Source organism: Cololabis saira, chromosome 7, assembly GCF_033807715.1.
Source record: "Cololabis saira isolate AMF1-May2022 chromosome 7, fColSai1.1, whole genome shotgun sequence".
Classification (NCBI taxonomy): Eukaryota; Metazoa; Chordata; class Actinopteri; order Beloniformes; family Belonidae; genus Cololabis; species Cololabis saira.
This window is the reverse complement of record NC_084593.1, coordinates 9,586,717-9,658,805: the sequence shown is the minus strand read 5'-3', so window position 1 is coordinate 9,658,805 and position 72,089 is coordinate 9,586,717. Positions and strand designations below refer to the sequence as shown.

The 72,089-nt window shown below is 39.5% G+C and overlaps 4 protein-coding genes across 10 annotated transcripts in view; 3 read left to right on the top strand and 1 right to left on the bottom strand.

Annotated features, from left to right (window-relative positions):
• prom1a (prominin 1a) overlaps window positions 1–2,420 on the top strand; it is a 162,444-nt gene extending 160,024 nt beyond the window's left edge. For all 7 annotated transcript variants that reach the window (XM_061724787.1, XM_061724783.1, XM_061724789.1 and 4 more), the window contains one exon: window positions 416–2,420. The gene's annotated coding sequence lies outside the window, so the exon portion shown is untranslated. The remainder of the gene's footprint in view (window positions 1–415) is intronic.
• A 4,736-nt stretch (window positions 2,421–7,156) lies between these two features.
• fgfbp2a (fibroblast growth factor binding protein 2a) lies at window positions 7,157–8,745 on the top strand. The gene is made up of 2 exons (XM_061726145.1): window positions 7,157–7,924; window positions 8,663–8,745. Exon 1 carries the CDS (start codon window positions 7,245–7,247, stop codon window positions 7,914–7,916), a length of 672 nt encoding a protein of 223 aa, XP_061582129.1. The 5' UTR covers window positions 7,157–7,244; the 3' UTR covers window positions 7,917–7,924; window positions 8,663–8,745.
• A 927-nt stretch (window positions 8,746–9,672) lies between these two features.
• Window positions 9,673–12,502, top strand: fgfbp1a (fibroblast growth factor binding protein 1a). The gene is made up of 2 exons (XM_061726144.1): window positions 9,673–9,743; window positions 11,691–12,502. Exon 2 carries the CDS (start codon window positions 11,710–11,712, stop codon window positions 12,325–12,327), a length of 618 nt encoding a protein of 205 aa, XP_061582128.1. The 5' UTR covers window positions 9,673–9,743; window positions 11,691–11,709; the 3' UTR covers window positions 12,328–12,502.
• Window positions 12,503–18,995: 6,493 nt separating this feature from the next.
• On the bottom strand, window positions 18,996–57,163 carry anxa5a (annexin A5a). Its single transcript, XM_061726494.1, has 12 exons — window positions 57,152–57,163; window positions 53,372–53,456; window positions 53,004–53,098; window positions 51,389–51,502; window positions 44,492–44,582; window positions 42,928–43,007; window positions 42,543–42,593; window positions 27,273–27,366; window positions 26,197–26,292; window positions 25,986–26,044; window positions 22,293–22,415; window positions 18,996–19,117 (listed from the first exon to the last, which is right to left on the bottom strand). The coding sequence occupies exons 1-12, from the start codon at window positions 57,161–57,163 to the stop codon at window positions 19,058–19,060; spliced, it is 960 nt and encodes a 319-aa protein (XP_061582478.1). The 3' UTR covers window positions 18,996–19,057.
• Window positions 57,164–72,089: the final 14,926 nt, after the last annotated feature.

The window sequence follows — 72,089 nt, the reverse complement described above, 5'->3', positions numbered from 1 at the left end:
AAGCATTTTTGAAAATATAAAAACGAATACAAACTAGCAAACCCACACTAAAAACGAATTAAAACTAACTGAATTGAAGGAGAAAAAGTTAAAACGAGTAAAACTAAACTAAAATGAAAAATTCAAAACTATTATAACCCTGTACTGAGTTGAACATTGTCATCTGAACCTTTTGTTCAGATATGCTCCTGAAAACAATTGTTCTCACTTTTTCAAAATAGGTTGACTGTAAAAATTTTAATTTCCCAGTAAAACTAAATCTACAATTAAAAAAAACTGCAGTGTGGGTGAGGTGTTAATACTTTTTTTTTGCGTTGTTGTATGCATTGATGTCCAAATTCATGGAAATATTGAGGTTAACTAACTAGAATATGCTCTGTTTTCTCCTCTCCAATGTCTCATTTCACAATCTTAGGCTGGAAGAAGCTCAAAAAAGCGGGTTTCCTCAAAACAGATGAAGGACTCCAAGTCACCAGGTTTTCAATACCAATCAACTGAACTTTCTGGCTGCAGTCTTCAGGGCGGTTGCTGGCTGCAGGACATCAAACTCTTCTCCCCTCAGCATCAATCTGAGCCAAGCTTGTTCTGCATTTTTCAAGAACTGCTGTGTCTGCGTTTACATTTCTTTGGATACAAAACCAAGCTGGAAAAAGAAAAAAAAAAAACATTAAGAAGACTTGATCTGTGATTTCATGTACATATTCTGGGTGAAGAAAACATTTGAAGGTCACCGCAAGCTGAGAGGATGCTCGTTTTCTTCCTGTAATTAAAATTGATGTTACACCCTCAAGTCAAGCTAATAAAGATGACAGCTGCAGCTTTCACACATACTTCTGAACTACGTGTGAGATGAGAGATGTGTCAGCTTAATGAATAAAAACGTTACCGTTTCAACAAAGAGGTAAAAACACAGAGACAGATTTGGTTTTTTGTCAGAAATATTTACATGATTTTTATTTTTTACTGTTTACAATATTACATTTGAGTTTCTTTTTACTGGTCTGAGACAAGTACAAGTGACTGGTTGCCTTTGAGATTCATGTTTCACCCTGATATTTTACAGATATGCTCTTAAGAGAGAAAATGCTATTGAAAGCTTCTATACGACTGGAAATCTCAAACTGAAGAACGGTGGTGTCGTGGTGCGTTTGGAGACAAGAAAAAGGACTCCTCCCCTTCTGATCATTTTTCTCTCCACCTGTGCCATATACATTGTGCCAGGTGTTAATTTTATGAATTTTATAGTCTTTATAAAGAAGGACAGCAAAAGAGGAGAAGAGTTATTTGAATAGATTCACCAAATCCAGACCAATGCACACTTTTTTTATTTAGGTTTTCTCTGTTCAGTTATTCCTCAATCACATTAAGGAAAAAAGAAATGTTTCATTTTATCATTTATCACAGGAGTGCCAATGATATGACACCAAACAACAAAGAAATCACACCATAATTATAGCCACAGTGTAAACATTTTGAGTGGATTTTCTCTAAATGATCAAATTTGACCACCGCCCATTATTAGACACTGGTAAAATTGTGGCTTTTTTTTTTTAAAGATCCTATTGTGATTAACTGATTTGTAACACTATAGTGCTGCTGACTTCACTAACATTTTTACAGAGCTCTTTTCCTGCTTTTGTAGTCGTGATACTTTTAAAGTGGAGAATTTTATTCTCAAGCCAAAACCCCTTTAGTGCTCTGCTTTGTGCTTATTTGTCGTCTGCTTTAAAAGAAAAAAGAAACAAAAACAGTAGCTACGAATACATGGAACAAGTGAATGTATTCGAGGGCTTTTTATTTTAATTTTTATTTTCATATTGTTGCTTGATTAGGAAGAAAAATGCTGAAATCTATATTTAATACAGTGGGTAACCTGGAGCCACCTTCCCTTCATGTTTACAGATTAGAGCTGCTATCTGTACAGTAGAGAAACGATGCAGAGACGGTAGACAATCTATAGTTGGACAAGTGAGTACGGCATCAGATTGTAGGGGGAAAAACAAAAGCTAGCTTCATAGTTTACACAGCTGTGATTGATGTACGCTGCTAAAAACAATGTCCATCTTAACACTGAACGTTTTTTAATTGTCGGTATTGGTTGTATCTTATAATACTAAATGTGTTTACACTAATAAAAATCTGTTTGTGTTGAATCAATTAAGAAAAAAAAGTGAGTTTTAAGTAAAGAATGGGAATATTGTCATGCTAGGGAACCACTTGATCCACACTGGCTTCGTGTGTTTAGGAGGAAAAGTAGTCCAAATATTTTCATGATATTCTGATTGTACATGACAATCTGTTCGCTCCAGGTGAAAGAAAAAATGCTGACTATTACTAATCAGTTGCTACAGCTTACGATCCTACTTCTTTTTTAACTGAAATACCCATCTTTTTGATATAATAAAAGTTTCTATCCATCTCATATACTGTAGACATTACACAATCTTCTCATGAAGCCATGGGGCAACAGATTCTGCTTTTATTGGTGCAGCATAATCGCCAGTTTCTTGATAAGATCTTTATCATTGATGGTGAAAGGTAAATCCAAAGTGATTTCCACTGGTTTAACCCATTTACATGGCAGATGCCCACTTAACACGGACAGACAAATGTGTTGCATCTACCTTTCCTCTCGCCTTTTTTCTTTTTTTACGTCCTTCATTTCAAAAGTAAATACTTGTTAAGATGGACATTTTTTGGCATTTGCGTGCTCACTTTGACGATCATTCATTTTCTTATTTGATAGAGACCGGTGACTCATCTTTGGGGGTAAATGTATGATACGACTAAGTGCTTGAACCAGTTATCATGCGTCCGTATCCTGCATGGAACAGGAACGGCTGGTTTGAAATGTGACGCTCCGTATAGTTGGTCACTGATGGAGCCACTGTGGGTCAAGCTTTTTCTTTTTTTTTTATGTGGTGGTGAAAAGAGTGTATAAATTGTGAATAAATTTAAATTCTGGAACCTTTTGTCAGTCTTGTGTGTTTTCAACCATAATTGTACTTTTTTTAAAGGAGCATGAGGCTCCTTTTAAGAAATGAGACTCTCTAGCGCCACCCTTCGCCACGACGGCCGTCGGGGGTACTGCAGCCAACAGTGAAGCCGGTGTTGTGCCAAAAAGTTCTGCCAGAATCTGATTTCTTCTGATTTCTGGCCGCGGGAGCGCGCACAGCAGCCCGTTGAACGATAGCGCTAAAACGTCAGATTTTCAGATTATGAAGATCAAGAATGAGATCAAGTCATATTTAGGCAGAATCAACTTTTCATTAACTGTATTTGGCCTTCAATCAATTTTTGGCAGGTGAAAATGCCTATTTTGTGTTGTAATGGTCCTTTAAAATAGTTAAAAGCAATCCTGTGAGCTCTAGTGTTTATATTATGAAGCTCAAGAATGAGATCAAATCATATTTACGTAGAGACAACCTTTCATTAACTGTATTTGGCCTTCAATCAATTTTTGGCAGGTAAAAAGACCCATTTTCAGGGGAGAAATCAGATTCTGGCAGGCAATCACTTTTTGGCACGACACGGGAGAACGGGGAGAACACGCATGCAGCGTCATGTGACGTCACATCCGCAGGACAGCGCGGGAAATTCCGGGCACAATTGCAGCACATTTTGCAGCACACAGCCTGTTCAAGGCAATGGAGAGATACACTAGAGGGCTCATTCTTTTTGGCTTGGAACGCTTCATCTGACATTATTACTAGTAGAAAACTTAAAACGTATACACATTTTTTTCATAAATCCTGCCTCAATCCTGCCTCATGCTCCTTTAATTGTGAGCAAATGTTTTTGGTTTAATACAGAAGAGGAATTTAAGAGTTCATATACATTTTTTTAAGAAAAATATATGAAGTTGCATAACTCAAATGCATGATGCAACAAAAAAAAAAGCAAACAGGGTATAGATAATTGATGGATGGTTGTACAGAACATTCAAATGGCATGTTACTATAAGTTTACACATAATGCATCTTTTTGTAGGTTTTTTTTACACAAAAATGCACATTCTTATGTGGTGCTTGTGCTACCGGCCAAAACCATGTGGGCTGCATTGCTGGTCAGCTATTTCAATAAGAGATGATTATCTTCTATAAGCTTCACTCTGAGGTTTTTTCAGCCCCAAAGAGTATGTGAATAAACACCATCAACAAAGCCGCACGCCGAGCCATTGCTGCATTTTTATACAGAGGCAAAGTTAAAAATACACAAATAAAAGAAGGAGTGATTCAAGAAACATATTTTCCAGTGTGTTTACAGAGTCTGCATGGTGGAGGGCGTTTTCTAATACTTTCAGTGCTCAAGCCTATTGATCTCTGCAAGTGTTGCGTATATGTCTAAAAAGATATAAAAAGAACTGGACACTCCCTGTGTGATGCCAGATGTAGGTTTTCTCAACAGAACTTTTGAAGCCTTTTTTTCCATCTCTCCATGGTAATGCAGGAACAAACACTGGCCAACCCCAGTTAATCCAAAAAATAGGCAAATGGACCATCAAGAACAAGTACTGGAAGACCTGAAACCAGAGGTGTCAAGTAACAAAGTACAAATACTTTGTTACCTTACTTAAGTAGAAATTTTGGTTATCTATACTTCACTGGAGTAATTATTTTTCAGATGACTTTTTACTTTTACTCCTTACATTTTCACGCAATTATCTGTACTTTTTACTCCTTACATTTTAAAAACAGCGTCGTTACTCTATTTCATTTCGGCCTTTAAACATAAACTATCTAGTTAAATTGAGTATATTTGGTTGTGGTTGTTTCAGATGTTCTTGTCCAGTTTTGTTCTTACATCCGTTCCCTCAGATTCCTGCAACTAAACTTGGATGTACATTCCAATAAAGGTTAGGATAAATGATAACATGCCTCTGAAGTTTGACTTTTTGCACCATTACAATACTTATAGGCAACTAGTCATCATATCTCCTGCTCTCTGAAACACATGTTAATGCTCAATAGTACACATATATGGTTCTTTAATATATTTGCATTATACTAAGATGCATTCATTTTCAATGGCTTTTGTCCTTAATGGCTTTTTTCCCCCTTACATTACTTTTACTTTTATACTTTAAGTAGTTTTGAAACCAGTACTTTTATACTTTTACTTGAGTAAAAAACTTGAGTTGATACTTCAACTTCTACAGGAGTATTTTTAAACTCTAGTATCTATACTTCTACCTGAGTAATGAATGTGAATACTTTTGACACCTCTGCCTGAAACAAGGATCAGCAGAGCAACGTTGGGGCCCCTGGTTGCCCGATATCCCAGAACCCTAAACACATGACTGGCTGTTTGAACGTGACAGCGGGGCGGGTGAGAGTCAGATATTTTGTGGCCTGGCCAGGGAGTCGTGGCTGTCCGCATGGCGAGGCCAGTCATTAGGTGAGACGGTCACTGCTGGGTTGACCAAGCTTAGTTTTACAATTTAAGAGCAATTATTATGTCTTTATTTGCTGCTATAAGTAAGGTATACAGAACCTGCTTAAATGACAGACATGCATCTAACGCCAAAAAGACTTAGACTGTCAAACAAAAGACCACACCCATAATTATGCAGAAGTTTGCTGCTTTATGTTATTTTACTGGACGAGGTGCATCAAACTTCATCCCCTAAAACAGCTGCCATCAGTGTGAAGTCGAGCTATGAGACCAGACTGCTTTTTGGCCCATGCTGTGTGTACATGAACTGGTTTTTGAAGCAGAGTTGGACAGTTTTACAAAGAGATCAATGGAGATTGACTCACTATTGGGGCCAGCCCCTAGTGGTCAGTCGAAGAACTGTACGTAGGACAAGGACGAGGTTAAAGTTTCATAGCTTCCAAATGGGCAGAAGACAAAAGGGCCATTGTATTGTTTTTAAATGATTTACACCTTAAACCAGCTCCAGTTCAAACTTGGATTAAAAATGACCTCTCCAAAAAGATTAAATAAAGATCATTCTGTGATTTGTGAAGACTTTTTGCTATTTGTGGAAATGCAAAATAAAAATATAAAAGCCATTTTTGTTTTTATTTATTTGGCCTCCTTAAAAACCAAAATACTTATACTTCTAAAACCAGGGTCTCCATCACACACTAGATCAGGGCTCGGCAACCCGCGGCTCTAGAGCCGCATGCGGCTCTTTAGCACCGCCCTAGTGGCTCCTGGAGCTTTTTCAAAAATGTTTGACCTTTTTTTTTTCCTTTTTTTCTTCTTTTCTTTTTTTTCTTTTTTCCTTTTTTATCTTTTTCTCTTGTTTTCCTTTTTTTCTTCTTTTTTTACTTTTTCTTTTTTCTTATTTTTTCCTTTTTCTGTTTTTTCTTCCTTTTTCCTTTCCTTTTTAATCTCGACATTTCGACTTTTTCTCGTAATTTTGAATTTTTTCTCAACATTTCGATTTTTTTCTCGACATTTCGACTTTTTTCTCGAGATTGTACTTCAACATTGACTTTCTCGAAGTGCATAATGAAAAATAAATCTCCCCCCAGTTATAACTAATATAGAAACATGCAGCATGTGTTGCCTTCATTCTAAGGCTTATACAAGACTTTTAATTTTTGCGGCTCCAGACATATTTGTTTTTTGTGTTTTTGGTCCAATATGGCTCTTTCAACATTTTGGGTTGCCGACCGCTGCACTAGATGCTCTTTTATCCAGATGTTCCCAAGCAGCTGTTAAAGTTACCGTCAGACACTATCTTGGCTGCCAGCCTATATAGTTTTTCGTCCTTTATTTACCGTACAATCATTTCTTTTTCTTCCTAAATGGCATCCATGGTATCCCATACGCGTGTTTGCTCACGTTGTGCAGTGGTGATGGATAGTGGTGGTAAATGATAGGTTCTGCTCCACAGTTATGAGCATCGACATGTCTCTTAAAGAAAAGAACATGTTTATCAGACATGTCACATTTCTTTGCTTAATTAAAAGTCACTAAGCACAAATCTTTGCTTGTTTACCATAAAATTGCATAAGGTGTATTTAACATTCCTGAGTTCTTCATGAATGTCTTCGTATGTGTCTGGATGTATTTTCTTATGTAACACCTACCAGCGCATACAGAAATCTCTTCTCCTGACAGCTGCAGCTGATGTGGCTGCTTTCCTCTGCCACCCTTGCAGCCACGTTTTGTTAGTCCCATTTTTTTTCTTTTTTGGCCTGAATGTTCCCTGTATCTCCTCAGCCAATAAATACCAAGAGGCGTCCTTAGCTCGAGCAGCACTCTTTTCCTCTCAGCATCCATCTGACACCATGTGGATCCAAGCTCTGCTCCTCGTCTGCTGCTTCTGGCCGGCTGAGACTCAGCGTGACGGCAGCAGGGGACAAAACATCTGGGAGAATCCTGTGAAGTTTGCTACCAGGGCCGGAGACTTGTGCACCATGATAATTACGGGCCAAGGAGAACACACGAAGCTGAGGGTGTCGTGCCAGGGCGGCGAACGCTCTTACTGGTGCGACTATTTGGGGAAACCTCACACCTGCAGCGCCTACAACAAAATGCCTCGGCACTACTTTGTTCAGATCATGTGGAGCCTCAGAAAGCTCCAAAATGCCTGTGAGGGCCCAAGACGGATTAAGCCTCACATGTGCAGAAAGGCACCTGACGAATCTCTGATGATCTTCTCGTCTGATTCCCTCTCTGACTCAGAGCCGGAGACTTTGCCTAAAAAAGTGCCACGACCACCGAATCGGCCTAGGAGACCCCAAAATCGGCCGGGACCTGCACCTACCAGATCTGATTCAGCGAGACAAGCTGCCGTGAAGTCCATGCACATCCCACAAGGAGTTACAACCACACTGAGACCAACTCCACAAGCAACAATACCTCCCGTGAAGAGCTATGCTAAGAGGGTGTCTCAGCAGTACTGCTGGAGGTCCCTGCAAGGCCTCTGCTCCTACTTCATTGGTTTGTTTCGAAATTGACGAGAGAGGTGAGCGAAGACACGATAGCACCCTGTTTTAACATTTAACACTCTGTTAACCCTCAAAGGCTTGAAACAAGTCAACAAGTCTTCTTTCTCTTTTCTTCCTGAAGATGCTTCATCTTCCATCCTGAAGGTTTCAAAAGCTCAAATCTTTAGGATCGGAGGTGAAACGGCTTCTACAATAGGGCTGGGCGATATGGACCAAAAGTCATATCTCGATATTTTCTAGCTGAATGGCGATACTCGATATATATATCGATATTTTTTCTGTGCCATAATTGGGGTTTCCCCCAAAGCATTATAGCATAGCATAATGCATCATTCTGAGGCAAACCCTTAAAATTTTGTGCAAATCTCAAATAAAACATTCAAGTCAATTTGTCACAAAATAAGCTATATTAAAATCATTAAAAAAAAAAATTTAAATCGATATAAACAATATTTTCTTGTACCATATCGCATTTGAAAATATATCAATATGTATTAAAATCTCGATATATCGCCCAGCCCTATTCTACAACCAAAGAAAAAGATGCAAATTTTCCCTGTTTTAAGCCTTGGAGAGTTAACATGACCTGAATGACTGGATCAGCACATGCAACATTGTTTCCATAACAAGCATGACTTTTCTTCTTGTCTTTATTCAAAATATTAACGATGCACATTAAGTTAAAGGTTATACTTATTGTTCTTTCTGTTTTCTTTCTCTCTCTTCCAACCACCCCCACTTCCAACCCTCCACAGATTATATTAAACTTCTGACTGAGGCAGCCATTGAAGGGAACGTTGTAGATCGGCTGTTGTTTCTTTTTCTTTTTTGGGGGGGGGGGGGTTTACACCGCCTCCCAGGGCGTGTGGTGGTACTGCAGTGGTTTAACATTTTTATTTTTATTTTTTGGACGGCTTATCTTTTTTCTACAAAGGAGCCTTGAAAAATCTAATTACCTTCATTTGCATTTTACATGAACTACTTGTACGGAATGGTAAAATTTTAACATGTTATATGTACTCATGCTTGTTTACCTGTAAATACTTTTATCGTGACATCATCGTGTACTTTCTAAAAAAATCTATTTTTATGTTTTGCTGAATCAGTTCTCTTTGGATGTATTTGCCAGAAAAATATGTAGTGAATGTGAAATCACCTACTTGATTAATAAACAATTTCCAGTCATGTTACTCACCTTCATTTTACTTATATCTCCTTCTGAATAAAGACCAGTACTACAATAGAAAATAACATGTATTCATGAGCATATTTTACAATATGATATGAAATACAGTAAAGCAGATGTTTTAAAAGTGAGAGCCTGCTGTGTGTTGGTTTTGAATAGTTATATTCACCTGCAATGTATTATTTGACTAAGGTCTTTGGTTTCCAGGTTGAATAAGTCAATAACTTTCTCATGCAAAGATATCTGGCTCCTTTCAAATGATTCAAAATCATTTATGGTGCGCAGAAGGTCTACTGAAAGCTTTAAAAGTAATGCACTCTGGTCTGAGTGGCTTAAATTAGGGTTTCAGTGAATAAGACTTAAAATGATTTGCTGTCTTTCTCAAGTACGGTAGTTATTCATCCTGCTCACTTGCAAACAAGTATTGCTGAGTTTAAAGAGAGAATCTGTTTGGATAAACATCTCATCCGAAACATCCCTGCGACTGGTTTTACCAATGTGAATTGAAGGAACTTCCTAAGCCCTTGGGCCAGGCTGCGTGAGTGGAAGGGGAGGGTTCATTCTGCACCAGCCTCTCACAAGCTGCAGGTACAGACAGCTCAGCTCTCATGTGTGACAACTTCAAGCCAAAGTTCTTTAGAAAACTGCGGGTAAGTCAGGCTTCTTCTTCTGTGTACTGGTATTACGTTTTTCAAGATTGATCATGTTGTGTTTATCCGCTGGCTGCTGTATTTTCCATGTACCACACTGTAAAACCTAACAGTACATCTTAATAACAGAAGTAAGTTGAAATAACTTAAACTTTGGAAAAAGTTGTGGTCACTCATTGCCATCAGTTAAGATAACTCAAAAATGAATTAAATAAATGTTTGAAGCTGGTATAAGATGTCTGTGTTTGTGTTGTGTTAAAGCAAATTAAAGTTGAGTTATTTAAGTTATGACAACTAAAATGGTTTAAGGTAATCGGTTTCCTAAAGTGAATTGAGGAGCTAGAAGTTGTGACCACTAGAATGTGATCATTTAATTTAGAGGAATAAAACTGAGTAACTTGAACTTAAGTGTTATAATTTATGTAAAGAAGATTCAGTTAAGTTAGTCTGGCTTGATGCAAATTAATACAATCAACACTTTTTAAATAAGTCTAAATGAAATACTACATATGAGTGTATAATACATATTAGTTTTTGAAATGGTACTATCAAATTTATTTAACCAAGTTACCTTAACGATAAATATTTAAGTTACTTGAACCTCAATGGAATATTTTTTACACTTGAATTGTTTGAGTTAATAAACTTAAATGGTTTTAGGCAATTGGTTTCCTCAAACAGTTTGAGTTCAACTAACTTATCAGGTTTTACAGTGCAGATTCAATTAATGCAAGCTTTGATGTTCAAACATAATGTTTTATGCTCTGTACTTTTAAAAACCAAATAACCTATGGCATTCTGCTTTAAATTTACACTTTTAGAATCAGCGTCTGTATTTCTTGCAGCTATCTTACTGTAGGTTCTTGATATGGGCTACAATACTGACTGTGTAATTACCTACATTATGATTGTTACATATGTTTTTAAATCTCACATTTTAACCATGTTTATCTCCTATATTTATATTATTATGAATATTCTTACAGAAACAAGCTCAAAAACGCTCCTTTTCTGATTATATTGTGTTTGTTTTATTTCATCTTCTCTCTTGTCATTTAAAACACCTATGTGCCCTCTGTACTGTGAGTGGCATCTTTCATCTTTTCTGATGCAATTTTATGACATGAAATAACCTTGAGGGTGCTTTGAACGAAGCCTTCAGCTTTTGTCTCAGTCCCAGACAGAGGTGTCAAAAGTATAATTACTCAGGTAGAAGTATACATATTAAAGTTTAAAAATACTCCTGTAGAAGTTGAAGTATCAACTCAAGTTTTTTACTCAAGTAAAAGTATAAAAGTACTGGTTTCAAAACTACTTAAAGTATAAAAGTAAAAGTAATGTAAGGGGGAAAAAAGCCATTAAGGACAAAAGCCATTGAAAATGAATGCATCTTAGTATAATGCAAATATATTAAAGAACCATATATGTGTACTATTGAGCATTAACATGTGTTTCAGAGAGCAGGAGATATGATGACTAGTTGCCTATAAGTATTGTAATGGTGCAAAAAGTCAAACTTCAGAGGCATGTTATCATTTATCCTAACCTTTATTGGAATGTACATCCAAGTTTAGTTGCAGGAATCTGAGGGAACGGATGTAAGAACAAAACTGGACAAGAACATTTTTTTTTTAAAGCCCGAAATGAAATAGAGTAACAAGGCTGTTTTTAAAATGTAAGGAGTAAAAAGTACAGATAATTGCGTGAAAATGTAAGGAGTAAAAGTAAAAAGTCGTCTGAAAAATAATTACTCCAGTGAAGTATAGATAACCAAAATTTCTACTTAAGTAAGGTAACAAAGTATTTGTACTTTGTTACCTGACACCTCTGGTTCCAGAAAAGTTTTTTTTCTGAAGTGTAGGTCTATAAAGAGATTACTTTGGGGCTCTCTGCAATGGGAAGTAAAAGGCATTTGAGGTGACACCTCTAAACCTGAACTTCTTCCAGGGTGTGTTCAGTGGGCTTCATGGCGCTCCTCACCAACGCCACCGTCGTCCTGGTCCTGGCTTGCCTTTCCCATCAGCTGGTTTTGGGCGGCTGTCAGAAGAGCCATGGGCGGAGGGGAGGAGGTGACATGGAAAGGTTTCAGCAAAGGGCTGGTCGCCAACCCAAATCTGTCTCTGCACAGCCATTTAAAGGCAAACTGGTCACCAAAGACAAGTCAGAGTGTAACTGGGCTGCAACAGGTGAGGACTTGGTCATCCTTAATGTCTCCTGCAAGAAGGGGGACCGAAGCTTCAGCTGCGAGTACTCTGCCAGACCAGCTGTTTGTCCCCAGTATGCCTCTAACACTGAACTCTACTGGAAGCAGATTTCTAGGTCACTAAAGAAGCAAAAGAGCCTGTGTCGGGACAATGGTGCATTGATAAAGGCAGGCGTGTGCAGAAAAGCTGCCAGAGAGGCTCATTTCAGGATCCATGTTGCACAGAGGAGAACTGCATCACCTTATACTCCACCTTTTGCTGCCAGAGCTGTCAAATCCTGTCAGCCTGCTAACAAGAAGCTGGCAGAGGAGTTCTGCAGCAACTCCTGGTCGAGCCTCTGCACCTTTCTTTTCACTGCGGTGAAGGATTATGACTGCTGAGGCTGAAAAAAGGAGTCAACTGTTACACAGTTTTATCGAAACAATACATTATGTAAAGCCTCTGAACAGATGCTTCATGCTTAACATATGATTCTTTCACATTAGTTTGACTTTTACATACAGGACTGTCTCAGAAAATTAGAATATTGTGATAAAGTTCTTTATTTTCTGTAATGCAATTACCGTAAAAAAACAAAAATGTCATACATTCTGGATTCATTACAAATCAACTGAAATATTGCAAGCCTTTTATTATTTTATTATGCTGATTATGGTTTACATTTTAAGATTAGGATTCCCAGAATATTCAAATTTTTTGAGATAGGATATTTGAGTTTTCTTAAGCGTGGTCGGCAAGATTAAAATAATAAAAGGCTTGCAATATTTCAATATTTCAGTTGATTTGTAATGAATCCAGAATGTATGACATTTTTGTTTTTGTAATTGCATTACAGAAAATCACAATATTATAATTTTCTGAGACAGTCCTGTACATAGCTGACAGTGGTTTTTTCTCTTCAATTAATATTTTTTTTTCTATGTAATTTTATATGTTGCTATTATAGAGAAAAGTGAATTAAGTCCTCATGTCTTTTTTTTCTAGATCATTTTACCGTATGTTACTTAACTTTTAAAGCATTTGTTTTCCATCATAGTCATATTGAAACTCCTGAAATAAATAAATAAATAAAAAAGTAATCATTCAAAGCCCCTTTCTTTCATGCAAAAACATGTAATACATCCATTTTCTGTCCTTTCCAAATGTGCACAGTGCTGAAGGCATTTGGTTGGAGATCAAACATTTAAACATGTTTGGTTTCATTACAGTAATTCACTCAGAGTGCGTGGGATTTTAGAAGCCTTAGCTTGCATATCTCAGCAATGATGAGCTCATGAATCCATACTCCCTGCACAGAAACCTCAGCTAGGACAGGAAAACGGCCCCAGTGTCAAGATAGATCAGATGGAGCATTGGAATTAAATTGTCATCATTATCTTGGCCATTTGATTAGCTGAGATTCATTTTTATTTTTTTTTACAGCACTTTAAATGATGGATACAGATTAAGGTAAATAGTGTTATTTCTCTTTGGACATTGTCATGAAATGATTTTGCTTCCAGGAATCCATTTGACCAAAAAGCTGCCTCATAAAAACTTAAACTGGAAAGCTGGAAGAGTAAAACCCTGCAGATCAAAATTAGACTTATCCCTCAGAGCGAGAGTCCTTTTTTTTTTCTTGATGTTTAAAATAGCTGTTGGTGAGCTCCATATCAGAGTTTCAGGATGCAGATTTACAGAGTGGCCTGCTTTTGGTCTTTATGAGCTTTGCTGGTCACATTGGTAATAATCTATCCAGTGCACATAAAACTTCCGCTGCACAGAGTTTTAATATCAGGCTTCTACAATCAAAGGTCTATCATTAGGAAACAGATGCAAAGTCAATCTCTGTCAACCGGGGCAGCCTAAGGCCACGTGATGAAATCAGAAAAGGAGAAAGACTAACAAGAAGCTGTAACATAACATCAACTTCAACAACAGAAATCCTTCAAATTCAGACTTTCGGAAAGTTGCATTCTGTTGTTGTGATGGATAAACAAGACAAACTGAAGCAATGCAGCTGAAGAACAACAAAAAGCAAATTAGAGGGCAGTCGCAAAGTCTTTGCAGGAATGCAATGAACATAGAAGTATATTTAGGAAGAACTTTTCCTTCAAGCAAGTGTCTAAAAGATGGGAAAAATGAGGACTGCAGTTATGCTGAGAAGCTTGTTAAATTTGATGAGACCACTTAAAGAAAATACACACTCATTTAAAAGTTTCCTGAAAAACATTGCTGTATAGAACTCCTCCTATCTCTTAATGTACCAACATTGTGAATTTATTTTTGATTAAAGTGCTTGAAAAAAAAAAAGAATAAATAACAACTATACTCAGTATTTAAAGTTGTTGGAATAGATTCCATGCACGATTGTCCTTTCAAATGAAACCAAACATGGAAAATGATTGAATTGAAGTCTGGAATTGGTTTCTGGTGTTTAAAAAGTCAAAATAAATATGATTCTTCAGACAAACTGTTTTATCTCAGACCCATTTCAGAAGCCACAAAAGATCTTCTGAAGAAATGTTAATTACTGAAGAGTCAAGATGATTTGATCTGATCTGTTATTCTGTAATCAGCATTACACATGTATAAGCATACAGCCGTTTTGTGATTTTTATTAATCATTTTAATATGCAAGCAAGCAAAAGCTTGACTAAAATTGGATTTATTTTAGTTTCATGGATTCCTCCCAGTTATAGTTTTAGAAATATGAATTTGTATTGTTATTAAATGCAGCATAAATGGGGAGCGTGATCACCATAACAAAAACAAACTTACAAACACTGTGTAGCCTAATCCTGCCAGTATGAGCAACAGTTCTCGTTTTTATAACTAAATCTAGAGGAATGCATTTAAAGTGAAGCTCAGGCATTATCAAGGCCATACCGTAAGTGAGCAAACTGGCTGTTGGGTTGCTTCAGTGTTCTTTAACCATCTCCAGGGGTGATTGGATCCCATTTGTGTTGAACTACCAACTAATCTGATATGGAGTTAAGTTTCTCACTCCACTTCCAGAGTTTTTTTGCTATACGAAGCTCTAAAAATCTCCAGTATTTCTGGTATTTCTGCAGTATTTTCACCAAACAAAAACATAACACAGACATTTAAGAGACATTGTTCAGACTTCAGGAAATTGTCAACTATTTTTCTTTTTGTTTTTTTGCAAGTGAAATATTCCCCCGAAAAGACCAATTTAGGCATCCAGCAATTCTGAAACAAGATACATGAAGAATATAAAATCAGTTTAAACAAATGCAGGCATTAATAATTTGCCACTCCAAATGTTCCTGCTGTGCAGTACGACGGAGTATTAGGGCCAAGCTAAGACCAAAAATAAAAAATATAGTCACGATATGAGAATAAAGTCATAATATTACAAGAATAAAGTCGTAATATTTTGAGAATAAAGTCGTAATATTAAATATATTATAAATATATAAATAGAACTTCACAAGACGCTCAATATTCCTCATTTTAACACAGGGAGAAGATGCTCTTCCTGTTAGAGTTCTCATAAATTATATTCTCATAATATTACAACTTTATTCTCATAAATTACGACTTTATTCTCGTAATGTTATGACTTTATTCTCGTAATATTACGACTTTATTCTCGTAATATTACGACTTTATTCTATTACGACTTTATTCTCGCAACATTATGACTTTATTCTCGTAATGTTACGACTTTATTCTCATATTATGACTTTATTCTCGTAATTTCCATTTTTTTTTTGTCTTAGTTTGGCCCTAATACTCCCCAGCCCTATTACCAGTAGTGAGAACTTTTTCAGGTTTTTTTAGTCAAGCATTGGGACCACGGTGATCAATCCTGGGCGGGGCCTGAATGGTGTGGACTGTGGTCTGACTGCCCGCAGCCTCTGATTGGCTGAGACTTGTGAGTGGTCTAAACTGAAAGTAACTAGAAGTACTGACCTGAGGAGATTTGACACTGTGTGTGTGTGTGTGTGTGTGTGTGTGTGTGTGTGTGTGTGTGTGTGTGTGTGTGTGTGTGTGTGTGTGTGTGTGTGTGTGTGTGTGTGTGTTCAGATCACAGGCTCATATAAATGCCTTTGTATGTGGGTGAGTGAGCATTTGTTTTATAAAGAGCTTTAGCCTCAGTGGAGCCAAGATTAAAAAGACCTGAAAGGAATTAATGTAACTCCACAAAAATTGCATTGTGAGCCTGAAATAAGTAATACGTTTAGGGTATTTGTTGCCTGATTGGATGAAGCTCACAAGAAATAAAGATCTACCGACATATCGCATAAACCGGTCTGTAGTTGGACAAATTCACAATATTATATTTCTCAAGAATGCAAAAGAAGTAGAAAATCTGAGCCTTCTGATTGTTTTGATTAAACAGCAATTTGATCCTGTAATCTCTCAGCAGAAGTTGTGTAATTAGTACATTTCTCCTTATATCCTTACATAGACATAGACATCATTTCCCTCCAGGGATTGATAAAGTAATATTCCATTCAACTGAACTGTCATAATAAATTGGCAAGATGCAAAATTAATGCAACATAATGCTATTAAAGCATTAAATTATATAAACCCAAAAATCATGATAGGGACGAGTGTTTTTAAATGGAAGTGATCTTTAGTATTAACTGCCATTAAGTTAGCTATTTAGAGCTTAGCATCATCTGTGAATTTGGCATCTAGTTTGTGAATTAAAAGCTGAGAGAGTATAATTACATTACTTTTTAAATTTCAAATGTGTGGCTCATTGTGGTGGTAATTGTACTATCAGACTAAACAGATTGTAGCCTTTGCTTGGGGCAAACCTTAGCTAAACATCCAATACAGACTCCAAGCTCTGATAGAAACACCATAAACATGAATAAATATTATAAAAATATAGTTTCAACAGGTAGCAAACATCTAAACACATTTTTGATTCCACTCCATGAAAAGATGTTTAAAAAACATTTCGCTTATATTGTTGTTGATTGGTTCGTGTTCTGTACTGTATTTTGTTGTTTTAGTTTCTTTGTTTTTAAAGCTGGGAAATCCCAATAAAGTTGCAAAAATGGCCTGTTTCAGCAAAGATAAACAAAGATTATATGAGGCTACATACTGTACTTAAAAAAAACAGCATCTTATCTGAAATAACATAATCAGGTGATGTACTCCATAAAAGTAACAGGAATCCCTGGAGGGACCTTGGCATGGGATTAACCAAAGTGCGAGGCATGTTGCGGGGAATTGGAATGAATACGTGTCTGCAGAGACGATTGCAGCCTCTTCGGGGAAAGCAGACGACACATAAACTTAATTTTCAGGTTGGACCTTCAGGTGGTTTGTGAAAACATTACACAGCGTTTGGCAGACAGACAGACATATATGTCTTAAAAATGTATTCAGGGTTTTGCACCACAACGTACACTTAGCTTGATTATATGATATGCACTTAGATGACTCTAATTAAACCAACACAAATAATTGTGATGCTGTAACTTATGAAAGCTCATTTATTATACTCAGTACTGGAGTTGAGGGGGGATGAGGGGGGATGGCATCCCCCCCTGAAATAAAAACGGTCCAAATCATCTCCCCTGTAAAACTGCCATCCCCCCTTTCCATCCTTATGTCATTTCATCAATGAATGTGGTTTTACTGCTATTTCAACATTTAGAGTCATCACCAGAAAAATAACTTATTTGACAATTTTCACCTGTTTCAAGTAAATTTTCACTTGAAATAAGTAGAAAAATCTGCCAGTGGGACAAGATTTATCTTCTTATTACAAGCAAAAAAATCTTGTTTCACTGGCAGATTTTTCTACTTATTTCAAGTGAAAATCTACTTGAAACAGGTGGAAATTGTTGTTTTTTCCAGTGATGAGTCTTGTTTTAAGTGTAATGAGATTTTTTTTACTAAAATTAGACATTTTAACTCGAAATAAGACAAATATTCTTGTTAAGATTTTGAGTTTTTGCAGTGATCCATTTCACTTATCCTGTGAAGGACAGAGTCATATTGATAAGTTCAGAAAACTGTTTTTTATTGTTGTGTTTTGATGTATTTGATGTAAGCCCAGTGGATATTTAAAGCTTACAGAAGGCTGCATTTAACTGCTGCTATGTCATTCCTGCAGTATTTATGCAGGTGTTTTGGTCACTGCTATTATTTGTAATATATTATATTATTTGTAATCAGCACAAATTATCTGTCCCCATATGATAAATTCCACCATCCCCCCTGATTTTATTTTTACAACTCGAGTACTGATTATACTTGATTTAAAAAATGATTTAGAACAATCCAGTTGAAGGAAAAATGTCAGTCACAACAGAAATCTTATGATGGGTTCACACTGTTGCAAACTCCTGCTGAAGCTTACCAAAGGTGTCAATATATACTTAGCTGAGCATGTTAGGAAATACGCTAACTGACCAACTGACCAATTGGTGTGACTAAAATATGGGATTGAAAAACACATAAGAAACAAATTTAGGTGGTTGAGATTATGATATTTTTAACTGAAATGTTTGTGTTTATTATTTAGCCACAGAAATAACAATCTATGAAACTTTACACTTTGCTGCCACCCTGTGGTTCATCTGAACCCATCAGTCAAGCGCTGACCTGCGGATCCTATTTGTTTAACATCTACTTCCTTCAAAGACACGACAGATGTCCAAATATGAGTCAACAAATGTCGTATAGCATCCCATTAAATATTGATCTGAACAACTTTGCAACTCAACTCTGTTTCTGTAACGTATTTGTAATTAATGAGAGCAGCAGTGTTGTTGACATGTAGGATTCAATAATTAAGCACACGTATTGTGTTCTCAAAGCAGCATTTAACACAGACACACAAGTGAGATAAACCACTAGCATTGTTATTCTGACCTGCGATAGTGCAAGATAAAATATATATTTAAATCAATCAGACACAAATAACATGACGACGACAATAACAAATATAAGTGAATTTCATGCTACAGATGGGGTCATAAGTCAAGATGTCATGCAGGTAATTCACATGTATTCCCTCTACTACAGCACACTAAAGTTAGAAGGATCAATAATCTCATATCGCATGTACAGCTTCGTCTTGCGGCTCCCCGGTGGCTCATCAGTCAGATCTGCTGAACGCGTCGTATGACCGCATTAATCATTCCCACCGCAGAGGTACAACAAGGCCTTCTGGTAGTCTCCAGTCGTGTCCTCCTGGAAAAACAAAACCCATTTCATTTCACTGACCATATGAAGGACGGTGGCTATTTCTTTCCATTGTTTTCCCGGTAAAAATGTATTATTTTCTTTTTTCCAATTGCTATTGTAAGTCACATTGACACTTAATAAAACAAGTGCAGATGAGGCTCTGGTGTCTCTGCCTCCTCCTCCCCACATGTCGACATGTCCTTGAGCTGAGAGAAAACGTCTCAAATTGCTCACGTCCTTTGTGGCAAATGTGTGTGAGCTAAACAAATGTTTAGCGTCAGTGGATCCTCACCCAGTCACATGTCTCAAGTTTCTCAGTGAATGCTACTGGCTATTTCATGGTCTGTATTTATACTGTATATTGCATTTTGACCCAAGCTACAAAGCTCTCTACATCCCCCCTGTAAAACTGCCATCCCCCCTTTCCATCCCTTATGTAATTTCATCAATGAATGTGGTTTTACTGCTATTTCAACATTTAGAGTCATCACCAGAAAAATAACACCAGAAAAATGTGACAATTTTCACCTTTTTCAGATAAATTTTCACTTGAAATAAGTAGGAAAATCTGCCAGTGGGACAAGATTTATCTTCTTATTACAAGCAAAAAAATCTTGTTCCACTGGCAGATTTTTCTACTTATTTCAAGTGAAAATATACTTGAAACAGGAGAAAATTGTTGTTTTTTCCAGTGATGAGTCTTGTTTTAAGTGTTATGAGATTTTTTTACTAAAATGAGACATTTTAACTAGAAATAAGACAAATATTCTTGTTAAGATTTTGAGTTTTTGCAGTGATCCATTTTACTTATCCTGTGAAGGACAGAGTCATATTGATAAGTTCAGAAAACTATTTTTATTTTTATGTTTTGATGTATTAGATGTAAGTTCAGTGGATATTTAAAGCTTACAGAAGGCTGCATTTAACTGCTGCTATGTCATTCCTGTGTTTTGGTCAGTGCTATTATTTGTAATATATTATATTATTTGTAATCAGCACAAATTATCTGTCTCCATATGATAAAATCCACCGTCCCCCCTGATTTTTTTTTTTACAACTCGAGTACTGCACACAACAATAGCAGAGTGGCTTCATTCCCAGAAATCAAAAAATAATTGGCCTAAATTTCACCCATATCTGTAGCTTTCTTAGATCCACATTTGGGTTTAAATGCATACTCCGGGTGAGTGTGGCTCCCTGAACGCCACACATCCACCAGACGTGGCATAATTCTTAATTTCCTATAGATATTTGGACAAAACTAATTTAATCAATTTTTGTCACATGTGGGTCATACAACACATCCCAAAATCCAAGTTTAGCGTCATTCAAGTGTCTGCTATCAGGGTTTCATGACAGGTATGTGGTGTAGTTGGATAAGAGATCAAATGGCCGACGGTAATCGACTATGACCAAATAGCTTATGCTAACAACGAAACTGCCAAAAATATGACTTATTTTCAAACTACATGGAAGAAGTTTTCATAGTTTGGTCAAAAAACTGTGGAGAACCAGCACAAAAGCCCTCTTTTGATTATGTTTATTTTGTTTAAAGGAACAATTTCAGGGATCAGAGTTAAACACTTGACCCAGCTTATTTAAGGCACAGTAAAAGGCTCGTCCTATGGTAGAGTTTTTGAGCACGGTGGGACCTTAGACACCAAAATGTTGTTCCCAATCCCTGAAATTTTGATGTGTTTCAAAATATACCCCCTTATGCTTTTCATAATGCTGTGCACATTAGATATATATTTTCTGAACATTTAAAAGATGAAAAACCTTAATGAAAATGTACTGGAAAAGACGCAACACAATTACCGGTATTGAGAAAAAATCTCTGAAGAAAAAAGTAATTTTAAGCAGAAAAGAGGGATTTTAGTATTTGAAGGAGCAGAAGTTTAATATCAGAGCACGAAGACATAATTATCTAAGATAATTATGTTGCTACAAACGTCCTGTCAGAATCTAATGAGCTCAGTTCTTGATTTGCTAAATATTAAAGATAATATCCAGGGATCAATCCTAAAGAAATATGATTTAATGTAATCACACCATGTAGAGAGGGTGTCTCCACTTGATCCTGTATCTTTTGGCTTTAAGCAGCAAACTATTAATAATTAATCCGTGATGAAGCGATTCAAATGAAAATTTAAAGCATATAACATAAAGTGTCTTTTGTTTGGTTGTTTTTTTTTTTTTAGAAGGGGCTGTCTTGCTGGTAGATAATGGCTCTGCATTGTGGAAAGATGATGAGGCAAAAATCGGTAAAAACACCTTAACTTTATCATGGTAGACTTTAATTTTGAAGATAGAGACATGAAAGTTGGATATGGTCGTGACTCACAAGTGTATCATAAAACTGTTGGATATGTGACAGTCAGGGACAGATTAGAATCTCATCCAGTAAATTCAGGCTTAATGACGACACATGTCAGTAGTTGGTTTATGTAAGAAATTCCTTTTTGCCTGGTTTTCATTAAACTCTGTAATATCAAGCTTCAACTTTTTGGGGAAAGAAAAAAAAGTATTCCCATATTGGAATTTATAATGACTCCTGAGTGAGAAGATTATTTAATTTCCATAGAATCAAAAGTACAACTAATGATGTGAGGTTTGAAAGATGGAGATGAATTGTGAACAGTTGTTTTCCAAGCTCAGCTTTGAGAATGCTCTGCATGGGGAAAACTGGCTTATATATCATATTAAATATACCAATGATTTTAAAATATTTAAACAAAATGATTACAGGGGAGAAATGTTTCAAATTGTATGATTTCCCCCACCCCATTCATTCAAAAATGATTTCATAGTGTCATTTATCTGTTCGGTCTCTGCCTTTCAGAAGTTCTGCAGGAAGATGCTAATAACTCCTTTCTAATAGGAACATCTGTTCCCAAGAGAACAGATTAATTCACTTTGGCTCGTGTGAGAAGCTGGAAAACAGTCTCATCACGCCCTGAAAGACATTAAAGTAAATCACCAGACCCCACTCTGTCACGGCACTGACACTAACAGCACACCCACACCGCACAGCCGGTGGTTTCAAGTCAAGCAGAGGGACAGACGAGTGCTTGAAGCAAACACAAGGGTGCAAACTGCTGCACATATTACATGCTAAAAACAAATCAGTGATGCAAACGCACAGAAAAGCTTTACTCTTGTTTACTGTTGTGAGCATTACCTGGATGGTGGTGTACAGAGACTCTCCATACAGCTTTTTAAAGCTTGCTCGGATGTCCAACATGTCCACCTCACTCCTCGACACCATTATCCTGGTCAGGGTCTCGTCATCCGTTCCAGCTCTCTAAACATCAAAAAATAAATAAATAAATAAAATCAGCAGCCACAGCTATTTTCATCTCAGCAAGAGTCATTTTCATTCATTCCTTCACTCCAGCTTCCTCCCAAAGTCTATGAATATGACTGACGGTTTCTTAGTGATTCTAAATCACCTGCAGCAGTGAGTGTGACTGTGCATACTTGTTCGTGCTGTTTTTCTTTTCCCTGCATTGGTTCTGTTATACATTGGTGATCTGTGCAGGTTGTAGACTGTCTATTACCCAGTGACAGCTGGGAAATGGTCCAGTCTCAACCGCACCATTCGACTGCATGGCTCTTTTTTTAGCATCTTTATTGTCTGTCTTTCCTAATTATAAGCCTCTGTATGAGGTAACTGGGTATCTATAACATTAAACTTTTAAAATGTAGGGTAATCCAATTCTGGATAGGATCATCTCTGTTGATATTTGAAGAAAAGGTCAACCAAACACAGCGCTATAGAACCTCTGTTACGTGCCACAGAGATGGGGTTTTCTGTGTCTCTGCATTTCTCTTCCACCTTCTCCTCTCCACCCTACCTACCACTCAGTCTCTGCAGGTCTGAGGTCCATAACCAGCAGCCATTCACCACCCATCTCTCATTGGCCAGCCTCTGATTCCCTGTCTCCGCCCTCCACCAATCATCTCCACCTGTGCCCTATAAAATGGCTGATTGCCAGTTCCTTCTGGTTCGCTCACAGCAAGTTGATGGCTGCTTGCTTAGAGTCCAGAAGCACACCCTGCTGTTATTGGTATTCTACTTAGTCTGGTGTAGATGCTGGGGGCCCCACGTAGGTAGACTCCATGTTTAGTCACACTAGGTAAGGGATGGTTGCCACTAGTGTATTTTACCCCACTGGTTAGTGTAGTTAGGCATATAGGCTTTTGTTTCCTTATTAGTCAGTTAGACAGAACTGTGTTTTTCCTTAGCTGCTTAATTTGTTATTTTGGCAACATCCACGTCCAGTGGTGGACAGTAACAGAGTAAATTTACTTGAGTACTGTACTTAACTACATATCCAGAGGATTTGTACTTTACTTGAGTATTAGATTTCTTTGGTACTTATTACTCTTACTTAAATACATTTCCAAGACAAATATTTTTACTTTTACTCGAGTACATTTCTAGGAAGGCTGAAAAGTACTCGTTACTTTCAGGTCTGCTCTTTTTTCTTCTTCCCTAAAATCCTATTGGACACAAGCTGTTTTTGTCAAAGGAGGAGACCTATCACAGTGCACGCTCTCCACTGGGATGTACGGAAAGCGGAAATACGTCAAGCCTCCTCAAAACGATACCGCCAAAGTAGCCTGCGTTTGTCAAGACAGAGCCGCAACAAGTCAAGACAGAGTCGCAACAATGGCTACGCCTGCGTCAGGAGAAGAAAGACAATCCGCTGAGTCGTCTGAGTCAGATAATGAGCCGGACTCGGAGCAGGGACTTTCACAAAATCCTTGGCCGTATCTTAAATCAGTGTTTGAGTTCGACCGAGTAAAAAACGAGGGCACAGACAAACCACAGACATTTACAACTTAAACTTTACAACTTAAATTAATTTAGAAAAAATATAGTAATTTACTGATGTGGAAAATAAGAAATTTACTCTTACTCTTACTCTTACTTTTACTTAAAGTAAATTTAAAAGCATTTACTTTTGGATACTTAAGTACCTTTAAAAGCAAGTACTTTTCTACTCTTACTCGAGTAATATTTTGACTGAGCTACTTTTACTTGTAACGGAGTAAATTTTGACCAGTAGTATTTGTACTCTTACTCAAGTACTGGGGTCGAGTACTCTGTCCACCTCTGTCCACGTCCCCTGGCAGTGGCATACTTTTGTTTTGTTACTTTGTTACTATTGTAAATATTGTAAATATCTTGCTGAAAATGCAGTAAAAACGAGCACACCCTTTAAAAACCCTGTGTTGTCTCAGTTATTTGCATCTTTTAATGCTTGGGTTCCCTTTTGGCTTAAATGTCATGCTATGTGACCCTTGGTTTCAACACCTGTACATGGCCTGACCAGGGGTTTCGTAACATGAAATTGGGGGCTCGTCCGGGAAATGAACTTGGGACCTCTCGCTCCCCTCTCTCTCTATCTCTCTCTCTCTCTCGTAACAACCTCCATCCCCTTTCAGGAATTTCACAATGTTTTTGTCTGTTTGTTTTGTTTTGATAGTTGAGGAGATAAGGAGATATTAAAGGATATATTCATTGAAAGTGAAAAAAAATGTTCACATAGAAACACTTTAATGCAGGGGATGTAAAGTTTAACCGAAACAAAGCAAAACCTGATATTAATATGAAGGATATCTAAATATATATGGTATAGTGGATGAATTTGACCAGAAAGTGGTCGTCATGCCAACTTTGGATTTCAGGGTTAAGGTTTTCCTGCAGATTTCCAACAAAGCTAATGTGAGATTTCAGCATCAAGATGAAAATGTTCAAGCTCGACCTCAACGTGACTTTGTCGGAGCACATTAATTAGCCTCAGCACTCCCATCTAACAATGAAAGAAAACACTCCATAGAATCTGAAACTTGGAAATAATTTGGATTTCTGAAATAAGAACAGCAAATTGGACCAAAAGCATCAACATAATAAAATATTGGCATAAAGGATCTAAATATTCATCAGGTGTGGCATCATGGTGAGTCATGCTAGATGCAGAAAGAGCAACAACTACAACCATGCTAAAGACAAAGATACTGAACACGTTTCTAACGACTTTTTAGCCACAGCATTTTAAATTCAAAGCAAATAAAGCCTCTACCTATTGCTGAAGTTGAAAGTGATGACATGACATGATAAACACTAAAGCTGTGGTAAAAGATTGAAACTATACACATTATTTTAATGACAAGTGTGTGCCAGACAATAATACATATTATTTTCCAGGGGTATTCCTGTAGACCAAAACTATTTGCGAGTCCCGGTTTTATAAGTCTACCAATGCCACACTACTGAAAAGGCTTGTTTTCATTGAAAATGGTTGAATAATATACAGGACTGTCTCAGAAAATTTGAATATTGTGATAAAGTTCTTTATTTTCTGTAATGCAATTAAAAAAACAAAAATGTCATACATTCTGGATTCATTACAAATCAACTAACATATTGCAAGCTTTTTATTATTTTAATATTGCTGATTATGGCTTACAGTTTAAGATTAAGATTCCCAGAATATTCAAATTTTTTTAGATAGGATATTTGAGTTTTCTTAAGCTTTAAGCCATAATCAGCAGTATTAAAATAATAAAAGGCTTGCAATATTTCAATTGATTTGTAATGAATCCAGAATGTATGAGATTTTTGTTTTTGTAATTGCATTACAGAAAATCACAATATTCTAATTTTCTGAGACAGTCCTGTATATCTACGTTAAATGTTAAGAACTGTGTATGAATTGAATATACTCCATGTACTATGTCCTTAGCAGAGCAACCCTAGAACATATGCATCTAAGGTTTCTAAAAGTTTATATATGACATGAAAGCAGCATAAAAGTTTATTTGCAGCAAGTTCTGACAGCATGGTTGGGTCACTAATACCTACCCGCATAGATTTATGGAGGCTCTCGGCAAAAAAGCCAGGAACACTCCTGACACATTTCACTGTGCAGACAGAATAGAGACACAAAAAGGTTCAGTGAAAGATTGAATCTGTACAACGTTAAGCTGAAATATGGAATAAAGAGGAAGCCGGGTTCATTGTCATTGTTGTGTATGATGGTTCAAGTGTTTCCAGAGTAAATTGTGGTTCTTACCAACAGCCAGCAGTAAGTTCTCCAAATTCCCAGTGGTCTCACTTTTAATGCTGTCCTCTATATCTGAGTCAGAGAGCTTCTTGTAGGCATCAAATACTAATTAAAAATGAAAATGAAAACAAATCACAGTGACACTTTGATGATGTTGTTGGAGTGAAAACAAATCCCTATTTACAATTTTAAAAAGGTTACGTACATTTTCGATTAAAGTACTTTGATTGCTCAGTTTACCTCTCTGTGTACAAGATGAGTGCAATTTCTGGTGTTTTATTGCACATCATGTTTATGGATCTCTATTACATCCTCCTGGGATCCAGCGAACTTAACGCTGGAGAATACCAATATATCTTCAAAATACCTTTTTTTTTCTCTTTTCAGAACTAGGTACCCCACAGAGGACGGTAATGAACTGCTGGGTCTTAAAAAGGATATCCACTCTATTTTATTAGCCAATATCTTACAAAATAAAGCGCTATCATCCAACAAGCAAATCCATATAAAAGCTATACAAAACACACAATTTGTATCTGCTTTATACCTGCACAGATTCATCATCACCACCTCTTATATCTAAATGGTAGATTCTTGTGCAAAAAAACCCCATCATATTAAAACTTTGTAAACCTAAAGTTTTATTGTCCATTTTCAACATGTTTTATGTAGGTTTTCTGTGTTTTTTATCACTGATCTGTTATTGCAACAGTTGCGATTAGATGCAGTCAATAATGGGCTGTTTACCACTCAAGGAAGGACTTCTGATTAGATGGCACTCTTGTCTAGACATATTTCATATGCTGCTTTTTCCGTGGCTACTCAGTTCCAGACTTTTTTGTTCAAGATCGCACTTAAGCGTTATCTCCCAGTCACCTGACTGAATGATGCTGAGCTTTATCTTGTTTTGCATCTCACTTTACTTAACATCTGTTCTCTCTATGCTTTCCCCTGGTGTCTTTATGGTGTTGGTTTTTTTTTTCCTATACAGACTATTTTGTTTCCTTGATTGTATTTGTAACAACTAACAACATATATCTCGTTTACATCATAACACTGAAATACACCGGCACAAACAACTTCACCTTTTTGGAGATGCTCTGCACTCCTGTTGCCAAGGATCATGATGAATTTTTCCTCATCTGTGCCAAATGTTTCCTCACCAGCAGCGAACAAGTCCTGTAATGTCAAAGAGTACCGTTATTGTCACACTTAAACCAAAACAGCTAAGAATTTTTTTTTCTCCCCAGTTTTCTTACTGCTGTGAGAAAAAATGCTTAAATTATTAGGGCCCGAGCACTTACAGTGCAAAGGCCTTATTGTATCTGTAGGAATTCTTTATTCTTTCTTTCTTTATTCTTTATCCTTCTGACGAAAGGAGGACCTTTTTTCCCCCCTAAACGTGCACCAAATTTCCACGCAAGCCAGGCCTGGCAAAAAATTTGATATTTAATGGTTTGCATTAATGGGCGTGGCCTAATGGCTCAACAGCGCCCCCTAGAAAACTTTGTGCCTCAAGCCCCACAATACTGTTTGCCGTACATGCACAAAAATCGGTACACACCTGTATCATGTCGCAACTTAAAGAAAAGTCTCTTGGCGCTATGGCCAGAACCGAACAGGAAGTCGGCCATTTTGAATTAATCGTGTAATGTTTGCGCAATTTATGCCATTCCTTCGGCAGTTAATACGGCCCGAACCGTAACGTGCACCCAGGTGTGTTATACATCAAAATGTGCGTCTCCATCTTGTGACTACACGCATTACTTTTCTCAGTCAAAAGTGTTACTGTGGCGACGCTAGACGCCAAAAAGCGTGCCCACCCTTCATCTGATTGGTCCATATTTGATAGTTCCCCAAAAGTCACCAAATTTTGCACCCAAGCCAGGCCTGGTGATAAATTTGATATTTCATGGTTTGCATTAATGGGCGTGGCAAAATGGCTCAACAGCGCCCCCTAGAAAACTTTGCTCTGCCATAACTTTTGAACGGGTTGTGATAAAGACATGTGGGTGGTGTCATCGGACTCGGTATTGAGTACTTGACCTTCATTGGCCTGAATTAGCCCCGCCCCTTCTTCTGATTGGTTGTCCCTATTTTCTGCTATAACTTTTGAATGGTTTGACATAGAGAGTTGTGGGTGGTGTCATCGGACTTGGTGTTGAGTCCTTGACCTTAATTGATGCAAATTGCACGCGCAAGGGCCCGTTCATCGCTGCTTGCAGCTTTAATTAGGTATGTTTCTTCTCCTATAACTATGATTTGATTGTATAACCAATTGTCACAGTCCATTTAAACATATAGTATGTGTTTTGTATTAATGATGTTTATTTTGGCTGCTTTGATCACTGAGTGCACGAACGCTGCAGCAGCACCGTTATGAGTCAAGACAGACTGGTACTATATTAATGTCTTGTGCTAATAGATACATGGGGGATTGTTCAATATTCATTTCCCATTTTAATATCATTCATGTGCCATTCCGGTAAATTACCATCCTATCAAAATTATGTAAGTGCTTTTGTTGAAAAGATTTGCAGAAGTTTCTCTGAATCACAAATATCAAATTCGCAACACTGATGTATTGTTCATTGCACAAGATTATATATTTATTGGATGTTCAACTTCTCATCTATTCAAAGCTCCTTGACTTTCCCTTTTCCCCACATTCAAATCTAGATTTTGTAAAAGTTTCACCACTTCATTTCACAAACAGGAAGGAGTGTTGGTCTTTCAGTCTGTAATCACACTCTTGATTTCTCATGCATACGAAATCGTTTTTTATTAGTATCACTAATAATCTGTCAGACAGGCCTCAGTTTGTGTGATTGGGGAGCAGCTCATCTGATGTGGTGGTCAGCAGCACAAGAACACCACAGGGGAGAGCTCTGTCTCTGCTCCTGCTCAGTCTGTTCACCTCAGGCTTCCAGTACAACACGGCAGAAGTTCTCTGATGACAAGGTGGTGGTGGGTGTATCCAGTACTGGAGTTGAGGGGGGATGAGGGGGGATGAGGGGGGATGGCATCCCCCCTGAGATAAAAACGGTCAAAATCATCCCCCCTGTAAAACTGCCATCCCCCCTTTCCATCCCTTATGTCATTTCATCAATGAATGTGGTTTTACTGCTATTTCAACATTTAGTCATCACCAGAAAAATAACTTATTTGACAATTTTCACCTGTTTCAAGTAAATTTTCACTTGAAATAAGTAGAAAAATCTGCCAGTGGGACAAGATTTTTCTACTTATTTCAAGTGAAAATCTACTTGAAACAGGTGAAAATTGTTGTTTTTTCCAGTGATGAGTCTTGTTTTAAGTGTAATAAGATTTCTTTACTAAAATGAGACATTTTCGTTTCAAATATATTTATTGGGAAACCACAAATTAAACAGAGGAATTAACAATCAACAGTTATGTTTCCTTTTTTTTTTTTAAACAGAAGGTGAGAAAAGTAATCCCTGACAGAAAGGGACAGATGACAAAAAATGAATAGCAAGTAAATAAGCAAAGCCCTGCATCCACAAAGCAGGTGAAACAAAAATGGACAGGAAAAAAAACAAAAAAAAAACAAAAAAAACAAAAAAACAAAACAAAACAAAGAAGGCAACAGTGCATACCCCCACCCCCCCCCCCCCTCCTTCCTACCCCCCCCCCCCCCCCCCCCCCCCAGGAGTGCATCCAACTAGGGATTCAGTCAGGTTCTCTTTCGAGATGAGAGACCAAAGGTTGCCAGATTTTATCAAGGTCCCTCAACTTGTCTTTCAGAATAAATCGAATTCTCTCCAAATGTAAGGTGTCTGTCAAAGCCGTCAACCAATGTTTAAATGAGGGGGCCTCCCTCTTCTTCCAGTTAAGTAGGATCAGCTTTTTTGCTGTTATAAGGCCATATGCCAGAAGGTGCCGCTGTACCCTATTTAGCTTCCTTAGCCCCTCAGATGATCCCAGAATTATTAAAATAGGGTCCGGGTCTAGTTGAATGCCCAAAATCAACGAAAAGAAATCAAATATTTCATGCCAGTAGTTTTGAAGTTTGGGGCAGAGAGCAAAACTATGAGATAGGGTACCCTCCATGGACTCACATTTCTCACACAGAGGAGAGACTTCAGGAAATATTTTATGCAGCCTCGTTTTGGAGTAATGTAGTCTGTGCAATATTTCAAATTGAATCAGACAGTGTCGGGCATTTATAGAACAGTCATGGATGTGCTCCAAACTCTCCTCCCACACATTGGGAGGTATCAGGGCTCCGAACTCTCTTTCCCACCCTTCTTTTATCCTATCCATCCCGGGAAGGCACATGCTTTGTAGAATCTCATATAGTTGCAAGATTATGTAGCGTGGATTGGGGAACAGGTTAAATAAACTCTCTATTTTATCTGGAATTGCCTTCTCAAAATTAGGGAGGTGTGTTCTGACATAGTTCCTAATCTGAAGATACCTGAAAAACTGATTCTTCTGTAAATTAAACCTTTCTTGGAGTTGCTGGAAAGAGGCAAAGGTCCCCTCTATGTATAGGTTACCAACAATACAAATCCCCAATCGTTTCCAGGTGGAAAAGGCCTCGTCCAGAGCTGATGGTGTGAAAGAAGGGTTTGCAGTTATAGGCAACAGAAATGAAACTGCCTTAAAATTAAAATGATTCCTTAGTTGTTTCCAAATCTTAGTTAAAGCGTAAATTACAGGGTTATGTTTAAAACAAGATCTATTGACTGGGACAGGAGATAGTACAACAGCTCTAATAGAATGAGGTAGACAATCTTCCCGTTCCATCTCTAGCCCGTCATAGGGTATCGGGTTGTCGTCTAACCAATATGCCATAGAGCGTATTCCAGTGGCCCAGTAATATAAAATAAAATTAAAGCTGCAAGCAGCGATGAACGGGCCCTCGCACTCACGGCCACCGCCCCCCCCCCATAAGCATATCAGAAACGACACCACCCACGACTTCCTATGTCAAACCATTCAAAAGATATAGCAGAAAAAGGGACAACCAATCAGAAGAAGGGGCGGGGCTAATTCAGGCCAATGAAGGCCAAGGACTCCATACAGAATCTGATGACACCACCCATGACTCTCTATGTCAAACCATTCAAAAGTTACAGCAGAAAATCGGGACAACCAATCAGAAGAAGGGGCGGGGTTAATTTTCACCAATTATGGTAAAGGACTCAATACCGAGTCCCATGACACCACCTACGACTCTCTATGTCAAAACATTCAAAAGTTATGGCAGAGAATAGTATTCTAGGGGGCGCTGTTGAGCCGTTAGGCCACGCCCATTAATGCAAACCATGAAATATCAAATTTATCGCCAAGTCTGTCTTGCATGCCAAATTTGGTGACTTTTGGAGAACTATCAAATATGGACCAATCAGATTTCAAAATGGCCGACTTCCTGTTCGGTTTTGGCCATGGCTCCAAGAGACTTTTCTTTAAGTTGTGCCATGATACAGGTGTGTAGCGATTTTCGTGCATGTACGTCAAACCGTATTGTAGGGCTTGAGGCACAAAGTTTTCCGGGGGGCGCTGTTGAGCCATTTTGCCACGCCCATTAATGCAAACCATGAAATATCAAATTTATCGCCAGGCCTGGCTTGCATGCCAATTTTGGTGCCTTTTGGGGAACTATCAAATATGGACCAATCAGATGAAGGGGGGGCACGCTTTTTGGCGTCTAGCGTCGCCACGGTAACACTTTTGAAAGAGAAAAGTAATGCGTGTAGTCGCAGGATGGACACGCACATTTGTACGTATAACACATCTGGGTTCACGATACGGTTCGGGCCGTATTAATTCTCGAAGGAATGGCATATATTGCTCCAAAATTACGTGATTAATTCAGAATGTTCGAAATGGCCGACTTCCTGTTCGGTTTCGGCCATGGCGCCAAGAGACTTTTCTTTAAGTTGCGACATGATACAGGTGTGTACCGATTTTCGTTCATGTACGTCACACCGTATTCTGGGGCTTGAGGCGCAAAGTTTTTTCGGTCTGAACCAACCAGATGAAGGGTGGGCGCGCTTTTTGGCGTCTAGCGTCGCCACGGTAACGCTTTTGAAAGAGAAAAGTAATGCGTGTTGTCGCAGGATGAAGACGCACATTTTGATGTATAACACACTTGGGGGCACGTTATGGTTCGGGCCGTATTAACTGCCGAAGGAATGGCATAAATTGCGCCAAAGTGACACGATTAATTCGAAATGGCCGACTTCCTGTTCGGTTTCTCGACATGACGCCCAGAGACTTTTCTTTAAGTTGCCCCATGATACAGGTGTGTACCGATTTTCGTGCATGTACGACAAACCGCATTGTGGGGCTTGAGGCACAAAGTTTTCAAGGGGGCGCTGTTGAGCCATTTTACCACGCCCATTAATGCAAACCCTTAAATATAAAATTTTTCGCCAGGCCTGACTTGCATGCAAAATTTGGTGACTTTTTGGGCACGTTTAGGGGGCAAAAAGGCCTTCCTTTTGTCAGAACAATAAGAAGAAGAAGAAGAAGAAGAATTCCTGCAATTACAATAGGGCCTTCGCACTGCAAGTGCTCGGGCCCTAATTAGGCAGTGCTAGACCCCCATTAGTTTTGTGTTTACAAAGATGATCCTTCTTTATTCTATGAGACTTGTAATTCCATACAAAGGGGAGAATGATAGAGTCCAATTTAATGAAAAAAGATTTGGCAAGGTAAATAGGTAGGTTCTGAAAAAGATAAAGTAGCTGAGGGAGAAAAATCATCTTAACAGCATTCACTCTGCCCAGCAGAGAAATGGGGAGTGTTTTCCAAAATTGTATATTGTTTTCTAATTTATTCAACAGGGTGGGAAAATTGGCCTTGTAAAGATCATTATACTTCTTGGTAATTACTATCCCCAAATAAGTTAGACTGTCTGATGCTATTCTGAGAGGAAACTGTTTGAGCCAATCTTGATCTGTTACATGTATTGGTAGTAGCTCGCTTTTGCCCCAGTTAATTTTGTACCCGGAGAAACTACCAAACAGTTGAAATGTTTTCAAAATCGAGGGAATTGTAATCCTAGGCTGCGTGACAAATAACAAAATGTCGTCCGCGTACAGCGATATTTTATTCTTAGTGTATTCTGTATTGTAACCATGTATATCTGGATGCAAACGGACAGTCTCGGCCAGCGGTTCCATGGCTAGCGCGAACAGTAGAGGGCTAAGTGGGCAGCCCTGCCTCGTGCCCCTACCTAGCCGGAAAGGATCAGAAAGCGTTCTGTTAGTAAGAATTCTGGCCCGGGGGCTATTGTACAAGAGCTTAGTCCAGGACACAAATTTATCACCACAGTTGAACTTCTGCAAGACCGAAAATAAGTATACCAATTCTACCCTATCAAACGCTTTTTCGGCGTCCAGACTAAGAATAATAAGGTTCTTTTGGGGAAGCCTGGGAGAATGCATGATATTTAAAAGACGTCTGAAGTTATGGAAAGAATTTCTTTGTGGGATAAACCCAGTTTGGTCAGGGTGAATCAGCTTGCACATGAATACGTTAAGTCTTCTGGCCAATGTCTTGGCTAGAATTTTTTGATCCGAGTTTAATAACGAGATTGGCCTATAAGAACCTACTTCTTCCAAATATTTCCCTTTTTTGGGAAGGAGGGTGATAGTGGCCTCGGTCAGCGTCTGGGGCAGTACTCCATCCCCATACGATTGGATGTACATTTTGCGCAGATAAGGAACCAGCAATCCCCCAAACCTCTTATAAATCTCATTGCTGAGTCCATCAGGGCCGGGGCTTTTACCGTTTTTCATCGAACCAATGGTTGCTAATAGCTCTTTACATGTAATGTCTGCTCCTAAGGTATCGCGGTCCGCTTCACTCAGAGACGGGAGATTACATTTATCCAGAAATTTCTGCATTGTTTCTCCCACAGAGTTAACCTCAGAAGTGTATAGCGTTTCATAAAACTGTCTAAATCTGTCATTAATATCCTTGGGAGATGTAAGGACATTTCCTGAACCAGACTTAATTTTGTGGATAGTCCTGTCGTTCTCAAGTTTTCGTAGTTGTCTCGCCAGTAATTTGTGTGGCTTATCGCCGAATTCAAAATATCGCTGTTTTGTAAAAATAAAGGCTCTGCAAATCCTATCTGATAGTAACTTGTTAAGTTTAAATTTAAGAGTCGATATTTTAGTATGTTTTTCTAATGAGGGGCGCAGAGCATTCTCCATATCGAGTTTACGGATTTCCTCCTCAAGTTCTAGTTGTTTTGCCTTATTACGCTTCTTGAGAGAGGATTGAAAAGAAATAATGTGCCCTCTCAGAAAGGCCTTAAAGGCTTCCCATAACAGTGTAGGAGATGTATTTTCATTATCGTTAGTTTCAAAAAATAACTCAATGTTTGATTCCAGATATTCACAGAACTTCTTATCTGTGATGAGTTGAGGATTGAATCTCCAATTTCTCTGGGCAGGCATGTTCTCACCAAGCTGTAAAGAAAATGATATTGGGCTGTGATCGGAAATAATAATATTGTGGTATTTCGCATTGTAGGAAAATGGCATTAGTTTACCATCAACCAAGAAAAAGTCTATTCTGGTATAGCTATTATGTACCTTAGAATGAAAGGAATAGTCTCTACCAGTAGCATTAGAAATCCGCCACACATCAAAAACATTCATATTTTCAATATAAGATCTCAGCAGATTAGAGGCCCTGGAAGGTTCCACCCTCTGTGAAGAAGACCTATCCAAATAAGTGTCCAAAACTAAATTAAAGTCTCCACCAACTATTAGATTGGTGCTGGAGATATCAGGAATCAGATTAAAAACTTTTTTGAAAAATCCTGGATCGTCGTAATTGGGTCCATATATATTTAATAATGTTACAGGTGTAGAGTGAAATTCTCCCACAACCATGACATATCTCCCGTCCTTATCCGCTATTGTAGACAGATGTTTAAAGGGAACCCCCCTACGGATTAAGATGGCCGTGCCACGAGCCTTAACTGAAAAATTAGAGTGATAGATATGTTGTATCCACCTACACCTGAGCTTAGCATGCGAGTCGTTTTTCAGGTGGGTTTCCTGTAAAAAAATTACATCCGCCTGCAAGGATTTAAGGTGAGCGAGCACCTTGCCTCTCTTAACTGGCTCGTTAACGCCATTAACATTCCACGAGCAGAATGTTATATCATCCCTCCTGCTGTTATTATTTTGCATTATGTAGGGTGGTTGCAGGCATCCATCCTCAGACTCTCTCCCTGCTCCGCTGGGTATATGTAACTGTGAGTTAAATGACACTCCACCCACCCCCCCACCCAATCCCGCCCCCCTCCCACCCAAGACACAGATAAACGGAAAAACAAAAACATCAGAAATACGTAGTCTAACCTCTCTAACAGAGAAGAAACTCTAACAACCGACTGTGGTTGAACTCTTGATCCTACAGTTAGAGCTAGTAGCCCTACAGTTGTCAAAATTCTAACAAAACCTATTTAGTTACAAAAGGGATTAAACATCTCCCATTAACAGCATTGAAAAGATATGTAAACTTCCACTTTTTAGCAGACCGTATTGAAATAAACACAAAACTCTGGGGTTCACACCCATTCATAAACCCCTAGGATTAACAAGGCGTCCCCTCCTCTGAGTGACTTAAAGCCATGCTGTCTCTGCAGTACAGTAATGTCCAAGAAAATAATGTAATTGTCCAAAAATTAAGTTCAAACTACCAAATGAAATATGCATTCTAGCAGATATGCAGGCAAAAAGCAAATAAATATACGTAAACCTAATAAGAGAAAATATATATACATATATATATATATATTTTTTTTTTTTAATAAAAAAGTTTCACATTGTAGTAGGGAGAGGGGGACTGGAATCCATGCCTCTGGTCTAGTTGTCATTTACCTCCAGTCTCTATCAAAAGAGCATGGTCCATGCTCTCAGACGTGCACCTCAGGTACGACCCTGACCGAAGTGGTTTTCAGCATACCGACGGGCCTCATCAGGATCTGTGAACGTGGTCTCTTTACCATTGTGAGTCACTCTCAACTTGGCTGGATACAGGAGACCAAATTTGACTCCAGGCTGGTCCCGCAGCAACTTCTTGGCTGGAGTGAAGGCGGCTCTGCGTTTAACAACAGTGGGTGGAAAGTCTCTGAAGACTTGGATCCGCTGCCCTCGATATGTCAGATTTCGGGATTTCATGACCTTTTGCAGGATGCTCTCCAGCGCGTGACAGTAGTGCACCCTGAGAATCAGGTGCCGAGGAGGCTCGCTGTCCCCAGGACGCTGCCTCAGGGCTCTGTGGGCTCGGTCGATCACTGGTTTTTCATCCAGCTGTAAAACCTCCATAAGCAGCTGGGCCACGAAATCCCTGGCTTTCTGGCCGTCTTCTTCCCCTTCCTTGACTCCCGCGATTCTCAAATTCTGACGCTTAGATCGCCCCTCCAGGTCCAAACACTTTTCTGACAGTTGCTCAACCTGGCTGTGCAGCTGCTTCACCGTAGCTTCTAGGTCCGCAACAGTATCGGAAGTAGCATTAGCATTAGCTTCTAAACTTTTCAGCGTTTCACTCTGGGAGTTCAGTTTGCCGTGTACCACAACAAATGCGGCGTCACTTTCTGTTCTCAGAGCGGCAATTTCAGATCTCAAAGCCGTATTCACAACAGCAATTTTCTCGTCAATTTTGTCGCAAATGTCCGACTTAGCTTGGGACAGCTCCGCTTGCAGTGATGCTATGGCGGCCAGCACAGCTTGGATGTCCGTGCTCGGAGTGCTCGGCGCCGGGTCCTCCCCCTCACTCTGGACCGGCGCTTCAGTCGGGCCCTCACCTTCATTCTCCGTTTCCCAGGTCGTCCCCGCTCGTGTCGGCATTTTTCGCAGTGTAATGGGCACCCAGAGAGTTTAGGATGAAGAATACGGTAACCGGCAGGTCAAAGATTGCACAGGTTTTGTGTTAAATGTAATTTTAACGTGAAATCTGTAGGAGCTACAGCGAGACGCGTCCTATCCCCTCATAGCTCCACAGCGCCCCCCCTAAAATGAGACATTTTAACTAGAAATAAGACAAATATTTATTATTTTGAGTTTTTGCAGTGATCCATTTTACTTATCCTGTGAAGGACAGAGTCATATTGATAAGTTCAGAAAACTGTTTTTTATTGTTGTGTTTTGATGTATTTGATGTAAGCCCAGTGGATATTTAAAGCTTACAGAAGGCTGCATTTAACTGCTGCTATGTCATTCCTGCAGTATTTCTGCAGGTGTTTTGGTCACTGCTATTATTTGTAATATATTATATTATTTGTAATCAGCACAAATTATCTGTCCCCATATGATAAAATCCACCATCCCCCCTGATTTTTTTTTACAACTCGAGTACTGGGTGTATCAAAGACAGTCAGGACCCTGATGAGTAGCTTTGTGCAGTAGGTCCAGCACTGCCATATCCATCAAGGGCGCGGATGTGGAAGTGGTGAACGGCTACAAGTACCTGGGGGTGCACTTGAATGACAGACTGGACTGAAGCACCAACACTGATGCCATGTACATGAAGGGGATGAGCAGAAAGCTCAAAGCCTTCTCAGATCAGATATCATTGGTTTCAGTGCTCCCACTAAAGTGAAGGTTGTCTCTGGTAAGACGAAATCTTCGTGGAGAAATGCCCCGCGAGTAAGAAGTAAAAAAGGGAGTGTCGAAAAGCCAAAGGGAGGTGGTGAAATACTAGACTACAGGTTCACAATGATATCTATAAAGGGAGACTTCACAGATATAATTTACATCTGAGGAATGTAAGGGAATCCTTCTTTTCTGAAATCATCAATAAAAGTTGTGCCTTGTTTGCTACAGTGGACGGTTAACAAACCCTCGTGTGTCCGCAGCATCTGAACTCAACTCTACTAAGGCCTGCAATCAATTGCCAACTTCTTTACTGAGGCAATCCAGAAGATTAGAAAAGCAGTCAGTGTAGCAATATAAAGTCCAGCAACAATGCTGTCTCCAATTAAAACTCATTTTGACAAATCTACACAATTTTACCCAATCAACTACAAAAACCTGGAGGACATTATGGATCAGCTAAACTCATCCTCCTGTTGTTGCAATATTTTAGACACGGCTTTCTTCCAGAAAGTTTTACCCGTCATGGCATCTGATCTGATTCAAATAGTGAACTCATCCCTTTTGTCAGGTGGTTTCCCCCCAGACCTTGAAGACAGCATCAAACCGCTGTAAAGATCAATTTGGACAAGTTGCTAATGCAAAATTACCTCGTTGGGAGGGAAGGAGCCGGAGCTTGTGCGTGAGGTTGAGAGATACCGGCTAGAGATAGTCGGGCTCACCTCCACACATAGCTTGGGTTCTGGAACCCAGCTCCTCGAAAGGGGCTGGACCCTCCACTACTCTGGAGTTGCCCAGGGTGAGAGGCGGCGGGCTGGTGTGGGCTTGGTTATAGCCCCTCAGCTCAGTCGCCATGTGTTGGAGTTCACCCCGGTGAACGAGAGGGTCGCTTCCCTGCGCCTTCGGGTTGGGAAAAGGTCTCTCACTGTTGTTTGTGCCTACGGGCCGAACAGCAGTGCAGAGTACCCGGCCTTCTTGGAGTCCCTCGGAGGAGTACTGGATAGTGCTCCAACTGGGGACTCCATTGTTCTACTGGGGGACTTCAACGCTCACGTGGGCAATGACAGTGATACCTGGAGAGGCGTGATTGGGAGGAACGGCCTCCCCGATCTGAACCCGAGCGGTGTTTTGTTGTTGGACTTCTGTGCTAGTCACGGTTTGTCCATAATGAAAACCATGTTCAAACATAAGGGTGTCCATCAGTGCACGTGGCACCAGGACACCCTAGGCCGGAGGTCAATGATCGACTTTGTTGTCGTTTCATCTGACCTTCGGCCGCATGTCTTGGACACTCGGGTGAAGAGAGGGGCTGAGCTGTCAACTGATCACCACCTGGTGGTGAGTTGGATGCGCTGGCGGAGGAGGAGGTTGGACGGACCGGGCAGACCCAAACGGATTGTGAGGGTCTGTTGGGAACGTCTGGCGGAGCCCTCTGTCAGGGACATCTTCAACTCCCACCTCCGAGAGAACTTCTCTCGGATCCCGGGGGAGCCGGGGGACATCGAGTCTGAGTGGACCATGTTCTCTGCCTCCATTGTCGACGCGGTGGCTCGAAGTTGTGGATGCAAGGTCTCTGGTGCCTGTCGTGGCGGCAATCCTAGAACCCGGTGGTGGACACCGGAAGTACAGGATGCCATCAGACTGAAGAAGGAGTCCTACCGGGCTATGTTAGCCTGTGGGAGTCCTGACGCAGTAGGTAGGTACCGGCAGGCCAAGCGAGCCGCGGCTCGGGCAGTCTTGGAGGCAAAAACCCGGGTCTGGGAGGAGTTCGGGGAGGCCATGGAGGAAGACTTTCGGTCGGCCTCGAGGAAATTCTGGTGGACCGTTCAGCGCCTCAGAAGGGGGAAGCAGTACTCTGCCGGCACCGTTTATGGTGCGGGTGGGGAGCTGTTGACCTCGACTGGGGACATCGTCGGACGGTGGAAGGAATACTTCGAGGATCTCCTCAACCCGACTGACATGCCTTCCACTGAGGAAGCAGAGAGTGGGGACTCGGGGACGTGCTCATCCATCACCCAAGCCGAGGTCACCGAGGTGGTTCATAAGCTCCTCAGTGGCACCGGGGGTGGATGAGATTCGCCCTGAGTACCTCATGTCTCTGGATGTCGTAGGGCTGTCTTGGTTGACACGCCTCTGTGACATTGCATGGAGGAAGGGGACAGTACCGCTGGAGTGGCAAACCCGGGGTGGTGGTCCCTCTCTTTAAAAAGGGGGACCGGAGAGTGTGTTCCAACTACAGGGGGATTACACTTCTCAGCCTCCCCAGGAAAGTCTACGCCAGGGTATTGGAGAGGAGATTACGGCCGATAGTCGAACCTCGGATTCAGGAGGAACAATGCGGTTTTCGTCCCGGTCGTGGAACACTGGACCAGCTCTATACCCTCCGCAGGGTGCTCGAGGGTTCATGGGAATTTGCCCAACCAGTCTACATGTGTTTTGTGGATCTGGAGAAGGCATTTGACCGTGTCCCTCGTGCCATTCTGTGGGGGGTGCTGAGTGAGTATGGAGTCCGGGGCCCTCTGTTAAGGGCTGTCCGGTCTCTGTATGATCGGAGCAGGAGTCTGGTTCGCATTGCCGGCAGTATGTCAGACTTGTTCCCGGTGTGTGTTGAACTCCGGCAGGGCTGCCCTTTGTCACCGGTTCTGTTCATAATTTTTATGGACAGGATTTCTAGGCGCAGCCAGGGGCCGGAGGGTATCCGGTTTGGGAACCTCAGGATTTCATCTCTGCTTTTTGCGGATGACGTTGTCCTGTTGGCTTCATCGGACCGGGACCTTCAGCATGTGCTGGGGCGGTTTGAGGCCGAGTGCGACGCAGGGATGAGAATCAGCACCTCCAAAACCGAGGCCATGGTTCTCCATCGGAAAGGGTGGCGTGCCTTCTCCGTGTGGGTGGAGAAGTCCTGCCTCAGGTGGAGGAGTTCAAGTATCTCGGGGTCTTGTTCACGAGTGAGGGAACGATGGAGCGTGAGATTGACAGACGGATCGGTGCAGCATCCGCAGTTATGCAGTCGATGTACCGGACCGTCGTGGTGAAGAAGGAGCTGAGTCGAAAGGCGAAGCTCTCGATTTACTGGTCAATCTACGCACCTACCCTCACCTATGGTCATGAACTTTGGGTAGTGACCGAAAGGACGAGATCGCGGATACAAGCGGCCGAGATGAGTTTCCTCCGCAGGGCGGCTGGACGCTCCCTTAGAGATAGGGTGAGGAGTTCGGTCACCCGGGAGGAGCTCAGAATCGAGCCGCTGCTCCCATCACATTGAGAGGAGTCAGCTGAGGTGGCTTGGGCATCTGTACCGGATGCCTCCCTAGGGAGGTGTTCCAGGCATGTCCCTCCGGGAGGAGACCCCGGGGAAGACCCAGGACACCCTGGAGAGACTATGTCTGTCGGCTGGCCTGGGAACGGCTCGGACTCCCCTCGGAAGAGCTGGAGGAAGTGTCTGGGGTGAAGGAAGTCTGGACATCCCTGCTGAGGCTGCTGTCCCCACGACCCAGGAACGGATAAGCGGTGGACGATGGATGGATGGATGGATGGATGGATGGATGGATGGATGGATGGATGGATGGATGGATGGATGGATGGATGGATGGATGGATGGATGGATGGATGGATGGATGGATGGGCTAATGCAAAATTATAGACCCATCTCTAATCTTCCGTTCATCAGTAAGCTTCTTGAAAAAGCTGTGTTTCAACAGTTAAATACCTTCTTAACTCTGACATCTTCTAGTCCATCTGGCTGCACCTTCCACCAGCGTCAGCCATTGTGATGCCATGATTTACCGCATGATCCACAAGTGTTGCCCTGATATAATCAGGAGTCTGTCTATATGGTTGGCCTCTTCTTCCCCAGTTTTGTCCCCCTCCTCCCCACATCCTCCTCACCCCTCTTCCACGAGGCTGACCTTCCATGTGTTGCAGTTTTGTAGATACAGTGTGCACCTCATGCCAATCCCGTCCCCTGGTATATACATACTTGTAAAGTCGTTTGTGTGATTCAACTGTTAGTGACTGTGAACAAGAGGCTTATCATTGGTTACAACTAATAGTTCACACACTCCTTTTCATCAGTGCAAGATCAAATTTTCATGGAAAAACAATACAAATATTTTTCAAATGGATGCACAAATTTGTGTGCAATGACATGAAGATTATTAGTTGTATGAACGATGACTATTCAGCCTGTACAAGTATAGTTCATTTTGACAGAAATGATAAAAGCAAGTTAATTGTCATGATTTGTATTAACTCAATTGCTTCATGTCAAAAAGCATATGCCATTGGATGAAAGGAACATGAAAGTGCCACTAAGTTGTGCCCAAACGACTAAAGGTTGTGGATGTTGCACTAACTGTTGTGCAAAGTTTAATTCTGTTGCGATAAATGCACCAAAGTGACTTAGAAAACTGTAAACCACAGAATGAGCTCATCATACTTACCGCAAGCAAAAACAACCCGACTCTCAACTTCACTGCATCTTAATTTTTAAAGATAATGCAGAACAGCAATTGCACTTGGCATAAAAATTGTTTTGACAGTCCCCTGAGGTTTTTAGGAAAGGCATTAATATTTGCATTTCTTTTCTTGGAGTTTGAGCAATATTTCTTTGTGAGATGAGTTCATAAGGGACAAATGTAGCTGAAGAAAGGGGATCCATGTTAATTATAAACAGCTAGGGTTAATGGGGTCATTTATTAGCAAGAAGACATTTTATTTCAGAAAAATAAAAGTTGATTAATGACCCCTGATCTCTTCATTTCTTACCTTAGCATCCTTCTCAATGTTTTCCTCATCGACTCCTTCCTCTCTGCTCCCCTTCACAGCCAGATGAAGGCAGACATGTAGGAGGGCAGGCAGGTGAAAATACAGGAAGAGAGGATGAAACACAAAGCAAAAGTAGGTCAGTGTTGATGAGCTCAGAGCCTCTGTCAACCCAGGTGACCTCTGAGGATCAGATTAGCCCGAGAGAGCCCCCAAAATTGTGTGATTGCGTTTCTGACTTGAAAACAAAACACATTCAAGGAATCAACTGTGGTGTGCAGCAGCGTTTTCATCCTCCCCCTCTGAAGCCCAAAAAACCCCTCATGACTGGGTAATGGCATCGCCGGGGGCCTCTCATTATCATGTCAGGAAACAGAAATCTCTGTACCTGCAGCAGGATCACCAGCAGCTTCATATAGTGCCCGCTCGTGTCACCACAGATATCTTTCTCCAATTTGCCTCCAAACTCTTGAGGAAAGAACAAAAGAGGACTAGAAGATTACATCTCACGACAACCGTAATAAAGGTGCGAGCAATAGCATTTGTCCTCCATTTGGAGAAGGACCTTTGATCAGAGAAATATGAATATTTAGTAAGTGGCCTCTCCCTTTGTCAGATTCAGAGAAAGAGGGAGCTTTGCCCTTGGACATTTTTTCTTTTGGGCATTTGCTTTTTACTTTGCTGTATTATTTAATATATTAAAAAATGTGAAAGAGTCAGTGGTGAGGAATAATAACTCATACACTTACTTGCATATTTTATATTGACAATATTTTCAATCTAATTCATACAGGAGAGAAAAGACATAACTAGGATAAAGAAACAGTGTATACAACATAAAATTGCAGAGCCAACTTAGCCCACACAGATAATAACTGGCTTAACTTTTCAAAAAGATTTTAGAAGTTTTGCACAAAATAGCACGCAAAAAAATCAAAAATTTAACTTTTATATTAACAATATTTTCAATCTAATTCATACAGGAGAGAAAAGACATAACTAGGATAAAGAAACAGTGTATACAACATAACATTGCAGAGCCAACTTAGCCATACAGATAATAACTGGCTTAACTTTTCAAAAAGATTTTAGAAACTTTGCACAAAATAGCACACAAAAAAAAATCAAAAATGTTCCCATGCGATAAACTGAGTTTGGAGTTTGAATCCAAAAGAGATTGTTTGTACATTTCTGGCAGAGATACTGGGACCTCTAAGTTTAACCACCCAAATAAGGATAATGTATAAAAGCACAGCGCAGACTAAAATCTTTGTTTAAAATCTTTCAAGATGTCACATAAAATAGATAATATATAGTATGTAGGTGTATGTGTATATGTATGTATGTATATATGTATACGGCTTAATTTAGGGTGGCAAATTATGTTTTGTGTTGTGGATAACCGGGGCAGGGCTACATACGTTTTTTAACTTCTTCCTGCTCCATTTCGAGCATGCAAAAAAAAAGGAAAAAAAAAAAAGCCAGTGAGGTATGTTTTTATTTATGATTGTTATGATTTGTATTATACTGTATTTATTATGATTATTATTTAACTATTGTTCTTTGGTTTAAATATATATATATATATATATATATATATATATATATATATATATATATATATATATATATATATATATATATATATATATTTATTTATTTATTTTTTTTATTATTTTTTTTGTTTTTATTTTGAGCATGTTCGAAATAAAGTTTTTCATTCATTCATTCATTCATTCATAATTAGGAAACAATTGTTTTTCTTTTTTAAATCAGTCATTCCCCCTCAGGTAACAGTTTTACTTGAGATTATCATTCAATTATATAAAAGCGACAAAGCTTGAGATTTGAATGTTCAACAGAAACCATTCACTGTTTTCCCGAACCGACAGCAGTCCCATTAACCATGTTGGTCTGCTCTTGTTTGTCTCTTTCTCTGCTCATAACATCACCTTTCTTGTACACTTTGATGATTTCTTTGATCCGTTCACCAGTCCTGGAGGCCAGGATCTCCATCAGCACTTGATCATCAGTCCCTGCACCCTGGGAACAAAATCAAGGTGTGAATGAGTTCAGTCTATAACATTAATATTGATATTCCTCAGGCAGCGGCTCTCAAATTGTGTGGGCCTTGAGTCTGAGCTAAAAAGCAAAAGAGGTGAAAATGTCTGAGAGCCAACTAAGAAAAAGTCCAGTTTGATCCGTCATTTGTGTTGAGGAGAAAAACATCGCAACCTCAAGGTCAGCTATTCAGAGGAGCAAAAGTTGCGCTTGTCTCCTTGAAGTAGCTCTGAGATTTGAAGTAGTTACAGAGGGAAAGGAAAGGCCAGCTTTTACAAATGACACCGCATGACAGATGCTTTTTATAACGGAGAAAATGCGGACCAAAAAAATAATGAGAAAGACTGATTAAGAAAAAGTATTTCTCTTTTTCTTTTCGAGCTGTTAGAACTATTAAAATCAATTGTAGACCTAACCCTGAGCGACACAATGAATGTCAGTTTAGGAATTAGCATCACAAAAAGTAGCTAGGACATGCCAAAACAGTTTCATAGAATACCTGTGACAAAAAAGAACAATTAACCTTTTATTAATCAGATGAACTGACTTGGCTTTGTTCTTTCAGAGCAGATTAGGCATGGCAGGGTGTTGACGTCTCATGTGACCGTTGCATGATATCATATCAATCTAGAGTAGAGAAGCTCCACAAAAAGCTGGGATCGCCAAAGTGGGTCATTATATTCAACATGATGATAATAAAATAGAATGAAAATGACCTGGACAAATTACTTAGTACCTCTGGAAAAGAGCTGAAACAATTTGACCACAGTGATACATCAAACAAAAGTGTGTTAGCATCATGGATGATTTCAATCTTGCAATCAGTCAGTTTGACCATTTAAATGGCCACTCTGCTGTTTGGCATCATGGTGTTCACTGCACTGGACGTTGGACCAGAGAAAGTAAAGGAGACAGTTATCTGAGGAGATGAGAAAGAAGATTCTACACAAGCATGTTAATGTTGAAGAGTAGAGGACCATCTTCAAGCAGCTTGATGTTCATGTGACTACAGTTGCAAGTTTAGGATCTGCAGGAGTGTAGAAAACCTCCCTGGATGTGGCTGCAGAAGGAAAACTGGAGCCACAGATAACCAGAGGTGTCGAAAGTATTCACATTCATTACTCAGGTAGAAGTATAGATACTAGAGTTTAAAAATACTCCTGTAGAAGTTGAAGTATCAACTCAAGTTTTTTACTCAAGTAAAAGCATAAAAGTACTGGTTTCAAAACTACTTAAAGTATAAAAGTAAAAGTAATGTAAGGGGGAAAAAAAGCCATTAAGGACAAAAGCCATTGAAAATGAATGCATCTTAGTATAATGCAAATATATTAAAGAACCATATATGTGTACTATTGAGCATTAACATGTGTTTCAGAGAGCAGGAGATATGATGACTAGTTGCCTATAAGTATTGTAATGGTGCAAAAAGTCAAACTTCAGAGGCATGTTATCATTTATCCTAACCTTTATTGGAATGTACATCCAAGTTTAGTTGCAGGAATCTGAGGGAACGGATGTAAGAACAAAACTGGACAAGAACATCTGAAACAACCACAACCAAATTGACTCTATCCGGATGGAGCAATTTAACTGGATAGTTTTTATTAAAGGCCGAAATGAAATAGAGTAACGAGGCTGTTTTTAAAATGTAAGGAGTAAAAAGTACAGATAATTGCGTGAAAATGTAAGGAGTAAAAGTAAAAAGTCGTCTGAAAAATAATGACTACAGTGAAGTATAGATAACCAAAATTTCTACTTAAGTAAGGTAACAAAGTATTTGTACTTCGTTACTTGACACCTCTGCAGATAACATGAATGAAAATGCTTCCAAAGCGATTCAGGGTGAACTTCAAAGTCCAGGTACATCACCGTCAGATCTAACCATCTGTCAGGGCCAATGTGGATTTAATGGAAGACGCCTGCAGAAGACTTCACTGTAGAAAGCAAATTATAAGAAAGTGAGACTAGAATTTGTAAAAATCGAAACCGATAAGCCGAATGTCCTTTGGACAGCTGAATCTAAACTGGAGCCCTTCAAACCGCAGAGAGCCCGAAGCAGCTTGTTCATGAAGAGTGGACCTAAATACCTGTCTCCAGGTGCAGAAGTCTCTTTGAGAGTTACACACATCCCGTGATTGCAGTGACGACCTCAAAAGTTTGTGTAACAAAATATTAAGTTGAGGGTCCCAATATTTCTGTCCATGCCAGTTTCATTTGTTTTTTTGTTTGTTTTAATGATTCAGTTGAACCAACATTGAGAAGCGATGTCTGATATCCTTTAGTAAATCTTCAACACACATTTGTTTATTTTTTTCACATTGAAGTTAGTTGAGTTTTTCTTTCTTTGATGGATGCTTCCAAATCTGTAAATATCTGGCTATTAAGCTGCTGGACTTCACATTTTCATCATCATCTAATAATCTTTAGATCATATCCTATCATATCATCAGAGGCTTTTGGTTGAAATTAGTATCTTAATATTGTTGGAAAGAGTAAATGTGATGTTTTATATTGGTGTACATTGTCTGGCTGACTCTGTATTTTAATAAAACATTAGTATCTGATCCATCAGGTCGGAGGTTCATGGTACCTGCTTGTAAAACCAAACGTTACAAAAACAGCTTTGTACCAGCAGCCATCAGTGCTATTAACAAGTGAGGGAACTGCAACATAACCTTGTATTTATGTTTTGTATAGTTTCCTTTATCTTGTTTTTATGAAAAGGCACATTTTTTATCCTTTGGCTTGGTTTGAATATTTTAGTGTTTTTATCTACTGATGTTTTAACTTATCTTGATTCTTGGAGCCGTCCTTCTTGCCAAAGCACTGTCGTCACTTTATCTTATCCTGTGTTGTTGAGTGTATGGTTTTAGATTGTATGAGGAAGCACTCACTGTAAACCAGTCAATAACAAAAAATTTTGTTTTTTAGGGATAGCCAGGTATTCCCAACTCTCTAATTTAATGGAAAATACTGAAAAATGACTTGTCCAGTACCCAGAGACATGTACGCAGACACATCTATACCATATTTTCATTAAATCAGTCTTTTTTTCCAGGTATTACTTTTATATGTTTCAGGTTAGTTAGAAACTCAGGCAGGCATTAATTAATTATGAGACTTTTCCACAATCAATAACCTCAAAACAGGTTCAAACGTGCATAGACTTGAAAATGTAAGGTCATGATTCTTGGTCATGATTCTTGATGAGTTCGTCACAGTACACAATTTGTAAATTGAGCATAATTGTGAAAGAAAATAGGTCTGAATAGGTTATAGGGATTAATTCCAGAATATTTTAAATGTAAAATCAACATAAAATAAGCCAGACATTTGAATCTATCAATCAGTCTGAATAACAACTGGTTTCAATGTGGTGCACCAATGAGGCAGACTTTCTTTTTTGAGTTGTTTCTGTTCCAGACTTAAAACTTAGAAGAAATTAGTTTTCAACACTGTGAGATCTCAAGGTGAGGTAAGCAATTTCCTGGATTGTTGAACGGAATAACAAAATAAAACAAATGGAGAAGAGGCAGCTTCTCCCTCCCGCTGTTTGCGGCCCCCCAGGAGCATGAACCCTGCGCCTGTCGGTGATTACTTGGAGAAATATCTGTTTTGTTTTGGGGTAACATGCTGCGCCAACTCAGTTCCAGTTTACAGACCCAGGCTTCTTTTGTTTTTTTTTGTACATATAAAAGTGTTCTGGGTTAGAAATGGAATATCTTAACTTAAATAAGACATTTCCAAGCCATTTTCTAACATGATGAGCTACTTTTTTGAAGTCGTATATTCACAGTCAGAACACAATTGATCAAACTACATTTGAATTCACCAGGAAATGATGTTGCCTAAACCTAACCAAGTCACTGCTAGGACTATGTCATGATCTGTAATTTTGCTCCCTCCCTTTATTTCAGCTTTCAGTTTATTGTGACACACCTTCATTGTTTGAGTTCATAATTCCCCCAGCATATTTACTACCATGTCCAGTGTCAGATGATCATTGTTGTTGTGTATGCAGTAAGATCTATGGGTTTTGGACATCCTGTAACATCAACACATGTTTCTTTTTAAACTTTAAACTTTTAAACTTGAATCAGCATCTAGAAAAGAACTGATTGAAATTAAAAATAAGCAGCAAATGAAATGAATTTCCATATCTCTTAACCGTCCACTATCTTCTCTCCAACTTGTGTAACAGGACCTGCTTGCACATGATTAAAACTCTCCAGCAAGATATTCAGAGTCTAATCTGACTCCAGCTGATGCAGCAATGCATGAATACCACAGGCTGGTGAGCCCTCAGAGACACCTGAGGCCTTTGAAGGAGCAACAATAGCTGAGACCCCGTGATGAATCGGTGACCCGTCCTGTCCGTTCCCAACCTCCCGCCCAGTGACAGCTAGGATATGATCCAGTCCTGAGTAGGACCAGAGAGGGTATAGAAGACAAATGAATGAATGAAAAGACAGGTTGCTGGCAGAGAGCTCATGTTGTACAGTTTGAGCCATGAGAAAGCTGAACTAGTCTGAACGACATGCAGAAGTGGGTAGTAACGAGTTACTGTACATTTACTCCGTTACATTTACTTGAGTAAGTTTTGAGAAATGTTGTACTTTTAGGAGTAGTTTTGAATCACTATACTTTTTACTTTTACTTGAGTAGATTTGTGAAGAAGAAACTGTACTCTTACTATGCTACTACTATTAGGCTACGTTGAGCTTGTTACTTTTCTTTTATCCTTTTATCCACGTACGCGTCAATCTCATGACATCACTGGGTGATTCTTTGGGAAAAATGTTTGTTTTTGCATGTTTTGTCACATTTACACAGATTCAAACACACACAGAGTTTCTATGAGTTCATGGGCTTGTTCTAGTTCTGCCTGGTTAAAAAAGAAAAGTACAAAGACTTGAAATTTTGTGCTACTTGTGCTTAATTAATTTTTTTATTCTGTTATTAATTGATTTATTTTATTATTTATTACTGTAAAGTACTTGAATTTACTTTAAGATTGTTTTAATTTAAGCTATTTTTTATTTTTTATTAATTTTAATTTATTTTATTATTTTATTGATTTAATTTGCCTGAAGATGATTATTTTGTACTTTTGTCTGTTTGAATGTTTGTGTTAAAAAAATAAATCAGACGTTACTCAACAGTTACTCAGTACTTGAGTAGTTTTTTCACCAAGTACTTTTTTACTTTTACTAAAGTCATTATTTGGATGACTACTTCTACTTGAGTCACATTATTCTGAAGTAACAGTACTTTTACTTGAGTACAATTTTAGGCTACTCTACCCAACTCTGACGACATGGCATTGTTGTTTTTGTTTTTAAATAGGTAAGCAGACATGCTGAACATAAGCAGTTTGTGCCAACAGTTGAGCATTCCTGCCAGATTAATTAAGTCAACATGTAGGTGGTAAAAAAGGCACAACAGAGACTCCACTTCCTGAAAATCCTCAGGAAGAACAACATCAGCCAGAGACTGCTCATGTCTTTTTACCGCTCCACCATGGAGAGCATCCTCACCTACGGCCTCTGCACATGGTTTTCCAGCTGCACAGTGGCAAACAGAAAGAGCTCCAGAGGGTGAAACCAGAATGGCTGTGAAGGTCATAGGGTGCTAACCCTCTACCCACACTTGTGGACCTTCACGGCTCTTACTGCTTCAGGAGAGCCAACACCATCATGAAGGATCATCCCACCCGGGCCACTACCTGTTTGAGCCACTGCCGTCAGGAAGACGGTACAGGGCCATCAAATCCAGGACTAACAGACTGAAAAACTGTTTTTTCCCAACCGCTGTCAGAGCCATAAATGCCTCAAACATTCTGTAAGTCTGTATATTGTTTTTATATTGTTTTTATATTGTTTTATATATTTATTGTTAAAGGAGCTTGAGGCCGGATTGTGGCAAGATTTATGAAAAAAATCCGTATACATTTTAAGTTTTCTAGTAATAATGTCAGATGAAGCGTTCCAAACCAAAAAGAATGAACCCTCTAGTGTATCTCTCCTTTGCTTTGAACAGGCTGTGTGCTGCAAAATGTACTGCAGTTCAGGCCCAAATTTCCCGCGCTGGGCTGCGGATGTGACGTCACATGACGCTGCATGCGCGTTCTCCCCGTTCTCCCGTGCCGGCTTCGCTGTTGGCTGCAGTACCCCCAACGGCCGTCGTGGTGAAGGGTGGCGCTATAGAGTCTCATTTCTTAAAAGGAGCCTCAAGCTCCTTTAATATTGCACTCTGTTTTTGTTGTCCTGAAGGCCTGCACCCCACTTTTCGTTGCACTTGTTACAAAGAGAATCTTGAATCTTGAATCTTGTATCTATCCAACTTGTAAACACACAGTAAGCATAGTACATGCGCAGACAAACATAACTAACTCCACATCAGACCTCTGTTAAGTGTCAAACTTTCATGACTGAATGACGCCAACCGAACAAGAGTGAAGTGAATGTTTTTGTAGTGTTTGAACAGAGTTGGAGGAGAGGAGCTGCATTCAGGCAGTCCATGATGCTGCACAGTAGGTGTGAACCACTTTGCCAATTCATAAGCCTGTGCATACTAAATGAAGCTAAGATTTAGAGTTACATCTCATCCGTTTGAAGGCAGAGGGATATTATTTTCATGTTTAAAAGAATTACTGTAATGTATTTTTAATGAACAGAGATGAGTTCTTCAAGATTTAATCAATGCCAGGAGAGGAGCTTTAATACCGAAAGGACCAAAAAAACACAATGTCTGTGGGTAGAAATTGTGAGGAAATTGTTGCGAGTTACCTTGAGAGCCTTGTGCAGCTGAGAAGCGTCATACGAGACCGGCGGCGTCATCAAGGCCAAAATCAAATTCTCAAACAGCCCACCGAGCTCAGATTTCAGTGCACCGACTAAGTCCTGCAGTCAAATAGGGATTAATGATGAAAGAGCAAAATCATTAATTCATAAATTAAATGTATTCATAAAGAAATCACCTATAAATGCATGAATCATAGCTGGCAGAATGTATCAATCATATTAGCAGAATAACAAGAAAAAAAGACTGCTTGGTAGCTTTGCCTGTTTATGGAAGAGGTTGGGCAAAAACTGCTCCGGTATTCATATGCAAAAAAAACATTTATTTTTACTCAAACAACCATCTAATTGAGAAGCACTGCTTTAATGGGAATGCATGAGTAGCAGCAAACCTTTTTTAAACATGTGTGTGCATGAATTCATGTGTGAAAAACACCCACAACCTTTAATCAGATTATTTTAGGCATTTCTTTTAAGTATATTGTATTCAGATTCAATGTCTTAGACACTAAATATACAGTATAATATAGACTTCAGCAAAAAAAATCCTCTTATTTTGATATAACAGAATCCATCTCTCTCTTTACATTTTTCTTTGAATTGTTTTGAGAGCCTGAAAAGTCGCTCCAATGAGGAATACTGTAGCCTTAGTTCAGGCTTTCAGGCTTTGCATCAATATTTTATTTTAAATAAGTAGTTCAAGACAGTCATAACATTTTATAACATGCAATAAAAGAGCACTGAGATGGTGACGAAAGCCATGGGGCTCATTTTGATAAAACACTGTAATATTCTGGGGATATTTGATGGGCTACTTTTTGATTTTTCTCAAGTCTATTTGTTTTTTTCTTTCAGGCTGCTTCGTCTATTTATTCTCAAGGCAGCAATTACTTCTGCTCGAACCCCTTGCAATAACCTCCACATGTGGTCATAAAACAACTTGAAAGTGTTATAGAACTGCAATAGCATGAAATTGGGAACAAAATACTCATGTCCTTTATCTCTAACGGCACCGTGTCGGTCCTGCGATATATGTTTCCCTGGGTGATTGATTCCTAATGACAGACAGTGAACTTCTCTTGCGGTGGATGAAATAACGTGTCAGATCCTTAACTTTTTATACATTTTATTCCCTTACTTTCTTTAGATAATTGCTTTTTCTTACAACCTGTCCCTGGACAAGAGCCACAATGGCCCTGCGTGCGTGCACGGTTACTTATTTATCTGGACACAATGTTCCTTGTTGACAGAAAAATTGAATTAAAAAAATATTTTTGCACATGGTGCCCTGTTTCTTCTTTGAACACTGGGATTTTTTTTATTTTTCTTTTACATGATCCCACTATTACTATGTCGATTCACTTTTTACAAGTCTAGGAATCAACGCAAAGATTTAAGTATAAAAAATTAATATCCAATATCACATCTTCCAACCTCAAAAATATTCAAATGTAACTTTTTCTCTTGCAATATTTGCCCCACCCATTACTTTGTGTTTTTATGATCTCCATTCAGTGTCAGACATGATCTTAAGTCATCAGTCCTGATTTTATTCATCAGTAAACAGCTGTCCGTCATCAGCCCTCTGTTCTCTCTGGCTCACCTTTCCATAGGTTTTTTGGTACGCTGCCTTAATTTGCTGTCGCTGGTCATTGCTGCGCGATGACAGTAGCATGAGGACAGTATCTTCATCTGTACCTGCACCAGAAGGAAGGAAGGTGCTTTAGATGTAAAAAATGGAACAAATGAAACAGAACCTTTCCCAAAAAGCATCAAGCTTTTGAAACAATATCTTTCCTTCTTAGTATCTGTATGCCAATGTTCAGAGGTATCATCCTCATTACATTAGCTGTATCTCCCTCAACTCAAAGGAATGATTGCATGCTGTGCTGAGTATCAGTAAAAGAGCTGCAGCAATGCTGTCGAGCATTCATGCTGAAAAAAACAAATATACAAACAAAATAACCTCACCAATGCCTTTCATAGCCTTGTGGAGAAGTTCAGCATCATGTTTGGAATTAAAGTTGACGTAAGGTCTGACGCTGCCTCTGTACTCCTGTAGGAAAACCACAACAGAAAAATAATACACCTTTACCAGACACTGTTTTAACAGCATGTGGCCTGTAAAAGTTAATCCTAATGCAGATGCTTCTGTTTGAAAGGCTAATATATATATATATATATTATAACACGTCACATTACAAACACCAGCTTATTTTTTGCTTTTTACTATCTTTTTTATCTGATGTCCATAAATTGTTCAATTCTACTATTTGCAATTTCACTTTCCATCCATCTAACTGTCCATCCATCCATCCATCCATCCATCCATCCATCCATCCATCCATCCATCCATCCATCCATCCATCCATCCATCCATCCATCCATCCATCCATCCATCCATCCATCCATCCATCCATCCATCCATCCATCCATCACCAAATTGGCAGCAACATCCACTCATACTAGATGAACCCCTTATGACTGAAGGGTGTTTAAAGTAACCTGTCTCACAACATTAAATAAAACTCAAGCTGAAATGTTTCATTCTGCGATTTTAAAATTTACAGATAGTGAATAAAGCTTTGAATAACTGTTTGCAACATCATTGCAGAATATTGCCAATGGCTTCAAGAGCTCACATGAATATTGTCAGCCAAAACTCTGGGGCAATATTGTAATTAAATATCATCTTAAGTCAGGCGTGACTCCTACTTTTTTGATTGTACCATTATTAAAAATGAGCTTTGTCTTACTTGGAGATACTAGGAGTGTTCTGCAGGGAAAATATAATTTGTTGGAAAAGTAATAAACCTTCTTCCCCCCTTGCAGCCTCTCCATGGGAAGAAAAAGTGGAAATAGAAAAAGATATATTGCCTCTTGTGCATCTCAGTTGAGCTTCCTGCTATTATTTGTTATATTAGTCATGTTTATCACATTCACAAAAGATAAGATGTGTTGCAGTGTTCTCAGGAGAGCGACCTCTTCCTGCATCACAACAGGAAGGTGCCATTACAATTCCCATAGGCTGTTTTTGAAATTGCAGACACTGCTTCTGCGGTCCGATTCTGCTAAAATGTACCATGGAGGATCAAATAATCACACAATCTGCAGTGTTTGTAAAATATCTGGATGGTGTACTTCTTACAGAAACAAATCATGCAACTGATCAGTCAGCCTCCAGTTCTGTGTCTGATAATGCAATGACCAACTGTCAAAACATCATTTATGTCCACATTTGTAACAAAAAATGGCCAAATCTCTTATATAACCTCTGTTTAGCTTCTCTTTTAATGTTGTATACCATTTAGAGCTGGTCTTTTGACTCCAGTCGCATAGATTTTTTAATAAATTATTAACAACAGTGGAAGACAAATGAACAAATGGGGTACTGTAAACAATTTGACAATGAATCAATCAAAGTCAATATTTATAGTTATAACAATGTCACTTTTATTATATTGAGTGAAAATGGAAATAATGAGATTTTAAAAAGTACTAGTTGTTTTTTTTTTTTCTGAAGTACCATCAGGCAATACTGATGAAATTGTAACCCAGTGGGGACACAAGGTAATACAATATAGCAGACCCCCTTCTTCACCTGAAACTGGGTTTTTTGTCACGTATCCTCATCAGACAGTCTGCGGTATCTCAACAAGCTGAAGGGGATCCAATCAAATCAAGGATATCAAATGAAGCTGTTCCTTCTTTTGGTGCTAATGTGACTGGACGAGACATGGTAATGTTTTACTAATGAGTGGATCTTCACAGAGAGGCCTCTCAGGGAAATGAGGATCATCTTAAAGTCAATGTATCCGTATACGCCGGATTAGTAATTAGAAAGGAGGGACGGAAAAGCTGCCAATGGCTTTTCAATTTATGAGCAAAAAACAGTTTTGTTTTATAATGCAAATCAGAGGTTAGTAATAGTGCCACAGGAGCTTGGAAAGCACCTGACCTTCCAAGAGTTCAGATACACTCCATCATTCAAACATAAAGGTTACTGTTGTGTTAGTTCGAAATGCTGCTCTTTATTTGCGATATTTGTACAAAAGAATATTTATTTTACAGGGATCTCTCGTAGCATTTATATTAGAACAGTTTCAATCCACAGTAAACATAAAGAGTAGAGGAAACACTTACCATCCTTTTGGAAGCTGAAGATTTCTGAATAAATGCTTCCAACTACAAGAAAATAGAAAGACTTCAAATATTTTAAAAGTTCAGACTCGTTCCACAGGTTTCTTGCGTCTGCTTCTCCTCTCAGCTGACCTGTGGTTCAGGTAAGCTCTTGGTTTTTATTTATTTATTTACTTGGCCCCTAAAACTCCTCCTCCCAAGGGAAAGCTGTTAGTGAAACAGGAGATCGTGGCCTAATGCATCCACTGGCCTTTGTGGAACCTTTTGAAAGCAAGTGCGGTACAACGTTCCTCTGAAGCGCCCCCATCTATCTGAGAAACAGCCTGGCTGGTAGAAAATGCTATTTCTGGGATGCGGTCATCATGTCCAGCCATATTTCACAAAGGTTTTGAAATTACTCCAATTGTTTGAGACACATTTTATTTGCAAAAAAATTGGATTACATTGAAGTATAAAATAATGATTGGCATGATTCATTTTGACATTTAATGTGTGATCATTTACTTTCGGATTTTTTGTTTTTATCTTTAAGGCATAGATGACACATAATCTTTAGCACTGTCAGTGACAAAGGCCGTTATCAGAGCAAGACTGTATGATAAGAGACCAAAAAAAAGTAATGCTTAAAAGTACAGGATTGTCTCAGAAAATTAGAATATTGTGATATAGTCCTTTATATTCTGTAATGCAAAAATGTCATACATTCTGGATTCATTACAAATCAACTGAAAGCAACTGTAAACCATATATTAAAATAATAAAAGGCTTGCAATATTTCAGTTGATTTGTAATGAATCCAGAATGTATGACATTTTTGTTTTTTTAATTGCATTACAGAAAATAAAGAACTTTATCACAATATCCTAATTTTCTGAGACAGTCCTGTAAGTAAAAGTAATAAAATAAAGTAAAAATGTTGCATAATCATCTTTGGGGTGGTTAAGATTGTCCAAAATATAGTATATATTCAAAGTTTATTGTATAGTTCAAGTACTAAGTAATACTAAATAATTTCAAAGGCTGCAATGGCACAAACATATAGAGTATAATTCCTGATTTAAAGTACAAGCTATGAGCCTGAATGTCTTGAGGTGATCAATATGTTAACCTATAATTACTTCAAAGTGATGGATGGGGCCTGAGAAAGCCTGCTGTTCTTCTGAATAATATATCATAAACACGTCATTCTGTTGTGGTGCTGTTTTTCATTCGCCCTCTCTCATTTAATTTAATGACATGCTTTCAGGCATGCTTAATTCCAGGTATGTGCATGTGAGAGCAAACAGGAAGCGGGCAGAAGATTCTTGACGGGAGTGAAGAGATCGACAGTCAAGCAGCGAGGTGCAGCTCAAGTATCATTGCTGCCTTCCTCCCTGTAACCCTTAATTACAGCAACACTTGTGAGACGATGAAAGTGTGAACACCATCTGGGAAGAGATCCAGTAACAGAAGCTTCATTGTTTCATTTTACAACCTCCCAGACTGTAGGACGTATCTTAAAACCCTCCACCGCTGCTCAATTCTCCTCTGTTTTTATTAAAATTGCTCAGTCTGACACTAGCTCTCCTACTTACCTGGACACAGAGCAACTAACCTCATCCTTTCTCTTACCTGTGCTAACATCCTGGACACTGTTGCCCCTTCAAAAGCTGTGCGCCCCAGACCCAAACCTGAGCCATGGCTCAATGACACCACTCGTGCGGCTAAGCGAGAGTGCAGGAAAGCTGAGCGCAGGTGGAAGAGAGATAAGCTCCATGTGTCATTTGAAATCCTTAAGGACAGTTGGCGAAAGTAACAGAGATTTGTAAAAGCTGAAAAAACACATTACTTCTCTGATATTATTTCCCAAAATTTTAATAATCTGCGTGTTCTTTTTAAAACCATTGATTCTATTTTAAATTGTCCCCAATCCACCTGTCTGGAAGTTTCATCTGAAGTGTGTGAAAAGTTTCTCCGCTATTTTATCGACAAGGTTGCTACTATCAGAGACTAGGGCTGGGGATCGATTCAAATGTCAAGAATCGATTCGAGTCCGATTCTTAAGATTCAAAATCGATAATCAAGATTTGATTCGATCCGATTCGATTCGATTCCGATATTGATTTGGGTTAGTGTTATTAAAACTGTTTTTTGAGCTGTTGCATGAATTATATACTGTAGTTATGCAAAATATTACTACTAGTATTATATTGAGATTAAACAGCAAGTATTGGCAGCTAATGATGCTGTAAGGACCAATCACCTCCCAGAATGCTGATAGAACTGCTTTCAGAAACATCGTGGGTCAGAATTACCAAACAGATCCAGGGAGTAAACAGAGACGGATGAAATCGGTTTTATTTTTTCCCACATTCCGTTTTTATTTGTTCCATTTTCGGTCTATTTTGGTTTTTAATTTTTGAGCATTTGGTTTTTAGCATTTTTTGCAAATGTAACCCCAAGACAGTATATAAAGTAATGAAATATAGACAATGTATGCAATTATAACTGAAAACTTTAATGTTTTCATACCTATAAACATATTTAAAGGCAAAAACATGGCACCAGTTATTCTCGTGTCCAACAAAACATTCCTTTTTTGGGGATAAACAAAAAAATAACCAAAGTTGTAATGTAATGATGAAAAAAAAAATAATACATAAATAAATAAAAGAAAGAAGAAAACATTTTTTTTTTAAATCGATCTTTAGAATGAATCGATTTTTAGGAATTAATATGAGAATCGATTTAGAATTGGGAAATCGATTTTTTCAACACAGGCCTATCAGAGCCCATATCTCACCCCCCTCTTTCGACCCTTCCATAGCCGTCACTTGCTCAGCTGTTTTAAATCAGTTTGAGCCTGTGTCGCTGCCATCTTTAACTAAAATCGTCACCCAACTCAAACCCTCATCCTGCCCCACTGACATTGTCCCTCCTCGTCTCTTTAGAGATTTGGGAGGCTATTGGACCAAATGTCCAAAAAATTATTAATAGTAGCCTTGCTTCAGGTGTTGTCCCGGCGCAATTCAAAGAAGCAGGAACCTCTGATAAAAAAGCCAAATTTAGACACTTCAGTTTTATCAATAATGGCTGGTGTCGAGATGTTGTTGTAGTCCACAAACACTGCTCTCAACTGCTAGAAATTATGATCATCAAGTGCAGATCATTTTATTTACCTAGGGAAATTACTGCTATACTGCTGGCCGTGGCTTATGTATCCCCTACTTCCAACAACAGCAATAGAAGTGAGGCCCTAAACGAACTGTACCAGTGTGTCAGTGAACAGCAAACTGCGCACCCTGATGCTTTTCTCATTCTGGCGGGCGATTTCAACCATGCAGACCCAAAGGCTGTGTTTCCCAAATTACACAAGCACATCCACTTTCCTACAAGAGGAAATAATACTCTGGATAATGTTTACACTACCCAGAGGGGGGACTACAAATTCTTCCCCCTTCCCCACCTCGGTGCATCTGATCATATCACTGTCATGCTAATGCCAGCACACAGGCCACTTGTCAAAGTCATCAAATCAGTTCGGAAGCAGATAAGAGTTTGGCCACAGGGGTCCTCAGAGGCACTGCAGGACTGCTTCTCCAATACAGACTGGAAGATATTTAAACAGGCTGCTACCTACAACAACACCACAGATCTGCAGGAATACACAGAGACTGTCACTGCCTACATCTCAAAGTGCATTGATGATGTCACAAACATCGAGACCATCACTGTTCGGGCCAACCAGAAGCCATGGCTCACAGGGGAGGTCCACAGGCTACTGAGGGCAAGGAACACTGGCTTCAAAGCTAGAGACGAGGCTGGCCTTAGGACAGCAAGGGCAAACTTGTCACATGGCATCAGAGAGGCTAAGAGGCAGTACTCCAGGAAGATCTCACAGCACTTCAGTGACAGCGGGGACACTCGCAGTCTGTGGAAGGGGATACAGACCATTACGCTTTGAGGCACACAACAGCACCACTGCACAGAAGGCTCCACTTCCTCCTGGTGACCAGGGTTCTCCTGCTATCCCCGGACAGCATGAGGAGATGCCTAAGCAGGATCAACCCACGCAAAGCCACCGGCCGTGATAACATTCCTGGACGGGTACTGAGAGACTGTGCAATGGAACTCACAGATATATTCACAGACATCTTCAACACATCACTGAGCCAGGCTGTTGTTCCCACATGCCTCAAAACCTCCACCATCATCATTCCTGTGCCCAAGAAGTCATCTCCCTCATGCCTCAACGACTATCGCCCGGTTGCACTCACTCCCATTATCATGAAGTGCTTTGAACGGCTTGTCCTGCAAAACATCAAGGCATCTCTTCCTCTCACCCTGGACCCATTTCAATTTGCATATCGGTCCAACCGCTCGACCGATGATGCAATCTCAACAGCCCTTCACTCAGCCCTCACACACCTGGAAACCAGAGACTTGTATGTCAGAATGCTGTTCATTGATTTTAGCTCAGCATTCAATATAATAATTCCCCAACAACTCATACATAAACTGGACCAGCTGGGGATAAATACCGCAATGTGCAACTGGCTGCTTGATTTCCTGACAGGAAGGCCGCAAGCAGTACGGGTAGGCAGCAAAATCTCCAGCACAGTCATACTGAACACGGGGGCCCCCCAAGGATGTGTGCTGAGCCCCCTCCTCTTCACTCTGCTGACCCACGACTGCACACCATCACACAGTTCAAACCTCTTCATTAAATTTGCTGACGATACCACTGTACTAGGTCACATCAGCAACAATGATGAAAACTCACTACAGGAGTGAAGTGAGCCGCCTGGCCTAGTGGTGCAGCAACAACAACCTCTACTTGAATGTGGAGAAAACAAAGGAGATTGTTGTTGACTTCAGGAGAACACACACACAGCATGCCCCCCTCACCATTAATGGAGCTGCTGTGGAGAAAGTAGGCAGCACTAAGTTCCTGGGTGTGCACATCTGTGAGGACCTCTCCTGGTCAAAGAACACTGCAGCACTGGCCAGTAAAGCCCAACAGTGACTCTACTTCCTCCACAAGCTGAAGAGAGCCAGAACTCCAGCCTCCATCATGTATAGAAGCCACCACCTTCTATACAGGCACCATAGAGAGCATCCTCACCAGGTGCATCACTGTGTGGTATGGCCCCTGCACCGTGTCCTGCCACAAACAGCTGCAACGTGTGGTGAGAGCAGCTGAGAGGATCCTGGGAGTCTCTCTCCCAACCCTCCAGGATATCTACAGCACCTGCCTCACCCGAAAAGCCCTCTGCATTCGCTAGAGACTCCACCCACCCATCCAATGGCCTCTTCAGTCTGCTGCCGTCCGGAAAAAAGACTGAGAAGCCTTAGGGCCAGGACTAGCAGACTGAAAGACAGCTTTCTCCACCAAGCTGCCAGGATGCTGAACTCTCTCTGTGCCCTGCCCTGCCCTCCCTCAACCCTGCATTTTAACTTTTTAACCAATAGCACTGCCGCCTAGAAGTCCGTTCTTTTATACTTGTATACATTTTATATCTGTTTTTATGGTTTTTCTGCAATGACATATTATTATGTGTCCTGTCAGTGTACGTCTATATTGTCAGTGTTATGTCTATATTGTCACTGTCTTGTCCAAATGTATATACACTGTGGGCCTGGGGAGCATTGCAATTTCGAATCCTATGTATAAACCTGTACACATGGTTTTGACAAATAAACTAACTTGACTTGACTTGACTTATCAAACTATAGACCTATTTCAAAGCTCCCTTTTATGTCAAAAATCTTAGAAAAAGCTATACTTTTACAATTACTGTCCTTTTTAGACATGCCTGGCATCCTTGAGATGTTTCAATCTGGGTTTAAAGCTTTCCACAGTACTGAGTCGGCACTGTTAAGAGATTTTAATGACATCTTTTTAACTATTGACTCTGGTGATTCTGTGATTCTTATGCTTTTAGATCTTACGTCTGCCTTTGATACAGTTGATCACACAACTCTCATTTCTTGGCTAGAGCATTGTGTTGGTATCAGAGACACTGCCTTGGAATGGTTCAGGTCATATCTGTCCGAGAGATGCTTCTCAGTCAGACTTGGTGACTCCCAATTGTCTTCTGTCCCTTTATCTTGTGGAGTTCCCCAGGGTTCAATTCTCGGACCCATCCTCTTCTCTCCCTTGGACTGATTTTTAAAAAGCATGGCATCTCTTATCATTTTTATGCAGATGACCCTCAAATCTACCTGCCCCTCAAAAGAAATGACAACAGCTCCCTGATGCCTCTGTTAAAGTGCCTAAAGGACATTAAGGCCTGGATGGCATTAAACTTTTTAAATTTAAATGAAGGTAAAACTGAGGTCATGGTGTTTGGACCCAATCGGGCCTGTGATGGCCCTTCTATTGATCTGGGTTCCCTACAAATTTACTTAAAATCCACAGTCACCAACCTCGGCATCAAAATGGACAGTGATCTTAAACTGGATAAGGAAGTAAATTCTGTAGTAAAATCCAGTTTTTATCTTCTGAGGCTTTTATCTAAAATTAAATCTGTTTTATCTTTTAATGATTTTGAACGAGTGATTCATGCTTTTATCTCAACCCGTTAGGACTACTGTAATGCCCTCTATACTGGCGTCAACCAGACCTCCCTTGCACACTTACAGTTAGTCCAAAACGCGGCTGCTCATCTTTTAACAGGAACCCGCAAGCATGATCACCTCACCCCCGTTCTGGACTCCCTTCACTGGCTCCCTGTCTCTTTTAGAATTAATCTTAAAATATTATTGTTTGTTTTTAAGTCATTAAATGGGTTGGCACCAAAATACATCTCAGACCTCCTACATGTTTACACTCCCTCGAGGTCTTTGAGGTCTCTGCTCAGTCGCGTCTTGTCGTTCCTAAAACCAGGCAAAAAACCAGGGGCGACCGTGCCTTTTCAGCAATAGCCCCTAAACTTTGGAACGAGCTTCCTCCCCACATCAAAATGGCCCCAACCCTCGAAATTTTTAAATCTCGTCTTAAAACTTATTTTTATTCTTTGGCTTTTAATCCAGCATGAGAGTTGTGTGGTCTCTGTCTTGTCTTTTATGTTTCTGAATCACTGGTTGTTGTCTGTCTGGTGTGTTTTTATTTCGTGCTTTTATGTGCTCTTATCTATTTTACTCTGTTTTTAGTTTTTACTATTTTATTATGTCTTGTTTTATTTATTGTGCAGCACTTTGGTAACCCTGTTGTTTTTTAAAATGTGCTATATAAATAAAGTGGATTGGATTGGATTGGACATAGAAACAAATTACCTGTGACGTTTGAATGAACTGGATATTAAAGGAGCATGAGGCTCCTTTTAAGAAATTAGACTCTATAGCGCCACCCTTCACCACGACGGCCATCGGGGGTACTGCAGCCAACAGCGAAGCCAGCACGGGAGAACGGGGAGAACGCGCATCATGCAGCGTCATTTGACGTCATGTGACGTCACATCCGCAGGACAGCGCGGGAAACTCGGCCCCAGCACTGCAGCACATTTTGCAGCACACAGCCTATGAGCATAGAGGGCTCATTCGCTTTGGTTTGGAACGCTTCATCTGACCTTATTACTAGAAAACTTAAAACGTATAAGAATTTTTTTCATAAATCCTGCCTCATGCTCCTTTAAATAACTGAAACTATGCTATGAGTTTAAGATTTTTAGGCTTTGGACTGTTTCAACGCCAAAAACGCCGGACACTTGTCGCTGTCAATTTACTTTTTTTGGGGACTGAAAATATCAAAATATTATTGTAAGTATAAATAAGTATAAGTTATATAAATACTTACAAGTTTATTCAATTGGACATTTTGTTTATATTATTTTTCTATATATTGCGACTATGAGCTAATACTGGTGAATATGTATATGTTGTTTGGGATTATTCTTTTATAAATACTTTTTACCAATCACTTTTGTGGTAGTTGTCTGAAATAAATGAATTCATTCTCTCATTCAAATATAATAGGTTTCTGAGATGCAGATGAATAAAATAAAGAAAAGGAAGTTGTCTTTATTTAGTGGTATTAGTTCTGGTATCACAAGCAAAAGCAACTGAGCTGTAAATTCAGAGTAAAGCGTCCTCTTGAGCTTCTGTTAATGGTTTCATATCTACAGTTTCTACAAATTGGACAAACTTCATCTGCTGAAGAAAATCCTCAGATGGGTTCCAAATTTCAAGACATGGTTATGAATGGCATTTAGATTTTCTTAAAACTGCAGTTTCAAAATAAAGAGCTCCTGTTTCTTTCTTTGTTTCATATGATGAGTTATCTATGATCCGAGAAAGCCATCCCACAGTCCGCTGACTGTTGGTTCCCCTTTGAAAGTGCTCATGGCGGCCTGTGTGACAGCTGCGTGACAGACCTGTGCATCCACGGCTCCATTTATCCTGTGTTGACTGGCAGACAATAAGCTCTGTCATCAATCACCAGGCTTACCCAGCTGCTTCTGATGACTCTGTTTGCGATCTCATCCGAGCAGAGGGCAGGCTCAAATTCACCAAATATTACCAGACTTTCTCTGCAACACTCCCTGACTCTGGTGTAAGGGGCCATGCAGATGCAGATGCAGATAACATTACTGTTTGTTAGCTACATTAAGTTCCAGCATTAAACACATACACTGAGTGTTTAAAGCAAAGGTAGTAGTAGTAGTTTATTTGGTCGATCAGTTTCAATTGATACAATACATTACATTTCATTTCCTTTCGTAGGAAAGAAATAATAAAAAAAAGAAGTAAAAATAAAAGAAGTAGCCTAAGGAATAAACCGACCAAAAGGTGTAGCTGAAGCCTAAGCTTATTGTGCCTACCCTTTTTAACTTTGTTTACTTCATAGTTGATACTAATACAACCAGGACAAACAATCTACAACAACAAAAAACAGCAAAGTAAAAACACATGCAAAACAAGAAGGAAGACAAACGTAAATATGACAAAAAACAAAAAAAAAACAAACAGAAGACGGATCTCAGAAAACAAAATTATTCTTATTATTGTAATCGTTTCATATAGTATGGAGCATAATATATATATATATATATATATATATATATATATATATATATATATATATATATATATAGCCTATAGTTTTGTATCACACTAATGTTCTGTATCTTTCGATTATATTGGATGTATACATCGTTTTAAATTTATTTATTGAACTACAGTTTTTTAATTCATTATTTAGGCTGTTCCATATTTTAACTCTCGAATATGAATAATTTGCATTCTCAAAAATATATGTTGTCAGTCTGTGAGTGAGAAACTATTCATATGTAGATTAGCTGAACATAAAGAAAGAAAATATTTGCCTGTGTGGATGTCTTGCAAGTATATTTACATTACTTATAAATATGTCTGGATACATTTCAGTTTCAAACAAGCAAAAGGTCACCAGCAAACACAAGAAACACATTAAAGTTGAGGTTTGAAAAATGGGTGAAATACATTTAAGATTTTTTAAAATGAAGCTACAATTAGCAGTTAGAGCACTGGTACACAATGAACTTTTGAATGCTTTGTTTCTTAAAGGTAGGAGTATAATCAATGTGGGGATTATGTCACGTCTGTTGTTATCTGAAACAAAACATCAGCAACCTCCCTCTCCCTCCAGAGATAACACAACTCTCCCAGCCCCGTCTTCTCTTCCCTACTTCATCTCCACAAGCACATAAATATGGATGTTAGCCTGATTGGCCAGACTGACCCTCCCACCTGTTTGTTTCCAGTTTATGGGTTTTTTCTGTTTGTTTATTTCACAGCGCCGCTCACTAGATGGGCAGCTAAAGAACGGTCATAAAATATTCAGTGTATTTGACAGAAAGTGCTCTAGCTTAGAAATTGCTTGGAATCACTTATCCTATCCTACCTTTAGATGTCAAAGCTTTTCCAATCACTGGGTGGAACCATTGAGCATTCAAATGTTTGAGAAATTAACAATTAATTAACGCAAAAGATTACAAAGCTTCGGTGCTTCAACATTTGAATCGCACCTGGGAGATTTCTGTGTGAGGTTTTCATGTTCTCATTGTGCCTGCGCAGGTTTTCTCCTTCAAACTCTGCCTCCCTTGTACCATCTATAGCAGGGGTCGGCAACCCACGACTCTAGAGCCGTATACGGCTCTTTAGCGCCGCCCTAGTGGCTCCTGGAGCTTTTTCAAAAATGTTTGACCTTTTTTTCTCCTTTTTTTCTATTTTTTTTCTTCTTTTTTGTTTTTTGTTTTTTTCTTTCTTCTTTTTTCTCTTTTTTTTCCTTTTTTTCTCTTTTTTTCTTCCTTTTTCCTTTCTTTTTTAATCTTGACATTTTGACTTTTTTCTCGAAATTTTTACTTTTTTCTCAACATTTGGACTTTTTTCTCGACATTTCAACTTTTTTCTCGAGATTGTACTTCAAGATTAATCTCGACATTTCGACTTTTCTTTCGAAATTTTGACTTTTTTCTCGACATTTCGACTTTTTTCTCAACATTTGGACTTTTTTCACGAAATTTTGACTTTTTTCTCGACATTTAGACTTTTTTCTGGACATTTCAACTTTTTTCTCGAAGTGCATAATGAAGTTCTAACTAATATAAATACATGCAGAATGTGTTGCCTTCATTCTAAGACTTATACAACACTTTTCATTTTTTGCGGCTCCAGACATATTTGTTTTTTTGTGTTTTTGGTCCAATATGGCTCTTTCAACATTTTGGGTTGCCGACCCCTGATCTATAGTTATGTACTGTATGTCATAGTGGCTGGCGTCTCTTGGAGTGAACGTCTGAGTGCATGGATCTTTGTTTTCTTTGTGAGGCACTGTTATTTGTGGTCCTTTTAGCTTGATGTAATCTGGGAGGGAATTTGGTCCATGATGGGGAGAAGGTGGCCTGTCTGCCTGGGCAATATGACCCTGTCAAGTGTTGTCAGGTGTTTACCTCTTCTTGGGCAGCAACTCTGGTTTAGAGGGACTGCTAATCTTATCTCTGACACAGCAAAATTGTACTCGTAATGTTCCCTTTTTACTCCCAGTAATCTACTGTGCAAAAGATCAATCAGGATTAGCTAGATTAGTTAAGAGGTTGATGCTAAACTGTTGTGATTTGCATGGTTTTGTATTCAGCCTGTGAATATTTACATGGTTATTAAAGTATCTGCAAATATGACAAAACTTTGGGGAAAAAGGAGCATCGGTCTGCAAAATCATGTGTACTCGTATGTCAAAAAAACGTTTCTGTTTTGCATCAAATATACAAAATGTTTACCAGATAATTCAAAGACAGCATAGTCTGGCTTTCTCTCAGTAGTGAGGACATAGTCGCCCACGAAATGCCAGCGGGCAAATGTAAGTGGAACAAGACAGGTGGAAAACATGCAGTTAAAGGATCCATGCATACTGCCAGACATCTTTAATCAGCAGTTCTCCTGCTGAAGGCAGGAGATAAGCAGTCTGTTGCTAGTTTCAAATAACCCGAGTGTGAACCTGTTAAAGAGGAATCCTTGAGAAGGCACTACTGTGAAAATGGCTGAGAGATGCAGACCGAACATTAAAACTTTCCAAGGAAGAAAGAAATGTTCATAGTAATCATTTAAGAGATGGGGAAATCAGTCACTCTTTGGAGGGAACTTGCACTTAACCCTTGTGCTGTCTTTGGGTCAAGGAAGGAGGAAGAGAAGAAGGAAGGAAGGAAGGAAGGAAGGAAGGAAGGAAGGAAGGAAGGAAGGAAGGAAGGAAGGAAGGAAGGAAGGAAGGAAGGAAGGAAGGAAGGAAGGAAATAAGGAAGGAAGGAAGGAAGGAAGGAAGGGAGGAAGGAAGGAAGGAAGGAAGGAAGGAAGGAAGGAAGGAAGGAAGGAAGGAAGGAAGGAAGGAAGGATGAAAAGAAGGAAGGAAGGAAGGAAGGAAGGAAGGAAGGAAGGAAGGAAGGAAGGAAGGAAGGAAGGAAGGAAGGAAGGAAGGAAGGAAGGAAGGAAGGAAGGAAGGATGAAAAGAAGGAAGGAAGGAAGGAAGGAAGGAAGGAAGGAAGGAAGGAAGGAAGGAAGGAAGGAAGGAAGGAAGGAAGGAAGGAAGGAAGGAAGGAAGGAAGGAAGGAAGGAAGGAAGGGAAGAATGAAGGAGAGAGCAGGAGGAAAGAAGGAAGGGAGAAAAGAAGGGAGGATGGGAGAAAAGGAAGGGAGAAAAGAAGGAAGGAAGGAAGGAAGGAAGGAAGGAAGGAAGGGAGGAAGGAAGGAAGGAAGGAAGGAAGGAAGGAAGGAAGGAAGGAAGGAAGGAAGGAAGGAAGGAAGGAAGGAAGGAAGGAAGGAAGGAAGGAAGGCAGGAAGGAAGGAAGGAAGGAAGGAAGGAAGGAAGGAAGGAAGGAAGGAAGGAAGGAAGGAAGGAAGGAAGGAAGGAAGGAAGGAAGGAAGGAAGGAAGGAAGGAAGGAAGGAAGGAAGGAAGGAAGGAAGGAAGGAAGGAAGGAAGGAAGGAAGGAAGGAGAATTAGGTCATTTTGACCCGAAGACAGTACAAGGATTAAAAAGAAAAAAACCTTCTTTGTACTTTTACCTAATCATCTGGTGGTATGGATACAAGGACTCATCTGTAAAGAGACAAGGGATTTCATTTAATATGTTCTGTTTTTGACAGCTAATGATTTAAATGAGTCTTGCTGGTCGCATCTACAGATGGTACAACTTCTTGTTTGGAGCTTCATTATATGTTTCGTTTCTATTAACTTGGTTTTTAGCCTCCAGCTTGGTTTTTGTCACAGTTGCAGGTGCAGATGTTATTGCCTCTTGTTTGGAGCTTGCCTCATATGTTTTGTTTCTAATATCCAATCTTTTAAAGGTACCAGGAACTCTTGATGTTTCCTTCTTTTCTGTTAGCAGTGAGCCTGCCAGTAGGAATGCTGCTTTTCTATTTGAAGTGGCACACTTTCATCATTTCCTTTTCACTAAGTGTTGTCAGTGGCAACAGAAAAGTATTTGAAAGTGAAAAAAAAATGTGATTGAGAGCTTTGCCTAGTGTCATACGTTTTTTCTTGATGAATGCCATTGTGCCCATAAACAATGGATACCTTTTTTCCTGGCTCCCTCATTAGCAGGTTAGAACGATGGCATTGCTCCAGAATCTCCTCTAACTCTCCTCTTTCCAGTGTGTATTGGTCAGGCTATTTCAGCCATCACATACACTCAGTATCCTGTATTCAGTGTTTTTTAAGTGCTTTTAGAGCCACCGGGATCTGCTGAGCAATCACTCGGATTTCATTATATTAAAGAGGTTTGAAGTCTCTACTTTCCGTATTCACATCCAACAACTCATAGACCAGCCAAAAATGGTTGTTATGCATGACATGCTCTGTTAACTTCAGCAAGTTATTTTGTCAGGGTTCAACTGTCTCACTTTTTTCCATTGGTTAAGCTTCATTTTATCCATCTTTGACACCATCGCTTCTGATCATTTCTATTGCCTCAAGCTCCTTTCTTTTCAGTATGCTGCATCTGGCCACTTTTCTGAAAGTCTCCTGACTGAGGAAGTCTTCAATGTGGTGATCCTAAAGCTGGGCATACACTGTGCGATATTTTAAATCGTTTGATTCAGCCCCATCTCACACTCAGAGGTGTGAAGTAACAAAGTACAAATACTTCGTTACCTTACTTAAGTAGAAATGTTGGTTATCTATACTTCACTGGAGTAATTATTTTTCAGACGACTTTTTACTTTTACTCCTTACATTTTCATGCAATTATCTGTACTTTTTACTCCTTACATTTTAAAAACAGCCTCGTTACTCTATTTCATTTCTGCCTTTAAATAAAAACTATCCAGTTAAATTGCTCCATCCAGATAGAGTGAATTTGGTTGTGGTTGTTTCAGATGTTCTTGTCCAGTTTTGTTCTTACATCCGTTCCCTCAGATTCCTGCAACTAAACTTGGACGTACATTCCAATAAAGGTTAGGATAAATGATAACACGCCTCTGAAGTTTGACTTTTTGCACCATTACAATACTTATAGGCAACTAGTCATCATATCTCCTGCTCTCTGAAACACATGTTAATGCTCAATAGTACACATATATGGTTCTTTAATATATTTGCATTATACTAAGATGCATTCATTTTCAATGGCTTTTGTCCTAGATGGCTTTTTTCCCCCTTACATTACTTTTACTTTTATACTTTAAGTAGTTTTGAAACCAGTACTTTTATACTTTTACTTGAGTAAAAAACTTGAGTTGATACTTCAACTTCTACAGGAGTATTTTTAAACTCTAGTATCTATACTTCTACCTGAGTAATGAATGTGAATACTTTTGACACCTCTGCTCACACTGCACGACTAGATCGCTGAGTTCAAAAGTTCGCAGCCCACGATTTATGGTCTCACACTGTACGACCTGATGCTCTGATGCAACCTATCTGCTCACACTATACGTTCATAATCCTCACGTCGGACTTCTGTTACTGGAACTGCAACGTCAAAAAGAAGTGGAAGAGGAGGAACCCCGAAGTGGGAGACATCAAAGATGCTCAGCAAAAACAAACGCACTGCCTGCAATTTGTGCCATTCTGTGTGGCGATAAATGAAAAAAAGATTAGACAACGTCGTGATTGGACAAGGAATTGGCTGGGCAGACGTGGGAAATTAGGTCTTTTTTTCTGCTATTAAAACATGATTTGTAATGTGAATTTGCAACACTTTAAAGGAGCATGAGGCAAGAATAAGAAATGAGACTCATTAGCGCCACAACGACCGTCGGGGTTCCTGCAGCCAACAGCGAAGCCGGCACGGGAGCGCGTGTGTAATCTTAAGTGATTTTCAAGCTCAAAATCAAGCTCTAAATATGACTTACAATGTTATCTTACCTGGTCAGTAGGAAATGAGCCATGTCAGCATCTGTTTTCAGTCCCAATTCAAGTTGAAGCTGCCTCCATGACTCAAACGCGTATCCAATGTTTACTCGTGTGCCTGCCCGTTTTTGCTCGTAATTTCTTTTCGACTCGCAACTTGTCTCTGATAAAGGCTTCGTTTTCTTCTTGGTAGCACTTTTTAGTGGGCTTTGAGTGGCACTGGGTCGTTTTCCAGCTGTGGAAGAATCCATGTCCACGGCGCTCGTCTTATTCCTGTATCCAAGCCGAGCGCCGCCGAGAACGCGCATGCAGCGTCATGTGACGTCACATCCGCAGGACAGCGCGGGAAATTCGGGCCCAGAATTGCAGCACATTTTGCGGCACACAGCCTGTTCAAGGAAGTTCATCTGACATTATTACTAGAAAACTTAAAATGTATATGCATTTTTTTCATAAGTCCTGCCTCATGCTCCTTTAAACTACAAATAATAGTTTTTGACGTGACATCAGAGATTGCGCATGCTCTCTGTGAAAGGATGAGTCCAATCGGGTCGTAGCTGCTTCAACTGTGTGATTCCTTCACGAGGAGCGACAAACACGTTTGATTTTCTTGCGAGCACACGATTTGTGATCGGGAGCTCGTCGTGAGGTGTTACTTTCTTGTCGTTACCCCACGTATGCTGCACGAGGCACGAGCAACGGTTGGGTCGAAATCCGGCCCGATCCAAAAAACAGTCGCATGACTGGAAAATCGGTTCAAAACGAGCCGACAATCGCACAGTGTCTGCCCGGCTTAAGGGGCACCAAAGAGAGTTTTACATTACATTACATTAAAAGAGTCTTTGACATCAAACTGCCGTTCTCCATTCCTGACACTTGAGGGTTTTTGCTAGATGAAACATGGACTCTACGCAGAGAAATATCACAGGGAAATGAGCAGCTTAAACTGCAGGTCTTACACTCCAATCACGTCATAAATGCATAACGGGGCTTTGATCTTCAAAGCCGTCATCACAGCGGGAGCGTGTCATCACGCCCTACAGCGCTCATCCTGGAACGTCACGTGATTGTCGACCAAGTGCCAACCATCTAACTTCCAGGATGGATCCCATGCAGAAGTCACATTCATTGCCACCGGAGGCTGGTTTCAAAACCGAGTCGATCTCCAAAAACGTCCAACATTAGATCAGAGATAAACATTTTTACAGTCTGGTTCAAAAAACCGTTTCGTTCTCAGTCGTTTGAATTCACATCCATGACAACTCTGGGTGATTTTCTTTTCACATTAAAAGAGTTCATGTCAAGCAAAGGCATGTATTTCTAATATGACTGATTGAGAGTCAGCTCAGCCAAAGCCTAGCCATGATCACTTCCTCATCCATAACCATCACGCTACAAAGCTTACCAAAAACATCTGCAGCCCAGTGTCAGCAAAACGCAGCAGTAATTATGGATTTTGCCATGGAATCAACACGTGAAATGATATGTTTCGCTGTAAAGATCTTCCTGAGCTTTGCGGGTAGCGGCTGAAGGAGCTGGTAGCCACAGTAGCCACCTAGAGTCGCAGAGTTGAACGCACTTCACTCAATAAACAATTGTCCTGTCGCACATGTATACTTAGATTTCTCGGAAACCCCAGTTTAAACCTTAGCTAGATTGTTGACAATAGCTTGATTTAGATGTGTATATATATTTATTTACTCATTTGTCTATTTATGTTATGATTAATTATTATTATATATTTATTTA

Coding starts and splice junctions, on each gene's coding strand:
- fgfbp2a (XM_061726145.1), top strand. CDS start 7,245: ATGTGGATCCAAGCTCTGCTCCTCGTCTGCTGCTTCTGGCCGGCTGAG.
- fgfbp1a (XM_061726144.1), top strand. CDS start 11,710: ATGGCGCTCCTCACCAACGCCACCGTCGTCCTGGTCCTGGCTTGCCTT.
- anxa5a (XM_061726494.1), bottom strand. Junction 43,008..44,491: donor CATCAAAGTGTACAAGAAAG/GTGATGTTATGA, acceptor TCTTTCCTCAAG/AGTTTGGAGGCAAATTGGAG. Junction 27,367..42,542: donor ACATTGAGAAGGATGCTAAG/GTAAGAAATGAA, acceptor TTGACATTACAG/GACTTGTTCGCTGCTGGTGA.